This window comes from Triturus cristatus, chromosome 10 (genome assembly GCF_964204655.1).
Source record: "Triturus cristatus chromosome 10, aTriCri1.1, whole genome shotgun sequence".
In the NCBI taxonomy this organism is placed as follows: Eukaryota; Metazoa; Chordata; class Amphibia; order Caudata; family Salamandridae; genus Triturus; species Triturus cristatus.
The window spans coordinates 689,575,247-689,647,335 of record NC_140593.1 but is presented as its reverse complement, the minus strand read 5'-3'; positions in this window follow the sequence as shown (position 1 = coordinate 689,647,335).

Here is a 72,089-nt window from a genome sequence, read left to right as displayed (position 1 = left end):
TGCCTCCCACCAGGGTCTGTTACCCAGAATCCCTTGCAAACCTAAAAAATTGTCAAAAAAAACACATTTCCCCCACATTTCTGTGGTGGAAAGTTCCGGAATTAGCGTGGATCCACAAATTTCCACCCACCCCGCGTTCCCCAAAGTCTTTCGAGAAAAACGGTACCTCACTTGTGTGGGTTGGCCTAGTGCCCGCGACAGGAAACGGCGCAAAACCAAACGTGGTCACAACTCAATTTCGCAGTGAAAAATGACCCTTTTTTGGCAAAATGTCTAGCTGTAGTTTTTGAACCCTAGCTCTGCGGGCACCTTGGGAAACCTAGCAAACTTATACATTTGTGAAAACTAGACACCCAGGGGAATCCAGGATGGGGTGACTTGACTGCCTCCCACCAGGGTCTGTTACCCAGAATCCCTTGCAAATCTAAAAAATTGTTTAAAAAAAACACATTTTCCCCACATTTCTGTTGTGGAAAGTTTTGGAATCTGCGTGGATCCACATATTTCCACCCACCCCGCGTTCCCCAAAGTCTTACAAGAAAAACGGTACCTCACTTGTGTGGGTCGGCCTAGTGCCCGAGACAGGAAACGGCGCAAATTGCAACGTGGTCACACCTCAATTTCGCAGACAAAAATGACCATTTTTCGGCAAAGTGCCTAGCTCTAGTTTTTTAACCCTAGCTCTGCGGGCCCCTTGGGAAACCTAGCAAAGCCATACATTTCTGAAAACTAGACGCCCGTGTGCTTCCAGGGAGGTATGGCTTGCGTGGATCTCCCAGCGTTTCCTTACCTAGAATACCCTTCAAACCTCAATTTTAGCTGAAAAAATCAAATTTTTCACATATTTTTGTGTGGGAAAGTTGTGGCATCACCGGGCTCACTCAAATTTCCCACCACCCAGCGTTCCCCCAGGTCTCCCGGTACAAATGGTGCCTCACTAGTGTGGGAGGCCCAAGTACCCGCAACAGGCAAGGGCCCAAAACGCAGTGAGGCGACATCAAAATTGCCTATCTCAAAACCACTTGGTTTTGCAAGGGGGGTCACTTGGGTTTTTGGCCCGATGCTCGGCGGCCATCTAGGGAAACCTACCAAACCCATACATTTCTGAAAACTAGACACCCGGGGGCTTCCAGGAGGTATGGCTTGCGGGGATCCCCCACCGTTTCCCTACCCAGAATCCCCTGCAAACCTCAATTTTAGCTGAAAAAATCAAATTTTTCACATATTTTTGTGTGGGAAATTTGTGGCATCACCGGGCTCACTCAAATTTCCCACCACTCAGCGTTCCCCCGGGTCTCCCGGTAAAAATGGTGCCTCACTTGTGTGGGAGGCCCAAGTACCCGCGACAGGCAAGGGCCCAAAACGCAGTGAGGCGACATCAAAATCAAATTTTTCACATATTTTTGTGTGGGAAAGTTGTGGCATCACCGGGCTCACTCAAATTTCCCACCACCCAGCGTTCCCCCGGGTCTCCCGGTAAAAATGGTGCCTCACTTGTGTGGGAGGTCCAAGTACCCAAGTATACTGCTATTTCACTGTGTATTTGGAGTGTATGTTGAAGGAACTTTAGGAATTCAGTGTTACACGTGCAAAATAAAAATTACCAGTTCAACATGCTTTCAAAATGCATGCACCACTATCTACATGATATATTGACTGCAGTACCCCCATCTGGGTAATACATAACAAAACTTGATCTCCTGAAACCACAGAATCGGTATTCATTAATACCTTGGAAAGGATGTGGAGCAATCATGTCAGGTTACAGAATAATCCACAGAATACCTGACTCATTTCAATGCACAAATGCACTTCCTGGTTCTACCATTGAGTCTCACTAAATGTGGACTGGCAGGAAGATTCTGACAGGATAAATGAACACAAGGCTGTCAACAAGTGTTCCCAGACACCATCTTGGAGTTGTTACAGAATGACAATATCTACACCCCCATACACTTACCAATAGATATGTTTTAGCCATAGAAAGCAAAATGGGGCCAGCATACTGATTATAATTCATATGTCTCTTAAATTGTAGCTTATGTGTTTGCTACTCCTATTGTACACATGAGTGAATGCATACCTGGTCACTTCGAGTAATTAGCACTACGTAGCCAAGGCATAGCTGTGGAGCAATATGGATAGGGGCAGTGTAATGAATATTAACAGCAACGCAATCTTTCTAGTGCTGATCCATTGACATGATGTGTACAAGTGTGAAACATTGTAACTAAGATTCTAACTGTCAGTGTCCGGAATCGCTAAATCGCCATTATGTGATTACAGGTGCCATTTCCAGAAAATCCTTCTAACAAAATGTGTATGTGTCTAGTTTGAATCACTGTCACTAACACCTGAACCAGAATATACTTTGTCTGAGACACTAGATTGCTCTTATGTGATAATGGGCACATTTTTCACCTAATAGAACAATATATATATATTACACAAAAAAAGCATACAGCAGCAGACCAAGGTCAAGCACATTGGATCCAATCTGTTTCATATATATTTCTTCAGCTAGGTGCAAACACTTCCAACATCCGCTGCTGTAGGATGTCATGTACTAAGAGAATCCACAGGAAGAAAGGAATGTGCACTCTACGAACAGTCAATCAAGAAGCAGATGTTATCCAAAAAATCTTCTCTTTATTAATATAATTCGGTTAAAAACCAGCACATAGCCAACGCGTTTCGTTCATGAGAACTTCGTCAGGGCATTTTGCTAATAATCCATGTCCCAAAGTGAGGTAACTTTCGGGCACACAAAGAGAAGATTTTTTGGATAACATCTGCTTCTTAATTGACTGTTCGTAGAGTGCACCTTCCTTTCTTCCTGTCAATATATATATATATATATATATATATATTCACTGAAAAAACCATAGGTTTCACACATGTTATAGTTAGCTGGACATTTCACTCGTAAAAAAACAATGAAATTCCCCCGTTATAGTTAGTTCAGCTAACTATAACTCGCGCGCCCGCAATCCACTGCTGATGACGTCACATATTACATCACTCATGACATGGTCAGTGACATCACTCATGACATCACTGATGACATCTCAAATGACATCACTGATGACATCACAGATGACATCATCGATTGAGTATGTGTTTCTGAACAATTTTAATATGTTTAATATATATAGGGAAAGGCCTGTTGAAGAATAAGTGGGTGTACAAGTGTGTAAATGGATGATTTTCTGTGGTGCGTAACTGACTCTATAAGTGAGTCATTAAATGTATCTTACTGCAGACTAGTGACTAAACTGTGTAAATGTTTATATGTGTCTGTATGTTGGTGTATAAGTGGCTGTATGGTTTTGTGAATAGCTATATGAGTGTCTATATGAGTTATTGATTGCTTGTCTCAGTATCTGTATGGGTTCCTGAGTGTTTGTGTGGGTAGGGTGTGTGTTACTCTGTGACTAGATGTGTGAGTGGGTGATTCTATGGGTGCATGGTTTTAAGAGTGCATCTGTGATGGACTGTATGGTTGAGTGAGTGTATGTATGGGTGTGTCTGGGATTGAATGTATATCTCAGTGGTACATTTGTGACTAACTACATATTTGAAAGGCAGTATATATGCGTGTAAGAGTATATAAGTGGGTAGATGTGAGAGTGTGTGATTGTGAGAGTGACTGTATGGATGAGTGTGTGCTTGTATCTATGATTCCATAAGAGCGTAAGAATGTGGTACTATTTTTATGAGCAAGTGAACTTGAGTGTGTATAACCGCATTAGGTGAGTAAATGGGAGTGTGATTAGTTGCATGACTGACTAGGTGTGAGAGTACCTCTATGGATGATTGGTGGTGTGTGAGTGTCTATATAGGTGTATAAATGCATATGATAGTCTTGTATGGAGTGACTGTAAGTATGAGTGACTGTACGGTTGAATGAGTGGAGGTGTATGTAGACCTAAGAGTTAATAAGTGGGTATGTAGTTATTGGTATTGCAGTATGTATGGTTTTGAGAATGGAACTCTGAAATTTTGAGTTGGTGTATCAAAGGTTATATTAGGGTGTGAGAAGATGTGGTAATTTATCACATGGATGACGTCATCAGTGATGTCATCAGTGATGTCATTTGAGATGTCATCAGTGATGTCATGAGTGATGTCACTGACCATGTCATGAGTGATATAATATGTGATGTCATCAGCAGTGGATAGCTGAACTAACTATAACGGGGGAATTTCATTGGTTTTTTACGAGTGAAATGTCCAGCTAACTATAACATGTGTGAAACCTATGGTTTTTTCAGTGAATTTGCAAGGTTTTTTAAATGCTAATTCCTAACTATAACGTGTGTGAAACCTATGGTTTTTTCAGTGAATTTGCAAGGTTTTTTAAATGCTAATTCCTAACTATAACGTGTGTGAAACCTATGGTTTTTTCAGTGAATTTGCAAGGTTTTTTAAATGCTAATTCCTAACTATAACGTGTGTGAAACCTATGGTTTTTTAAGTGAATTTGCAAGGTTTTTTAAATGCTAATTTATGAATGTAATATTATATTTTTTAAATATTTATTTTACAATAAGCTACCTATGTATATAGTTACAGACTGACTTTATCCTTTAATATGGAATGGCTCAGCACTTTTTTATTTTTTTTATTTGGATAAAGTTGAACAGCATAGTCTTCTATAAACTTATAAACACTTTAAAACATATTTTTTATTTTTTAAGGGTTTTTGACCGTGTGTGCACGGTGCACGCTTGCGTAGTGCTCCGTGTGTGCATGCGTACGTGCTCCACGTGCGCCTGCGTATGTCGTGCATGCTCCGTACGCGCGTGCTCTGTACGCACGTGCGCGCGTGCTCCGTACGCACATGCGCTCGTGCTCCGTATGCGCATGCGCACATGCTCTGTACGCGCATATCATGTGATTTAGAAACAACACTTTTCATTGGTTTATAGTAGTTTCAGGTCATGTGATTAAGAAACAACACTTTTCATTGGTTTATAGTAGTTTCAGTTCCAGAAACTTCCAACACCACACCCACTCCCCTCATTATTTCTTCTGATTCCCTGGGAGAAGGAGCTGAGCAGCTTTTCCAGTACTCCAGTACTTGAGAATGGCAGAGCAGCAGTCATCTTCTGGGAGTGAGCAGGAGACCCTTGTGAGACAGAGGAAACAGAAAGACTCTTTTATCTGGCAATTTTTTAGATTTCCAGAGGGGCAGAAGAAGGTGAATGCTCCAAAAGTCACCTGCACTATTTGTGATGTTGTCTTATCAAGAGGAGATCCTAAAAAGAAATACTCTTTTAGTATCTTCACTATGATCAGGCATGTTAAAGGAGTACATCCTGTGGCTTTTGCTCGAGCTGCTAGAGACAACCCTCCAGCAGCTCAGCCAAGCACATCCGCAGCAGCTCAGCCGAGCACATCATCGGTAGCTCAGCCGAGCACTTCATCTGCGGCGGCAGCTTCACCTGCTTCTGTTCCTCTGGATATACACCCTCTTTTCAAGAGGGTGCATATACGGTGCAATGCGTGCAATGCTCTTTTCTCTTATGGGGACACCAGCATTCCCCTAATAGAGAGCAAGATACAGCAGCACACATGCGGCACCCTATAATTTTTTTAATTTTTTTGTTCCTCTGTTCCTCAATTAACACAATGGCTCTTTTTAGAGCCACCTAACATCTAAACACTTAAATTTGATATTTAATTCTATTTTTTTAATGATTTTTTTTCCACCGTGCGCACACCCCGCGATTTTTTAACTAAAAATAAAATGTTTTTTTCACCCTTCAGGGTCCTTCAGGGACCCCCTGACTAAAGCTAGGGGGTCAGGAACTCTGTACTCTGCCCCCTTTTCACGTTCTCCACCTTTCTTTTTTACTGTCACACACAAAATGGCGGGCAACACTTCCTGTTTTCGACCGATTCGAATGTTGACTGACATGTAACCACCAATCAGAATTACGCTTGCGCACGTTATGGTGCGCACATATAGATATTGATGTACTTTTAACTGCAATTTTCTCAGGAACTACTTAACAGATTGACACGATATATGCAAAAGGCACATACCTGACTTCAGGACTACCTCTTTGCCGAATTTCAAGTAATTCTGTTCAGCCGTTCGGGCTGTACCTTCGACTAAAGGTCCTATGGGAAAATGCATGGGGAAAACGTGTTTTGGGACCCCCCTTTTTCTCAGCCCCCGCTTGACGAATCACCCCGAGACTTCCAGGGTAGGAGCTGAGCGGAGCGCCCCATTAGTTTTGAAAATTTCGCAAGGATGCGTCAACCAGCGCCAAAGTTATTCAAAATAGATTTTTCAGATTTCCTATGGAAACACGGTCCTAACTATAACTATCTACTGGCGAGTTATAGTTAGCTGACCTATCTATAACAGGGGAATTTAAATGGTTTTGTACGAGTGAAAAGTCCAGCTAACTATAACGCCCCTCAAACTTATGTTTTTTTCAGTGAATTTCTAAGGTTTTGTAAATGCTAATTTCTAACTATAACATGCCTGAAACCTATGTTTTTTTCAGTGAATATATATATATATATATATATATATATATATATATATATGTATTACATTTTATTTAACCTTATATCTTTTAAAACATTTCATTTTTGTAAAATAATTGTATCTTTTCTTTCCATTTTTTGCAATTTTCTGTTTCACATTTTCCTTACATCCATTAACCTCTGTCAGCCATAGGCGCACAGCTGCATTACAGCATTCCTTTTCTAAGGATTATTTCATAGTCACCTGCACCTTCCTTGATACCACATCCAATTCCCAAATTAATGCACATAAATAAACAGTTACATCTGTATGTTGTTGCACTTTCTTATCCTTCCTGATTTGAAATTAAACTTTATGTTGGTGGGGTTTCACTTTTGAATGGATACATTGTATTGTTGGCAATTATTTATTACTTAAGTAACCACACTAAATGATATTGTTTGTACTACTAATTCAAACTGCTACAATGCCACGTTTCATTAATGTTTTTCTTGATTGTTTACTTTTACATGCACAAAGAGAAGAGACATCACATATAGTAGTACTGTCCAGAAGGCATGTTCTTGTAACGCATGGCCATGCAACATGTGAAGTCAGTACTCACATCTCTTCAGCTTGTGAAGCTAAGTGTCACTGACGACTGACATCTTCAAGATGGCCCCAAAGAAAGGTGCTACCAAGAAAGTGGCCAGTGATAGGAAGAAACTTACTGCCACTGGTATGTTTCTCCGGGCCTTTTTCGGGCAATGTTGTGTGTCTGCTGCACAGGCATCCGGGAGGAAGCTGGGTAAAGCACTCCCACACCAACAGCCTCATCCTAATCTAGGCCCAAGCCCATGTCTGGCACAAAGGCAGCCACTCTAATCACAGCAACACTGACGAGCAGTGACATTGAAATGAATGAGTTATCTCTTTTGCAAAGTCGGACTTGTGGACTACAACAGCTGCAGCCAGCAATAGAAGTTCCTCCCGAGATAGGAGCACTGCAAGAGATTACGTTTTATCCTGAGGAAGTGGAAAGTTTCCCTATTTCAGAAGATCCAATGTCTTCAAGATCTCCTGCAAGAAAAAGGAAAGGTACTCCATCATTTTCTTCTCCAAGTCCCACTTCTGATGATCAAGACGGCACTTGGATCCCGCCTCAGTCTGAGACATGCCAGAAGAGGCAAGGGAAAGAGAAAGTCCCTGAAAGCATTAGAGTTATAGATGAATATGAGGAAGATGATGACAACCCAGTAATTATGGATATTAGACCAACCCAGAGGAGACCAACATTGCCCCATCTCAACCTTCTCTGAGGAATGTGACACAGATACCACCACATCCAGCTTCCATATTATTGCAAAGCCCCTGCAACCTACCACAACCACCTCAGTAGAAGTAGTCACTGCAGAGAGGCAAGCATTGAAACACCCAACTACTACCATATCTTCGGACATTGGCAGTGGCACCAGTGTCAGAAGGTAGACCTCCCCAGTTTGGGACTCCTTTATGTTTAGCAAACAGGAGGTAAACATTGCCATATTGCTCCCTTTGTTTAGGCAAGTGTTAGTTGAGGTAAGCTTGGTATGAACTATGGTACAATAGGCCAAACAACCCATTTGAGAAAGCACCATGTGATCTGCTGGGAAACGTACGCTATCCGAAAAATTATAAGTGATGTTGGTGGAGGTGGTGAGAGCAGGGAAGCTGAATCTGCTCTGATAGTGGTGCAAGGTGAAGGTGAAGAAGAGGATTACATTTTTGTTACACAAATCAGTCCTGCCCACAGCAGTGTAGTAGTACCGCTCACTTTACAATCATCTCAATGGCGCAAGACTCAGAGTCAGGTCGAGACACCAAGGCAAAAGCATACAGTGACTGCCACACTGATAAACACATTGAGTCTGTCACCTTCATCTTTCAAGAAGTAACCTTCATCAGTGGCATCAGAAATGAAAAAAATCCAGGCTACTATGTCTGGCATGTTTAGGCAGGAAGGGCAGCACAAACGCAACCAGCCAATGCACACTTTTAAATGAGAAGCTGGCTAAAATGTTAGTGCTGGACTTCTTCCCTTTTATTTTGTGGAAGGAGTGGGTTTGATGGAATTTGTGGCAGCCATCTGCCTAAAATTGAAGGTTTCTAACTGGAACTATTTTGTCAGAGTTGCTGTTCCAGTGCTACATCATGATGTGCTAGAATTGGTTTGACAAGCCTCTAGCAGAGTGCTGTTCACTGTGTCCACCTGACAGTAGGCATGTCAACCAGTTGCCAAGCCACTGATTACATGTGCATCACTGCATACTGGATCTCTTTGTGGGGTTAGAGAAATGACATCTGCATGTGTTGACACTGCTGAGATTTTTAATGCACTCGTAAGCATCCAACAGTAGCCATGTGCACTTTGGAGAAATCCCATATAGCTGCAAACATCTTGTACGCTTTTAACAACAAGCTCTTTCAACGGCTGCAACAGAGTTGGCTTAACATTGGATTTGTTGCCATGAGCATTGGCATTGGCAGTAATATAGTTAAGGCCATGTCAGATAGTGGCTATTTCAGGGTCCTGTGTTGTGTGCACTGCATCAACATCATTGTACAGGACTGTCTCAAAAAAGAAGACAGAGTCAGCAAGTTACTGTCCACCTGCAGAGGAATCTGGCCTTATTTCAGCCATTCTTCTAAAGTCTGGAAGCAGTTGAGGATCATTCAGCGTGATAATAGAAAGCCAGTTAAAGCCCTCATGCAGGAGGTGCTAACATGTTGGAACTCAACATATTACATGTTACGGTGTCTGTTTGAGCAGTACAGACCAATCAGTGAATATGTCATGCAAAGATGGGATGCAACTGTGAAAGGCATGATCATTGAGATGGACCAATAGGGCCTAGTCAAATACCTGACAGAGATGCAGCTTTTTTTGGAGGTTTTCGCACTGCAAGCCAGCAAGGAGGACAGTACCATGAGCCAGGCTATCCCATTGTTGCATATGCTACAGGAACAGCTAAAGGAGGTGTCTTAAATGTATGCAGGTGTGGATGAAAAAGAAGATGTGCACAAGTTGCTGGAGAGTTTAATCCTTCGCTTGACTATTAACACACGACTGCAAAGAGATATTGTGTCATCCAAGAAGTACATCTGTGCTACAGTTTTTGATCTACAGTACAAACATTTACTGTCCACTTTCATTCTTTTTTAAGACAGGGATGATTTAAAACTGAAAGACCAGGATTGCTGATCAAGGCAGCGACCTAGAATTTGAACCGCTGGGTATTAGAGTCCACCCCTGGCAGAAGTTTTCTAGAGCAGTCATTACTGATTGTCTCACCCTTGAGCATTATAAGAAAATTCCCTCGTTGGCTCCGGTTGATAGGACTTTTAAATTAAAAATCCAGTTAATATCTTACAGTATGGAAAGAATGAAATGAAAGTTATTTATATGAATAAATGAGTAGCCATGAGAGAGACCAAGGAAAGACAGAATGTTTCAGTAACAGCATTCCTTGATGGACTTATGTGGCCTGTGCTGCAGGGATATCTCGTGATGGTTTTTGATGTCCCAAAAAGATTTTATCTCATAAGGCTCCGATTTGGCATCGCACACCCTCTTGAAACTATCCCGAAAAGAGACGCATGGTCTAATCGACTTCCCAGATACGCGTGTGACGGAATCTCTGCCCAAACAACAATGCATTTTATTTAATTTTAAAAATTGTATTGCACCCTCAGGAAATGGTTATTACGCCCATTACTACAATTCTTTTGTTTTAGCTCATCAGGAAGCCTATTCATTTTTATGCAGCCTTGAGTCTGACCTTATTTGCTCTGCTCTCTCATTATTTATTGGTGGTGCTATAAGAAAAAGGAAAACCCTATCTATGTATGATAAATTGGTATATGAATAATGTATTTGAAATTACTACTCTATCCTTTTAAAAAGTGTATGTTCTCTTTTATCATGTTTTTACTGCTGGATTTTGCATATTTTTGTGAAAAATTATGAATATATTTAAATTAGGTTTTCTTTTATGATTATCATATCTGAAATCAAATGAAGGTCTTTTTTTGACTTTGACTTTGAATCGGCACCGTATACCACCAAATTATAGCATACCTGAAGTACGACAGGAGGAGAATAAGTCTGATTGGAAAGACTCAGGTCATAGTAGTGTGTTAGCTGACCATCTTCTAGGTGATTTACCTGTACTTGAGGATGACCTCAACTTCCCTGACTACTCAGTAGGCCTGTGCCACCATTGAACTCTCTGTTGTCAAAGTGCTTTGATAAAACAAAAATGATATATCTAGGGGAACAATATATTATTTTGATTGTTTGTGTCACCATTTTAGACACATGTATGGCCAGATTGGAGTTCGACCAGTGTGCAGTGAAGAAGCCTCCTCCCATTCCCTTCAAGGACATTGGAGAGACAATCCCTGCCTCCATCCTGTGCCTATCCTTTTGTTTATCCCCTAGCAAGACTGCCCCAGAATATTTGATATACAAGACTGGTCAATAAGAGGATTGGCAATGTACCAGTGTGCTTGAAATGAAACAGGTACGCAATGAGTGTTGAGATGATTCGTGTGGTAGCAGACAGTGAGGGTGGGTGATGGTGTTCGACTATAATTTGTAAGCTTGATTTTGATTGTGATGATTTACAATGTTGGTGGCCTAATGGGTGATCATTTCTTTTCCTGAAGGTGATTTTTTTCATTCCTCATTGACACTTAGTGCAATTTGTTTGCTGTGTCCATACTGCTTTGTTTTCTGGTTCACACTCCTCAAAGAAAGACCGGACCAGTCCATTTAGCAAACAAACTCAAATCTACAAAACAAATTGCTCAATGTTTCTATTGATGTTCATTAATAGCATTGCACTGCAGGTCAATCTCTTTCATTTGGGTTTGGTGTCAGAACAGAGATGTACATATTTGTCACTTGAAGTCAGGAGGTTGATGGAAGGACTCAGTGTGGGAGTACTTCAACAACTGCCAAAAAAGGAAGTTTTTAATTACTAACTCAGGGAAACCAACATGGGGATGAAGACTCTAAGAGGCCTACTCAATTTTGTGAACCGGTGAGAGGTGTATTAATTTGGGAAATGCAATTTTGCCAAATGTGTGTGCTGGCTGGTTTCAATTTGAAACTATGTGGTTGGATGGGGGTTCTATTTTTGTTGTTAATTCTGAGTTTGATGAGCCCAATACATGAAGCCACTAGTCTTTGATTATTGGTTGTTGTAATTGCTCTCACTTAATTAATCATATATGAGTCATAAAATTAATGTTGCAGTGGACTATGCTCATGCTCTGTTTCTGAGGCTTCTTAGTACATTACTCATGAAGATTAACTTCTGTCCCTCTCCTTGACTCTGCAGTATCATTTCTGCTTTACAACCTGCAGGCTTTCTCTTCTCCTGCACAAATGGCAAAAGCCCCATAACACTCATGTTTACCTTACCGGACCACTTCAGCCAGTCACCCATAATTAAAGGACAATCCAAGAAGAATGTGGGCGAACCATCTAGTGTGGCAGTACGTTATCATTTTCCTTTTAAGAATATTTATTAGAACTCTGAGGGTCCCTTCACTCCTCCATAAATTGTATTTACTATTTCTCAAACCTAGGTGACAGAACATTTAGATATATAATAATAGCATGGATCTCTAGGACTGACAGACTGTTTGCAATGCATTTAACTGTATTGTGTCATACTCATTCCTTCCTTTCCTTCAAGACTGAGATGATGATGATGTGCTGCTTTCACCCAGATGAATATTGTCCTTGTATAGTGTTAGTCTTTTTCACACCTTTCTCCATATCCCCATCCATTCATCAAACTCCGAACCATCTTCCCCCGAGATGTGTAATTTTTTGGGGTCTGACGTAAAGTGCACCCTAAATTGATCACACACTTGGTGTGGCAGATGTGGTGAAAGCAACACTAACTCGGTGCAGGATCTTCTTTTACCTAAACAATAGCCCACACTGGCCCCATTTACCCAACCATGCATAAAAAGTGAACCATATTTTAGATACAGAAGAACATCATTTGTCAGCATCAGCATTCAGGCTTTGTGATGGGTAAACACGTAAATGCTTAACCTTGCCCACTCCAGATTTTGTGGTCACTTAATGACTCAAGACTTTGTAACTTTAGTTTAATTAAAATACTAGCTCACCTTTGCTCAGAAGTTACTATTGCTATTTTTTGTTATGTTATCACTATCAGGTATTCTTTGTTGTGTAGTAGTCTGGTCTCAATTCTTTGTAAAACGTTGATCTAATAATCTACTAACTCAGTGTTTTTATTTCGATTTAGTTGCCTGCAATGAATAATCCTTCCAATTAATCTTACAGTTAGACTTGACTTAATTGGGAGTGGGACCTTGCTTCTGATACCTCCACTACCCTGCTACTACTACCACCACCATCAAATGACACCTCTGGACACCCTGCAGAAAGAAGACTAACAGAGGTAAAAGCCATCACTTCATATATTCAGATAATAGAACTAATGAGCATTGTTGTTGGCAATATAGGCAATGGAAATCCCCACCAGTGGTCAAAATAGTTGCAGACTGCAAAGACCAAAGACTAGTAGGACAAGGATACCGTATTACTAATTGTTATACACTTTTTCAAGCAGATTTTAAACACTAGCTGCGCAAAAAGGCAGCAGTACAAAGTAAAACACCCAAAAGCGATTTGACACAAAAATAAAGTAAAATACATTTGTGTTTCCCTTTTTAACAACATAATAAAACCTGCCCCTTAACCCCACAACCTGCCCATCCCTCTCCTCACACAAATCTCCCATCCTCAATCAATTTCCAAAATGTCCAACAAAAAAGTACAAATAACATTCCCAATCCCAACTCTCATCATTTCCACTCTCTCCAAACACAGTAAGTCCCACCCACCCGAACACATATTAACAAAGGGGGTAAAGAAGAGGGCACTAGATATGGGCCCCCTACATCCATGCCTGCCTTTGATGAGTATCAGTCTGAGGAGAATGCAGTGCTGGAAAGTGTGGTCTGTATTCAAGGGGGGGCAGTGGTGGTGTGATGGGCAGCTGCCAGACTGCATAGCCAGTTTTATTGTTGGGAGGCTGAAGGGGCTTGTGGCTGTCAGGGACCCTGGGGTGCTGCCTCCTCCTCCTCCTGGACTACCAGTCACTGATATTTGGCCCATATGGCCTCCAGCCTCTGCTACAGGAGCTGGGCTGCTATATCCAGCCTTGAAGGATGACCAGCAGGTATAACTATATCAAGAAAGACAAAAGACACATTGTATACAACAAACTGTGCAAAACACTTGCTTAAAATTGTATAGTGGCACAGTAGCAGTACATTGCTGGTCCCCTAGGGCCATTCAATTTTGATGTGATTAGAGTTACAGCCATTACCAACACATGCCTCAGATAAAACTAAAGGCAAATGGCAAATGCACTAAAAGTCTGAAAGAAATTAAGGCAGATTAAATAGTGCACCACTCTTAAAAACCAGTTCTTTTTTGTGAAGGATTTCCTAGTATAAAATATATAGACACTTTGTATAGACAAATAAAAATAAATGACCTCTCATTAATGAGTAAGGCATCATTCACTAAGGAGTACAAATATTCTTGTTGTGCCAAATAAATGGAGGCATGTTAGCTAGTGCCTTAGTCGTTACTAGTTGCACTTTGCTACACTCTTCAGTCTGTAGCTGGGGCAGCTGTAATAGACAATGATCTTATTCCAAAGGCCCTGCTCTTCTCCAAAATTCCTTTCACTTTTACCCAGACGTCAAGGTAGATGAATAATAATGAATGATACATGTCATGTATGAAATCATGCAGATAACCCGTGTGCCATAAGTAAGACGGTCTGAAAATCGATGCACTGCAGTACAGGGAAAGTATGAAGGAACGGGATATTGTTTCTATATGGCGCATTCATCTCAGACTATCCCACCTGCAAAAGTCAAGGCACTTAGTCACACTTTCCTCCCTTGACTCACCACACTTTATAATTCTTTCAAGCACATATATTTGCTTGGCAGTAAGGAAAGGAAACTTAACTTACTCTACTGCTGGGTAAGTTAGATGGATTAGGCTGGGTAAGTAGTAGATGTTTTATTACAGAATAGTGGGGTGTCACCAATCGTCATCATGTGCCTAAGCTTTGGCTAGTTGGTAGCCACTGTGGTTAACAAATGTTAAACTTGAAAGGGAAATATTTGAAGAGGCGTAAATCCATTATGGAAGCCATCTTGGCCAGAAAAATGTGGTGCAGGCCAAGAATAAGTTTCTCAAATGTTTGGGAAGCCTCGGAAAGGACTTAGGAAAGAATGAAGGAGTGATGTACTAGGTAGTAACCGAGTCGGCACTGGGAGGGAAGGGAATCACACTGGGCCTGATTTACAAAAGTAAACTGAAACAAAAGTCTAACTTTATGACTTTCAGTATTCACAAAGGGCATTTAGAGTAGTAAAGTTAGACTTTTGTCTCAGTTTAAGATACGTTTTGGACTTAAGTCTAACTGGGTGCAAACTTCAGTTAAGCAAAGACAAAAGTGTAACTTTTCTACTCGTAAATACACCATGTGAATGCTGAAAATCATAACGTTAGACTTGTTAGTCTAATTTTACCTATGTGAATCAGGCTCACCATGATTTTACATTGCCATGCATTCAAAATTTTACAAATGCCACATTAACTGAAGCAGATGAACATTTCACACTCAACACTGCAGTGTTGAATTGAACCATGCAGCAACTAGATCATCATGGGTGGCATTGACGAAATACCATCGGGTGCTGCCCTGAGACTGTTGATGACTTGTGGGACCCAGCCAAATCTACCTGTTGTTCCCTGTGGCTGCTCTGGGTGTTCCTGGCCATATTTCTCCCGCCGCCGCTCTGCCAAAAACGCGCCCGCCGTGGGGAGAAAAACTACATTACCCAGTCTCCCCAGCTCCGGAGGGCCAATCAGGTGACGCAATTCTCGCGCCCGGAGGCGCTTTTAATTCCTGCACACCTCCGGGGGAGCGGGTGCTGCCCTGAGACTGTTGAGGACTTGTGGAACCCAGCCAAATCTACCTGTTGTTCCCTGTGGCTGCTCTGGGTGTTCCTGGCCGTATTTCTCCCGCCGCCGCTCTGCCAAAAACGCAGCCGCCGTGGGGAGAAAAACTACATTACCCAGTCTCCCCAGCTCCGGCGGGCCAATCAGGTGACGCAATTCTCGCACCCGGAGGCGCTTTAAATTCCTGCACACCTCCCGCGTCGCGGGACAGCGCGCGGGCTAAGCCCGGGCAAAGGGCGGGCCGTCTGTGGCCGTCAGGGGCCGGAAGAGGCCGGGCTGGGCCTGCTCTCTGTGATCTGCGTCAAGACAAGGTACTGTGCTTAGTGGTGTTTGTTAGGTGTAACCATGGTGAAAAAGAAGACCACTGGAGCTAAACCAAATGGGGTGGTAGGGGCAACCCTGGACTCATATCTAGTCAGAGCTGCTAATGTCCTGACTGAAGAAATAGAAAGAACTGAAAGGCGCTTGTCGATGGGGGTAGGGAATAAGACAACAGCCCTCATCCACGAGACCCTTGATACCCCAGACTTACAAACACAACAACAATCACCAGGCATTCCCAGGGATCTAGTCGATCTGCCAGAACTTATGACTTCCCCCCAAACACTATTGAGCATCGTGTGTCCACCTCCCCAATTCATATCCAAGAGCCCCTGGTTGTAGAGGTCTCTCCCTCCCCCCCGGTTTCAATCCAGACAAGACGCACAAGAGCTGGGGGCCCGGCTCCCGCTGTACGATCTAAGAAACAGACTTTGGTACGAATTACTAAATCTGGCTCGGGCCCCCAGCCTCAGCCTCAGGTGGAGGTTTTATCTAACAAACTCTGGGCAGCAATAAAGAAAAAACTGGATGTTATACTGGCCCCCATTACTGACAGATTGATACCAATCGAAGATAGACTTTCTATATTGGAAGCGAAGCTTAGCGCCATGACAACAATTGTGCAACCTTCTACCCTGACCTTCTACCCTGGTGTTGTCGGAAACAAAATCCCTGACCAACCTCAGCGCTCTGTGCCTGTGTTAATGAAGGAAGCTCCCTCTAATGGGGATTATTTGCCCCTCTCAGCGGTGGCAGGCTCTTCCACTCACACTACGACTCCATCATCAACTATGCCTACCCAAAACTGCCAAATTCCTAATGTACATAATAACGAACTTCCCCTTATCGAGCCTACTCCTACTATGAATGTAAAAAAAACCTTCCCAGGGAAAGGGCTCCCGTTTGTCAGAGAGGCCATTCCTTTGGTTCTTGTTCTTGCCAATGTCCCCCATCAAAGCCCAGGTCAAGCAGAGTCAACAACTGCGCTGATGGATAAAGCATTACATTGGCTTAGTAGGAACATGAACATTGGAGGAGTGGGTGGCCAACAACAACTGGCAAGAGAAATTATAATGGCCAGACGTGTTCCATGGTTAGGAAACAACGAGAAACAATTTGGGGGAGATTGTGTTGTCATTAATTTTGCTACTATGTATGTATTACCTAATGTTCTTGCCAACCTATTGCCACCTCAGAAAAGGGATTCTGGTATAACTCCACTTACATTGGAATTTTTTATTGGTAATTCCAGATCCCTAAGACGAAATGTGACGCTAAAATCATCTAATGGCCTAAATATAGTTACTGGTAGGAGGGCACTTTCAAGTTTTTCTAGTGATCTTGGGCTAGAAAATAGATTTATCGCCTTAACCGATCTGGAGGAATGTGATTGACATAGGGGGAGTGATAACTACCCTGTTCGAACACACCCCCAAGAAAACATGCTGATCGGAGACAGAACTCTAGATGAAACAATTGCGCGTACTAGTGCCCGAGTTTTTACGTATACCTCAACGAGTAACCAGCAAATATTGGCATCTGTTTGTAATAGGTCAAATGAACAAATGATCTCCTTTGGCAATATAATAAATAATCCTATGGCAGTAGAAAGGCGAAAGCCCTTACAAAATACTCCTAATAGTGGTAGTAAAATATCCTTGATATCATGGAACATTGCAGGCATTGTCCAGAAAATGTTGTCTCCTGACTGGGGCAACTTTATTGACAAATATGACATTTGTCTAATTCAGGAGTCTTGGGCTGTTGATCCTGTTTTTAGGGCTGGATACCTTAACTTTTACATCCCTGCAAAAAAAAAACCTAAAGGGCGTCCTGTAGGTGGCCTTGTGACCTGGGTTCGGTAAAACCTAGGCTGTTGTGTAGAACTGTTAAAATCCTCTGATCAAGATATTTTAGTGTTGAAATTTAGTAGGGCTAATGAGAGTACCCTTGCTATTTTTAATGTGTATGCTAGGGGCCAGAGGGGAGGACAAAGCTCAGAGACTATAACATCTCTGGACCTACAATTAGAAAATCTTCCCGTTCATATTATTCCCATTGTAGCAGGGGATTTTAACACTACATTTGAACCATTGGGTAACGAGGTGCAGGAGTTATCAATAGAACAGCACCTTAGATGGGGAATCCCAAGGCTTGATTTACCCCCTGTTAAAAGATGGTCAAATGTTGCAATCCAACTTAAGGCGTTGTGCCTTGAAAGAGGCCTCAGGGCTGCAAATGGTCGTACTAGATCAGATTCGAAAGGAGTAACTATCTTTGATAATGGGCGCTCTACTAGCCCTATCGACTATGTATTGATTGATCTTAGGATATGGCATAGACTTGATGACATGAAGGTAACATGGCGGCTTGAAAGTGATCACAATCCCCTATGTATTGACTTCTGGGCCACGCCTAGGGAGGGAGACGTGACCCAAGTTGAGGGAACTATATCCTCGGATTTAGTGATCGCAAATGATAAACGCCATGTAAAATGGAACAAAATAGTTGAACATCCTGAAAAGTTGGAAGCCCTTAAAGCTGAAGTAGTTAAGAGCACCGACTTCCTTATGTCAAGAGTCTCTAGTGTAGAATTCCCACGAATTTTGATAGAAGCCCATACAAGTCTATTTGATAATTTGAAAACCTACTTCTTAAAAGATGTGAAGCCAGGGAGACAGGTTCCAAAAACCAACAACGCTAGATGGTTTAATACTACATGTAGAGCAGCTCGCCAGAAGCTGAGTGAAGCATTAAGATCAAGAAACCACTTGGGGGTAAGAGGTGCAAGGGATCATTACAGGGATGTGCAAAAAAAAGCAAAAAAAGACTGGGACCAAGCATGGTGGCAGGATCTGAGAAGTGCCTGCGCAGCAAAGGATTCGAGAATTTTTTGGAGCATTGTCAACTGGGACAGGGGTGGGCGTCCGGACCCCCCCCAGAATAATGTTCCTCAGGCACAATGGGTTGAATTTCTTAGACCCCAGTACGCTGGTAGCGCAACTGGGGAGGATCTACCATTACATTTTTTAAAGTTTTATTCTGGCACAGTGTTTTTTATCAAGGATGTTGAGGTAGCACTTGGTTGTGTGGCAAGGGGCAGAGCTCCAGGTATGGATGGAATTCCGGCCGATGTATTTCTTAGTGATAAGCCAACCTGGTGTCAGTACATAGCCCTTCTTGCTAATGCAGTGGGTAATGGTGCTCCAGTGCCCCCATCTTGGAAAGGTGCTGAGATAATTCCTGTTTTTAAGAAAGGAGACAAATCCCTCCCCAGTAACTACAGGCCCATAAGTCTTATTGATTCAATACAAAAGGTTATGGGTCGTTAAGTGTTAGGAAAAGTACAGACCTGGGTTGAGGATGCTAACATTCTGTCCCCATTTCAAGCGGGATTTCGTTCCTGTACCAGCACCACAGACCAAATTTTTCGATTTTTAACTATCTACTGGAGGAACGTGGTCCTGAATGGGGGGTCACTCTATGCTGTCTTCGTAGATCTTAAATCAGCGTTTGATCTGGTCCCTCGGAGGAAATTGTGGGGTGTGCTCGGTGACCTGGGGATGGCTCCGGAATTGATAACACTTCTCGCTCGCTTACATGAGGGCAATTTTGCAAAAGTTAGATGGGGGCGCAGGGGGAGGTTACCGACTCCTTCCCTGTTGGGCGTGGTGTCCAACAGGGGTGTGTGTTGGCTCCTACCCTGTTCTCATTGTACATCAACGGGGTAGTTGAGTACCTTTCGGTGACCCCCACTGATGCTCCCCTGCTGGGTGGCAACCATGTCCCTGTCCTCATGTTTGCGGACGATACTCTGCTCATCTCCAGGACACCGAGCGGCCTCCAGAAGGCCATTAATGCATTTGGAGAATTTTGTTATTTAAGAGGGCTAGAAATAAACACTTAAAAAACCAAGTTTATGGCTTTTAATCAGCACAAATCTTTTAGAGGCAGTATTTTATTAAATAATGTGCCCCTAGAACAGGTGAGTGCGTTTACGTACCTTGGTATCTCCCTCCAGAAGGACTTGGGTTGGAAACACCACTTGGATCTTACAGCTCTAAAACTACACCAGCATACAGGGTGTTTGACCAAGAAATATAAGTCCTCTTTTACAAAACCAGTCACCCCTGTGTGGAAATGTGGATTTTCCTGATCAGTTATGTCCCCTATCTTGGACCCCAACGGTTCTATATGCATGTTACAAGTACATGTATGTTCCCTCCAGTTCCAGTTTCTAAGACGCAAACATATGTGTGTCTACCGTCAACATGTTCTCTGTCAGATCCGCCATCAATGGGCTGGATATTCGATTCCTAAGTATGAAAGGCCACCGACTTTATATGGCTAAGTTACTCCATTTTTACAGTTCAGGCGAGTAGGCCCGATTCTGTCCTCAAAGCCTTTCCCTGCTCTCTGTCTCTGACAGCTTCAGCTTGAGCTCGCATCTGTATCCATGAACTTTGTCCTACTCCCTGTGCAGCTAACGGTGCCTGCCTCGGCCAGTTTTCGCCTGTCTGCCAAGAAGTTGTATTTCACCTTCGAATTATCTATTTTGCTCTCCAGCCGATGCATTCCTGTCCAGTGATTTAGGTAAACATTTCCTTTAGCTCACAAGCAAAGGACTCAGCCTTTCCGTCCTCCTGCAAGTGATTCATAGCCCTGTTGCCATGGAAAGTTTTCTGCCCCTCGCATCTCATATAGACACTTAGACGCTTGTACACGCACACAGTCAGTATAGAATAGATTCTGTCCGAGAGTCTCTTCCCTTGTGGATAACACAGTTCTTTAAACATAGGATGTTAGATATGATTTGGGATTAGGTTGACTTGACCCCAGACTTCTCGTCTCCACATGTAGAGTTAAATGTCAAGTCCCCTTCACCCCCTAGTTGCACGTCAATTACACGTCATGCTGCCGCGCGCGCATCTATGCCAAGTATTATCTTATAGATCCACCTATGTCTGATAATTCTAACCAATCATGTTTCTTTTATTCCTTATTACGCCTAGTTTCGATTATGTCACTGTCACGTCACTTTTCTTATCAAATGTTACGCCTTCTACATTCGTTTCATTGTAATGTACTTATTATAAAAATACATGTCTGTTAATAAATTATTGTACTTCACTTCCTGAACCTTCGTGGTGACGGAACCTGAGGGCCGCGACTCGAGTCGGCCATTTTGAATGGAATAAAGCCCATTAGAAAACCTCTTATACCACGGATTCTGCCTCTTGTTATTTTGAGCTATTTACTTTAATTTAAGATTCCGCATGAAATTCAGTCCGGTAATATTTATTTTATTTACCACATAATGGCGCCCGAATAGGGACACTTTCTCATCTCACGCGCCGGCGGTGCGTTGCAGGCCCGGTCTCCTGCCACAGCTGGACGGACCATAAACGCGTACCAGCAGGATTTCCTGTAAGCTCCCTCCGGTCAAGCGGGGGCGACTGAGGCTGCGATCAACCCAGACGAGGCGGTGAGAAGTGCGAAGTATCCCGACCAGAGCCTAGCTGAGAGAGCAAGATCCGAGGTATACAGAGGCCCACCAGGTTTTCCGAAATCCCGACGTGCAGAGGGTCCGATGTCCGCAGTTATCGAGTCCTGTCCATTCTCTGAGGCCTTCCGTTTCAAGGAGCTACTCGGTGAGTACCATCGCCGGGGAGGCGTGTTGACGCGCACATAGGTTGTGCCGGTCAAGACGGATTTGGGTACACAAATCCGGTCTGCACTGTTTAGCAGTGTATATGTACTGTTTAGCAGTATATCAAGTATTCCGAAGTATTCAGTTATTGTCAAGAATCCAGCGTGGTGATTAGTTAAGCAGACTGTCATCATTGTCGATCATTGTTATAATGTTTAATGTTTAATGTTTAAAGTATTCAGAAAATGTCTTGCATATTGTGGTATGAATGACTGTTCATTGTTCACTGTTCATTATTGTGTTTCTCGTATTAAGTAAGTTCAAGAGTAAGTATCAGATCAGTTGTCAATATGCCGCTCTTCTCGAAGTTAAGACAGATTACTACCAGAAAAGGGGTGCTTGAAGAAGCAGTTCCTATTCCTCCTAGAGACACTCCAGGACATTTCATGTACCATAAACATGGCTTAGATGCCATATTGTTTCTTGATCTATGGGTAGATTATACCAAAGGATTACCGGAAAGTCAAAGGTGGCCCATAGCGGGAACCTGGGATGCAGAGTGCATCATGAAAGTGGAGGAAGAGTTATGGAAAAGAAAGGTCAGACAGTCACAGAAAGACGCTGTTGAGTTATGGCGTAAAGAATCTCATAGACGAACAGAAAAAGCACGTAGACAAGAAGAGAGGAGTAAAGAGAGTTCAAATAAAGTTCAAGAAAATCTATTAATTGAGGAAGGTATCCGAGTGAAATCAGAACAAGTAAATAGACAAAGAAATGCTCTTATGAATGGTATGTATCCCCTTCTAGCCGAAGGACTACCTAAGGCTGTTACGGAGGTGCCAAAAGACTTGCCACCCCCATTATTTCCAATTAAGGTACATCCAAAGGGGCATCCCAGAACCGCAGAAGATGTTTTTCTTTCCTCATATCTAGACGATGCAGCCCCCGAGTATGCTAACGCCACACCACATAGACCGTCTGGCGGAGGGGTTCAACGTCAGGATCAGGTATCTGTCCCCGTGCAACAGCAAGTCCCGATACAAGCTTCGGCAAGCACATCTGTTTCCGCATCTGTCTCCGCAGTCGACTCTACAGGGGTATCGACGCCCATAGTTGCTGTATCACGTTCGACGAACCCTTTCACACCCGACGCCCCAGATGGGGCCACGGGAGGTGCTAGCAGTACTTTCACGCCACCTAGAATAAATAAACTTGTTTTTCAAGAGTCAGCACATTCACGTACACCTAAGTTCGTAAATGAACGTACGCTTAAGGAACTCCTTGTAAATTGTAGATATGACCCAGTGGTCGGTAAAGAGGACGAAATGGTCCTGACATCATTACGTATCAGACGAGCCGCAGAGTATTTAGCAAGGTTACCAGGAATGACTACGCATCTAGATAACATATACCATTTTGTTCAAACAGGACGAGATCCAGGATGTATTAACAGAGCTATGGAATTCCAGAAAGTAGAGATACAGGGGGAACTGTTACGTTTCCTCATAAACTGTGTAATCAGAAATCAAGATCGTCCGGGGGTAGACCGGAATACAATGCTTATTCTTACAAGATGGAGTCAGAATATATCAGAAGGGAGACACGATAAGCAAAATTGTATAATAGCCATGTGCCGAAAAATACGTAAAGAAATAGAGCGTATTCATGAAGAGAGATTGGGAACAGACGAGTTTGAGCAAGATGAAGTGTCCGAATCAGGGAATTCTGCAAGACAGTCAGAGACCATAGCCTATGTAGGCAGAGGAAGATCTTGTGAAAATACTAGATGTTTTTCTGATCCAATACACTCTGTATGTCCAAATAATAGCAGAACGTATCCGACGCCTGTAATAAATCTGAAATCTCCTGAACATTCGTTTCAAGCCGCAGATAAAATACTACGAGACCGAAGAGGTTACCACCTCCTCGATTCCATGGATGAGCAAGAATTAGCCAGATCAGCCGTTCACTGGATTGACAGTCCTGAAAAATACGGTGATGAGACCGTAGCACACACGTTTTTTAACCTCAGTACAGATGAACAACGTTTGGCTGGAATATATATGATTCAGCAACTCCTCATATTATATAAGAGCCAACATGCTGACCCTGGTCCTTTACCTGATATATTAACGGAACTACTCACGAACAGATGGAGAGGTTCTAGTAACAAGCTAATTAAAGAGATATTAGTGTCACGTAAGCAGTACGTCCTTTTTGTAAGTCCGGATTCTCTCTCGCTGCCCCCCAGAGAAAGAGCACCGTACTACATGGATAGACAAAATCCTTTACGGGAAGTGCACCCAATAAAAGGCGAAGACAATGAGTTTCACCGTGTATTTGTTTACACACCCATATCAAAAATGGAATTATTAGAAATGAAGAAAGTAGTACCTAGTCATGACAAAGACCCAGCGGGTTTCCACCGAGAAATTAAAGACATGTTACTGATGGGAGAGTACACCTTTCCTGATATTATGACGATATTAAAGGTGCTTTTGCCTGCTGGCATATATGAAAAACTGAAAGAAAAAGAGTGGGAAGTGGGAGACCAAAAGATAGACTGGACAGCATTAGCAGAGGAAGAAAGAGGCCGAGCTGCAGGTTCAGGGCTCGGGGATAAAGTTAAACTATTACCAGGTTTACTAGTACAGGTACTGCCACGTTTATTAACTACAAAAAAGGAAGATTGGGGTGCAATCACAGCCTGTAAACAAAAGCAAGATGAAGACACAAGCGATTATTATGCTCGATTTGAAAAATGTTTTGGTATAAATAGTGGTATAAAAGCAAGTAGTGACTCATATCCACATTTATTTGTGACAAAATTAGTGGAAAATGCATTGCCTCCAGTGAAGAATAGAATATTGAAATTCGAGAGTACCTGGCAAAGTAACACTCCGTCGCAAATGCTACAAATGTTACAGTATCATCATAATAGAATTAGGGATGAACAAGAACACGAGCATAAACGCATGAAGGATACAAAAATGAAAATGCTAGTTTCTCAGACAGTACCAGCAGATGGTCACAAAAAGGGTGTGACACATTCTGGTGATTCTGCAGTTCCTGTAAAAGGAACCTGCAATTACTGTAAACAACTAGGCCATTATGTACATGATTGTCAAGTCCTGAAACGTAATATAGCTACAGGTATTGCAAAAGAGAGACCACGATTAGTTAGACAAGATCAGAATGAAAAAGGAGCTATGCAGCATGGACAGTCCGTGCCAGTTCAGCAACAGTCTATGCCAGCCTCACAGCAACCCATACAGTTTGTGCCAGCTGCACCACCGTTGCCTGCTACTGCCACACAAACCACAACACAACAAATGTATCAGACTGCACAGTATGAATACCCTGAGTATCAGCGTTACGCATGAACCAGCCTAGAGAGGGAAGTTGACTTACCGCTTATCGAGATTCCGGTAGATCAAGAAGGACCTTATGTACATAGTGAATTATTAGGTCAAGATAGAAAATTCTTACTCGATACAGGGGCAAGTCGAACAACCATAAAACGTAGTGAAGTTCCAGGGGCACCCCTCTCAGGCTCTCAAAATGTTTCCCTTGGTTTTTCAGGAAAACCTATTGTTAATGAAGTATCACAGCCTCTACCACTTACGATAGGACCTTTGACACGAACTACAGATTTATTGCTTACTAAATCATGCCCAGAAAATTTGTTAGGAATTAAAACTCTGAAAGCACTAGGAGCCATAATATGTTGTTCTCCGGAAGGAGTAAGGTTGTTTTTGCGTGATTTTAAAGGTCACTATGTGTCTAGAGACATGGATCCCCGACTACAGATTTTACCAGTACATCTATGGGCACAAGGCCCTACGGATGTTGGCTGCATGAACATTACACCCTATCGAGTTACATTGAAAGCAGGAGTGGTACTACCACGAATGCGACAATACAAGTTACCGCATGATGCTGTAGTGGCTTTGTTGAAAATCATTGATGAGCTAATTGCCCAGGGAGTAGTTGTAGAAACAGACTCCAATGTATGTAATTCACCGATAATTCCGATTCTTAAACGAACTGATCCTACTGCTCCACCAGTGTACCGATTGGTTATTGATTTGCGTGAACTAAACAAGTGTATTGTACCACAATTCCCCGTGGTCCCTGATATATCATCATTGTTGACAGCAATTGATTCCGAAGCAACGTTTTTTACTGTAATTGATCTCAAGAATGCCTTTTTCAGCGTCCCAATAGATCCGGAAAGCCAATACTTGTTCGGATTCAGTTTAAATGGGCGCAGCTTTAAATTCTCACGCGCTCCCCAAGGATTTACAGAAAGCCCCAGCATCTACAGCCAAGCACTGAAACGAGAACTTGACAGTATCCACATGCCAATCAAAACTGCACTGCTTCAATATGTCGATGATCTGCTGATCACCGCGAGAAGCGAGCCAGAATGTGAAAAAGCTTCTCTGACAGTTTTACATTTCCTAGCCGACAAGGGGCACAAGGTGTCCCCTTCTAAGCTGCAATTCTGTGTTCAGCGAGTTATTTATCTTGGTCACTCGCTGTCCAAGGAGGGAAGGCAGCTTACACCAGATCGCATCCAGTTAATTGCTAACATGTCAATACCCCAGACACAAAAGGAAGTGCGGGCTTTCATAGGCCTCACTTCATATTGTAGGCAGTGGATCCCTCAGTACGCATTTCTAGCAAAACCACTCATTCAGTTAACCACACAGGAGGCAGCCACATCGACTGTTCTCCCTTGGACTCAGGAACATACACAAGCTTTTGAAAGCCTAAAGGAAGCTTTATGTCAAGCACCTGTTTTAGCAACACCATGTTATAGCAAACCTTTTACACTCTTTGTTACAGAACGCGAAGGTACTGCCTTGTCAGTACTCACTCAGGATCAAGCAGGATCACGCAAGCCATGTGCTTATTTTTCCAGTACATTAGATCCCGTAGCTCAGGCTTTGCCTGCATGCCTGAAATCAGTGGCAGCGACAGCTTTAGCAATCAGACAAAGCGATGCCATAGTATTAGGACACCCATTGACAGTTCAAGTACCACATGCAGTAGAGGTTCTTGTGAACCGAACACAAACACAACACTTGACCATAGCAAGACTTACCGGTTATGAACTGACATTGTTTCAACCACACATAGAGATCCGACGGTGTAATACATTGAATCCTGCTACACTATTACCTGTAATTGGAACAGACCCACTAGCTCACGATTGTATTGAAATCATCGAAATAAAGACGAAACCTAGACAAGACTTGACAGACGTTCCATTGTTAGATCCAGACCTGACGTTGTATGTAGACGGATCATGCATGAGAGCAAGTACAGGAGATTTAGTGGCCGCGTATGCAGTCACAACAGACACTGAAGTTATTGAGACACATTGTATAGATACTCTGTCAGCCCAAGCAGCAGAACTTATTGCTCTAACGCAAGCCTGTATTCAAGCCACAAATAAGAAAGTTAATATATACACTGACTCACGTTATGCATTCGGAGTTGTACACGACTTCGGTGTGCTGTGGCGAGAGAGAGGTTATCTAACGTCCCATGGTGCCCACATTCAGCACGGACCCCTCATTCATGCCTTGTTAGACGCAATACATCTACCCACTGCTATATCGATTATGAAATGTAAAGCACACACGAAGGTTACTGATACCATTTCTCAAGGCAATGATTTAGCTGACAGAACAGCTAAACAGACTGCTCAGAATCGCACATTAGACATGACAAAGCCAATAGTTCAGACACCAACACAGTGTATGACGATTAAGGATCCCACACTTGACGTAATTGACATACAGACACATGCCACAGCAGAAGAAATAAAGAAGTGGACTGAACTAGGAGGGATCCAGACAGATCAAGGATGGATGACGAAGGAGAAATCTGTATGGTTTCTCCCCGATTCCATGGTTCAAGCCATTATAGCTACAGTTCACAGTCCAGCACATTTAGGAGAGAAGGCTATGCTAGACAGCATTCAGCACATTTGGTTCAACAAACATTTACGAGCAGCAGCTACACAAAAAGTTCGTACCTGTATGATATGTTGTCAGTTTAATCCAGGAAAGAGTGTTCCCGTAGAGCAGGGTGGATTTCAGCCTCCTGACCATCCTTTTGAAGTCCTCCAGATGGATTATATTCAGATGGAACGTTGTCGAGGATTCAAATATGTTCTCGTAGTTGTCTGCGCTCTCTCCCGTTGGACAGAGGCGTATCCCGTATCAGATTACACTGCCCCGACTACTGCCAAGCAGCTAGTTCGAGAATTCTTCCCACGGTACGGTTTACCACGTGTTGTATATTCAGATAACGGTCAGCCTTTCTCATCCGAATTAATGAAACATGTCTCACTCTTGTTGGGATATCAGTGGAAATTCCACTGTGTCCGACACCCCGAGGCAGCAGGTCTCGTAGAAAGACATAACCAGACACTGAAAATCAGATTGTCCAAAATATGTAGAGAGAAAGGTGTCGACTGGATAGTAGCATTACCAGTTGCACTCTTTTACATGAGAATGGTAGCACACTCTAGAACAGGGCTATCCCCGTATGAGGTGATCTTTGGTAGACCACCGAATATGTGGGGGACGCCTATACCACGTAAAATAACTGATGTTGACTGTAATATGCTGACAGATTACCTGGCTTCCTTGATGTCTGCACTACAATCTTCTCGTTCACAGGTAGCTGCAGCCTTTCCCGACAACACTGAGGCGAAACCCCATGACGTTGTTCCGGGTAATCTTGTCTTTGTGAGAAACTTCGACAGGAAAAGTCAATTGGAGCCCAGGTGGAAAGCACCCAAGTTGGTCCTGTTGACCACAAGAACAGCCGTGAAGATCGAGGGACGAAAAGGGTGGATTCACTCGAGTCACGTCAAAAAATTTCATGGACTTCCTCCTGACACAGACAGTACTGCCCGTGTGTCTTCCCCCATTGACTCAAAGCTACCTTTGGCTGAGGCCAGTAGCACCGAACTCTATAAACAGAAACTCAGGTCCAGATCTAAACTGTCGGACGATTTGATTGTTTAAGTCCTCTCCAAGGTGAAGCGGTTGAATCTGTCCCGACATGTACCCCTTAGGTCTGAATCATGTAGAGTCCAGAATCATAATGAAACGACATGCTTATTGTAAATTACTGCGTAACCACTGTATTGTGACATTATTAATTTTGTTTTTATTGAGTATTTTAGTAATTATTACGAGTATGATTTTGCACATATATTATCCTGTTTCTAAACGTGTTTTCAATATAACTGATGAACATTCTTTTAGTGACCTACCGCCACATGAATTATCTTATAGACTTGCGCTGCGCAATAACACATTCATTAGTATGTTACATCATTCCCATCAGACTAGTAATGCGACCAATTGTTGGGTGTGTGGCCGACTCCCTCCCTATCAGAATAACAAAGGAGTTCTGCCTTTCTTTCCACATCCATTCACACACAATGGCTCCTGTGGAGCATGGTTTAGTTTATTAAATTCCATAGACCCAGACACAGCAGTTTATCAACAACATTGGATATGGGGAAATCTGAATCTAGTTTTATTCAAAGTCTGTCACCCTAATAAGGAGGGTCACCTCAGTAGAACAGGAACTGATTTAGAAAATGAAGTGTATAAATTAGGTAATTTTACGCCTAATCTTATGATTCTGAATGTCAAATCCGAAGTTGAACTAATTCTGCCCACTATGTCAGTATTTCCAGTTAAGGGTGAATTATGTATAAGAAAAGTTGGTTCCATACATATGGGCCATAGCCAATGCGTTACTACAGTAGAATATAGTGATCAAGGTAAATCTTCATTTAGAGCTTCTCGCCATTCTTACTTCATATGTGGTCAGACGGCATATATGCGTCTGCCTCTAGATTGGGATGGTACCTGTTACATAGCATTCCTTTTGCCACCTGTTTTCCTAGCTCCTCCTGATTATTATCGAAATGTTCATTTAGTACACAATAGAGAGCAAAGAGATCTCCCAGTTGTCGATTATACTGAGACAGCATGGGACAAGTATGTAGATTTCAATAAAGGTATCTTTCCCTATATAGGTACTATATCAAATAGTAAGCTGATACGCAGACTCACCAAGACTCTTGAAGCTGTAGTAAACGAGACTATAGCCGCCCTAGGCAATCTGACAGAGGAACAATCAGTGATGAGAATTGTTGTTCTCCAGAATCGTCTTGTCCTTGACGTCATCCTGGCCGATAGGGGCGGAGCTTGTAGGGTCATCGGATCCAGCTGCTGCATATTCATACCAGAAAATTCGCCATCTGTATATAAAGCTATAACACGCCTTCATAAGATTGTAAGCCAGATACACGAGAATCCAGGCACTTGGACGTGGTCCGGGTGGTTTTGGAGTGTGATATCAGCCTGGGGATGGAGAGTTCTATCCTTCCTAGGTATTGGCCTTCTTATGCTCTTCAGTTGTTGTTTATGCCTACAATGTGGACCAGCGATTTGTGGTCTGTGTGCCACATCATGCATTCCACATCAAGGTTTTCGTTCAAGATCCCGGAAGAAGAAGGAAGAAGAAATGATGCTCCATGAGCAAATCAATGGAATGATGAAGATTGATGTCTCGTGAAGGGCAAGAAGGGGACAAGGAGGGAATGTGGAAATGTGGATTTTCCTGATCAGTTATGTCCCCTATCTTGGACCCCAACGGTTCTATATGCATGTTACAAGTACATGTATGTTCCCTCCAGTTCCAGTTTCTAAGACGCAAACATATGTGTGTCTACCGTCAACATGTTCTCTGTCAGATCCGCCATCAATGGGCTGGATATTCGATTCCTAAGTATGAAAGGCCACCGACTTTATATGGCTAAGTTACTCCATTTTTACAGTTCAGGCGAGTAGGCCCGATTCTGTCCTCAAAGCCTTTCCCTGCTCTCTGTCTCTGACAGCTTCAGCTTGAGCTCGCATCTGTATCCATGAACTTTGTCCTACTCCCTGTGCAGCTAACGGTGCCTGCCTCGGCCAGTTTTCGCCTGTCTGCCAAGAAGTTGTATTTCACCTTCGAATTATCTATTTTGCTCTCCAGCCGATGCATTCCTGTCCAGTGATTTAGGTAAACATTTCCTTTAGCTCACAAGCAAAGGACTCAGCCTTTCCGTCCTCCTGCAAGTGATTCATAGCCCTGTTGCCATGGAAAGTTTTCTGCCCCTCGCATCTCATATAGACACTTAGACGCTTGTACACGCACACAGTCAGTATAGAATAGATTCTGTCCGAGAGTCTCTTCCCTTGTGGATAACACAGTTCTTTAAACATAGGATGTTAGATATGATTTGGGATTAGGTTGACTTGACCCCAGACTTCTCGTCTCCACATGTAGAGTTAAATGTCAAGTCCCCTTCACCCCCTAGTTGCACGTCAATTACACGTCATGCTGCCGCGCGCGCATCTATGCCAAGTATTATCTTATAGATCCACCTATGTCTGATAATTCTAACCAATCATGTTTCTTTTATTCCTTATTACGCCTAGTTTCGATTATGTCACTGTCACGTCACTTTTCTTATCAAATGTTACGCCTTCTACATTCGTTTCATTGTAATGTACTTATTATAAAAATACATGTCTGTTAATAAATTATTGTACTTCACTTCCTGAACCTTCGTGGTGACGGAACCTGAGGGCCGCGACTCGAGTCGGCCATTTTGAATGGAATAAAGCCCATTAGAAAACCTCTTATACCACGGATTCTGCCTCTTGTTATTTTGAGCTATTTACTTTAATTTAAGATTCCGCATGAAATTCAGTCCGGTAATATTTATTTTATTTACCACACCTGCCCTAGAAATTTATAACGCTAAAGCGGTGAGCTCAGCCCTTTATGGAGCTGAGCTCTGGGGATTTAACGATATAAAACAGCTAGTAAGATTAGAAAACACATTTTTGCTTAACCTTGCTAGCGTTCCACAAAGCACTCCTATGATCCCGCTTCACCTAGACCTAGGGAGGAAAAATATAGCGGACCTAGCAAAGTTACGGCCACTCCTCTATTGGAGACGTCTCTGGGTCACTCCGGAACTTGCGCAATATGCCCTGGGTTTTAAGGATGTGATCTTACGGGACTGCTTCCATAGAGTAGGTTGGCTAAAAGAGATCAGGTCCCTTCTCATTAAACTGGATCTAGAGACACTTTGGGACAACCCTGAGACGGCAGTCTTCCCATCAAAGGTGCAACTGAAACAGAAATACTGGGAAATAGTCTATGCATCTGTAGTTCACTCCAGTATCTCAACTAGCCTAACAGGTCGCTTTCTGGATTCTAAATCGTGGCCAGTGTGTGAGGCCTACTGGGATTTGATCGAGAGGCCCTTTGACCGAAAACTTTATATTCAGTTCAGGATAGGTAGTCTACCCATCAAGACCTTTACCTGTAAATGGGCTTCAAGAACTGATGAAAAATGCCACTGCTGTATGGCAATGGCTGAGACCACTCCCCATGTATTTTTTGTTTGTCCGTTATATGCGGCCCCACGGCGGAGATGGCTGAAGCCGATTTGTATTTTGCTAGGTGCCCGGAGATGTGCTGTTGCGCTGAGAATCTTAGGGTCTGATTGTAGTCCTAGTATAGCTATAGCAGTTGCCAAATTCCTGGGCTGGTCCTGGATCATACACACTCGCACTTTAAACAAAACTATTGCTGCTACCTAATCCTAAGATGTACTTTTTAAATATGATCTGCTTCACTGTGCTGTCTCTCCTCTTTTGACTGTTCCTAAGGTTTTTTAGATACATGACAGTATATGGAATTTAATTATTTTTTATCTTGTAATTGTAATGTATTATGTGTTATCTATTTATTATGTTGAGTGATATGTGTTGTATTTATGTGCTTTTATGACAACCTGTCGAAATAAAGCTTTTTGAATTTGAAAAAAATTTGAAATACCATCGGTAGGGAGAGAGTTGAAGATCGATCAAGGGTGGGATACTTAACATCTGCCTCACGCGACAGAAATACAACCCCACTTCTTTGAATCAAAGCTTTGATAAAACCATTCCAAGCAAGTGAAGTAGATGAGCACGCCCTACAAGAGCTCTCTTGTTTCTTCATCCAAGCAATTATCTATTCATCATTTCATTGTTCTAGTATTATTCACCCTTGGCTTTGATACACACCATTTAAGATTTACATTTTCTCATTCAGTCTTTCACCATTGAAAACCATCAATCCATATATATCCATCCATCCAAACATTGCTCTCAACAAGCCTTTCACCAATATCCATTTACCCACCCATGCATCCTTTCACCCATTCACACATTCAGAGCATTTCTTTCACCCAACCATGCAGGCATCCTTTCACCCACATGTCCTTTCACCCACCCAGGTAGGCATCCTTTCAACCATATATCCTTTCATTCATTCTTCACACACCTGTGCATCCTTTCATTCACCTATTCATTTGTTCACCCACACATCCTTTCACTCACATTACATTTCAGTCAAACTTTCTCCTTCCATGCTTTTTCCCCTTTTCTATTAACCCATCATTGTTAGCATTTAATATGAACTTTTGTCTGCTGAGTTGCAGATTGAAGAGGCCATTTGCTACTCGACCCCCACCGCACCTGCTAAAGAGGGGTATTTATTCATGAGTCAATTCACTTGCAATGAGCATATTACTAATTATCTATCAGCCAGAAATATGACTTACCACCACCCGTCCCTGCTGCCGCTGGGACTCCTCTTCGACTGCTGCATCCATTCCACTGGCACTCTCACTGCCAGCTCCGACACTAGTAGTCTGTGTGCAGCTAGAAGAACCATTACGTATTTTAGGTGCCAGATATGCATCAGTCTAAAAAAAGTTTTTAACAAAATTCAACCACAATACATCACTACAGATTGGTTTGAGTATCTTCTATCAAAATATCAGGATGAGCATTTTTCTGGTGGCATTGTTTGAAAAACTAGGTAGTCAAGCCAACCGAAAACGTTTTGCTTTCAGGAAGCATTTTTCAATCTTGAAAAAGGTTTCCCGAAAGCCGAAACACGTATCTCTTACCTCAGGGGTTGAGGGTGGACCTGAGAAATAAATATTTGCCACATCTTGATTACCTCTTGTCCGTACCTTCGTCCATGGAGTTTTCTGTGGGAGCTGGATTGTTTGTTCATTTATTATACTATGTATACATGTGAAAATGTCTTGGTTCGTCTGTTTGCCTCGGTGGCAAAGAAAAATGGGTGGAACTGATGTCAGCACGCCGACGAGGTCCTCTTATGGCTCTGAGGACATCATAGGGTGTCGCGAGCGGAGCCGTGCTATTATGACATCCATGTCCACGTGGGAGAGCTAAGAAAGAATTCTCATGGAATGCTGGTGCAGGGGATGTTCACCTAAGTGTTCAGGCTGGGAGCAACTGTTTATGTTGCCACTCCAGAAACCGAAACCAGTGATCCAAAGGCAGAGGTCCTGCAGATAGCACACGAGGTGGGGTGCCCAGTCGTGTGCACCGACAGGGCAGCAAAGTGACAAGCATCACAAAAAAGGTAACGAGGGCACTGAATAACACAGGATCTTCTCTTTGTATCTGGCAAGAACAACAAAGTTAAAATGCCCTAGTACCAAATGAAGAATTAGTGCTACAACGGTCTTCAAGAGGACCTGTGATGCCGCTTCTGCCTCCCGTACCCTGGAGGCAGCACATGGGTCATGTGATACGGTCATACTGCGGTGGGACGCACACTCGTTGACCTCTCATCGCACACTTCAGGGAGGACGCTTTCCATTAGCTATGTTTTCTGATGACGCGTCGCGCTGGCCCCGTCCAACAATAGAACTCCTTTAGATCCAAACAGACTCTTCCACTTTCTCACCGGAAGTGAAACCAGGGCACGTGGACACTTTCACAATACAACAGCTGGGAATGCACTTTTTCCTCCTAATTAATCAAATAAACATCTCACTGAAGAACAAGGGGCAGCTTTGATCGGTAAACAGCCGTTACAATGACTTTTTTACTTCGCGATACCATTACAACGCATGCATTACCACGCATGCATTGTACATCGCGAAGTCATTAATACACATTTTTTTAGAGCGCATGGTCATTTACCACACATGCCTTTACAACAAATTTTGTTGTAAAGGTATGTATGGTAAATGATCATGCGTTCTAAAAACATGTAGACGATCCACATTGTTGTAAGGAAACAGAGGCTGTTCCGTTTCCTCACAATGATGTGCACCGCCCCTCAGAGATGACGTGAAGCAGGAACCACGAGGAGAGAGGAACCACGAGGAGTGAGAGGTAAGGGGGATTGGGCATGGGGTGTTTTTTTTTCTAGGGTTTAGGGTAGTGCAGTGGTGTCTGGGTAGTGTAGGGGGTCGTGCTGGGGTAGTGTTTTAGGGTTTAGGGTAGTGCAGTAGTGTAGGGCGTTCTGCTGGGGGTAGTGTTTTAGGGTTTAGGGTAGTTCAGTGGTGTATGGGTAGTGTAGAGAGTCATGATGGGGTAGTGTTTTAGGGTTTAGGGTAGTGCAGTGGTGTTTGAGTAGTGTTGGGGGTCATGCTGGTGGTAGTGTTTTAGGGTTTAGGGTAGTGCAGTGGTGTTTGTGTAGTGTAGGGGGTCGTGCTGGGGTAGTGCTTTATGGTTTAGGGTAGTGCAGTAGTGCAGTGGTGTTTGGGTAGTGTAGGGGGTGGTGCTGGTGGTAGTGTTTTAGGGTTTAAGGTAGTGCAGTGGTATTTGTGTATTGCAGGGGGTCGTGCTGGGGGTAGTGTTTTATGGTTTAGGGCAGTGCAGTGGTGTTTGGGTAGTATAGGGGGTCATGCTGGGGGTAGATTTAGGGTTTAGGGTAGTGCAGTGGTGTTTGGGTAGTGTAGGGAGTCGTGCTGGGGGTAGTGTTTTAGGGTTTATGGTAGTGCAGTGGTGTTTGGGTAGTGAAGGGGTAGTGTTGGGGTAGTGTTTTAGGGTTTAGGGAAGTGCAGTGGTGTTTGTGTAGTGTAGGGGTAGTGCTGGGGGTAGTGTTTTAGGGTTTAGGGTAGTGCAGTGATGTTTGTGTAGTGTAGGAGGTAGTGTTTTAGGGTTTAGGGTAGTGCAGTGGTGTTTGTGCAGTGTAGGGGGTCGTGCTGGGTTCTAGTGTTTTAAGGTTTAGGGTAGTGCAGTGGTGTTTGTGTAGTGTAGGGGGTCGTGTTTTAGGGTTTAGGGTTGTGCAGTGGTGTTTGGTTAGTGAAGGGGGTCATGCTGGGGCTAGTGTTTTAGAGTTTAGGGTGGTGCAGTTGTGTTTAGGTAGTGAGGGGGGTCATGCTGGGGGTAGTGTTTTAGGGTTTAGGGCAGTACAGTGGCGTTTGTGTAGTGTAGGGGGTCAAGCTGGGAGTAGATTTAGTGTTTAGGGTAGTGCAGTGGTGTTTCTGTAGTGTAGGGGGTCGTGCTGGGGTAGTGTTTTAGGGTTTAAGGCAGTGCACTGGTGTTTGTGTAGTGAAGGTGTCATGCTGGGGGCAGTGTTTTAGGGTTTAGGGTAGTGCAGTGGTGTTTGTGTAGTGCGGGGGTTGTGCTGGGGTAGATTTAGGATTTAGGGTAGTGCAGGGGTGTTTGGATAGTGTATGGAGTCGTGCTGGTGGTAGTGTTTTAGGGTTTAGGGTAGTGCAGTTATTTTTGTGTAGTGTAGGGTGTCGTGCTGGGGGTAGTGTTTTAGGGTTTAGGGTAGTGCACCCAGCCAGCCACGATATCCGTGGACAAAGGGGATCCTGACTCTTTTGAATGCTCCGCCAATTGAATATTTGCTTCAAGGGCCCTACCACGTCCAAGACGTATCAATTCCTTTCTTGGGATCCCTCATATACTTGGAGAAAAGGGTACATAGTTTCTCTTCAATTTCAGGCATGTGTGCCACCTTCCCCTTCAGTGAGGGCCTGAGGCATTCTCCCCTCATCCTATTCCTGACCTCCCTTTCAAGGGGTTGATGGATTTTCCCCACCACATACTCTGCCACTTTGGTGTCAGGGGTCCACTCCGCCAACCTAGGATGGTAAATTTGGGTAGGCTCGAACATGTCCGAGTGGACCCCGTCCCCTTCTCGGTACTGAGAGGAGTGGGACTCTGGATGCCAGGGACGCCCTGAGTCCTTATCCTCATCGGAGGAGAAGTCCTCCTCCGATACACCCTCTCCCTCTAAGGGAATCCCGCCGTCGGGGTCTACAATAGTGGTGACAGCGTCGCAATTTTCTCTGGACTCCTCCTCCTCCCAGCAGTGTGCATGTTTTAGCGTTCGCGCACTCTTGAGGAAGTCTCCGTCAGTTTATCAAATCCTTCCAAGTGCCCCGCATTATGCTTAACGGCCCTTTTATTCCCCATCTGGGAGCTACTGGGACCTGCCACTACCAGATCTGGGTCACTGAACACCCCAGGGATGCTTTTCGACAGCTTATCAACATGATCCCTAAGAGAAGTCAGCGCCCTAGAAATAGCCAGAGAGAGGGCATGGTCCACTGCTGTAGGGAGAAGTTGGGGGGTCATACCTCCTCCACTTCCTGGTAGGAGGAGTAAAAATGGTCTTCTGGAGAAGACATGATAGCAGTGGGTGTGAGCAATGAACAAATGCCCTTAAAATCCGTAAGGTAGCCCCCTCGCCGGTGCTCCAACAGCTGGGCTTTCGTGGTTGTGTGGGGAAATTACCGTGTAGCGGTGTCAAAATTAGGCGAGGGTTGGTAGGGAATCAAGCGGACACTAAAGGAGTGACCGGATTCCCAAACGCGTGTAAAGACTAGTGGGAGCGCTCGATGGAGCTGCCTCGCTCGGACCAGATACGCCTAACAGGATCTCACCGCGCGCAGAGCGCACAGCGGGAGAAACTGTGAGGTGGAGAACGCTCTCGGGCAAGAGACTGATGCGCAGGGAATATGAAACAATACGAAGGCAATAATGCTAATAACGTGCACAAGAAACCGCTATACAAAAAGCAACAACGCCAGATTAAGCCAAGAATGTAAGGAATGCACTTAACGGATGAACAGTGAAGAAAGAGGAAGCGGAAGGTACATCACGATATTATATATGATGAACTGTGATATGATTGGTCTATAGTTGCCTTGGAGACTACCCCCCTAATGGTTCATGCGTTGTGTAGTATTTTGTTTAATGATTGTTGTGATACGTTTTCTTTGATCTGCTATGCAAATAAAGTGAGGAAAGATATGCATAATCCTCGCCTCCGTCCTGCCATAGAATTCATTAAACTTCATTCGATCTGATTTAGAAACATAGATCATAAAAGTGTACATAAAAACAGTAAATCCTCTTTCCTAATACAATACAGTAAGAAATAATTAAACCAGTAGGTAAAAACTGGTGTTACAAAGCCCGGTTCAGAGCAACTTCAGATTAACAGAATCGTAAAGTTCAATGTTTCGCAAGATCAATCTCATGTACTTCGTGCAAAATACGCAATAAGGGGTCCAAGTAAGATGTCACGCTCCAATACCTGACCAGTCTGCACTATATAAAACTGCAGAAAAACTAAAAATAAAAAGTGTTTTGCACACTTCTGTCATTGCGCTATATCTGGTTGATATTTGTGCTACATTTGGGCTCTTTTGTCTCTGGTGGCCATCTTGGGAGATTTATTTGTTATGAAGTTTCCTAATTTCCTCATTTACTGCAGTCTCCTCAGTAGGAAATGCTTTCAGTTTTTTACTTTGATTCCATCAAGAAGGCATTCAGATGTGTCACACATTTGCCATAAATTCAGAATGTTAGCACTCTAGTTGTTCATTAGATCATTGTAGTAAAGCCACTGCTCACCTGGGAGTTAACTGGAAGTCTACTGCTGGTATTGAAAGTGATTGTTTCAGTCTGCATGTCAGAATTTTCTAATGAAATAGAATAAGATTTGAGATCTCACTTAAAACATGCCCTACATTTTCTTTCTGCAGCACTAACCATAATTTCGATGGCAAAATGAACCCCCTCATTTTGTTCCTTTTTAAATTAAATATTTTAAGGGTTACCAGTTTATTCCAATCAAGATGGCTTCAGGTGTGTCATACTTTTGTCATAAGTAAGGCTGTTAGCGCTCTAGTTGTTCTTTAGATCCCTCTGGAAAGCTGCAGTAGAACACAAAGGCATCAACTGACAGGCTGCTCCTGTTGAAAAATAACAGGAAGATATTTGAGATCTCACTTAAAACATGTCCTAATTTTTCTTTCTACAGCACTAACCATAATTTCCATGACATAATGAACCCCCTCATTTTGTTCCTTTTTAAATTAAATGTTTTAAGAGTTACCAGTTTATTCCAATCAAGATGCCTTCAGGTGTGCCATAATTATGTCATAAGTAAGACTGTTAGCGCTCTAGTTGTTCATTAGAACACTCTGAGAAGCTGCAGTAGAACACAAAGGCATCAACTGACAGGCTGCTCCTGTTGAAATATAACAGGAAGACATTTGAGATCACACTTGAAACATGTCCTAATTTTTCTTTCTACAGCACTAACCATAATCTCTATGACAAAATGAAACCCATCATTTTGTTCCTTTTTAAATTAAATGTTTTAAGTGTTACCAGTTTATTCCAATCAAGATGGCTTCAGGTGTGTCATACTTGTGTCATAAGTAAGGCTGTTAGCGCTCTAGTTGTTCTTTAGAACACTCTGGGAAGCTGCAGTAGAACACAAAGGCATCAACTGACAGGCTGCTCCTGTTGGGTGTACATGATTTACTGAGAATGACAGACTTCATTATCACATGACTGAGAAAGATAATGTGAATTTACAGAGAATATGCTCTCAGTTTAGCTTCAGTTTTCTCTCAAACATGATTCATGATATCCCAGCAGAAGGTTTTTCACAGGGTAAAATCACTTTAGAACACACCACAATTCCTGAAATTAGTATGGTACCATCAACAAATGAATTCTAATGTAACTAAAGTCTGTTATCACCCTTTATAGTTCTCCTTTTTGTAACCCTCAAAATCTTTGATTCACAACAATGCATTTCAATGGGGTACTATCATGTATATTGGTCCCAAGATGGAAGCAGGAATTCTAGGATGAAGTGCTGACAGCCAATCAGATCTCACGATGAGATGTGTCGATAGGCTCCGCCCAGATATTGAAACCTTTCTGTTGTAATAAATTATGAAGCCACAAATGTAAGTGAACTGTAGCCTTTATTCTCTGACCATCCGCTCTCACAACAGTGAATACTCATCATCAACATTCTAACATGAACTTCACATGGTCGTACCAACACAGCGAGGAGGGAGGGGGTTAGTGGAACATACCAACTCCATTACATGTACCAAGATTGTAACACATCTCCCTTTGAAGGGAAACAACAACATTAATTCACAAGGTGTTTACAACTCTGTCTTTGCTCCATGTGTGCTTTCCACCCTTTGAGGTACACCAAATTTGCTCGTTCCAGGTTGCACTTTGCCGGGTTTCCTAACACACACAGTCGTGTTAGGTTTTATCTCCACATCTTTTGCTCCGTGTTTATCATCATACCAAGACTTATATTTCTGTTGATGAGACACCACTCTTTCCTCGATGCAACCTAAGTCTGGTACCACACTTTTCCCCCCACCCAGCCACCTCGGATTCATTTTCGTGCTGGGTTCCCTTCCTCTAAGAAACACAAATGGGGATAACCCTGTGACCCCATTGGGCGTGGTGTGATAAGCCCACATGGCTTCTCTCAACGATTCCTCCACATTCAACCCATTGGTGATGGCTAGTTGTATGTGTTCTTTGATCATTCGATTCACCCTTTCTACCAGCCCATTGGCTTTTGGACAATAGAGAGCAGTCTTTTCATGTTTTATATTGTGTTCTTCCAAAAACTCTTTCATTGCCTCAGATACAAATTGCACTCCATTGTCTGTTACCAAGGTGGCTGAAATGCCTTCAAATACAAAGATGTTCTTTAGAAATGCAATAAGATTGTTCGTTGTGGTGGACGCTGTGAACTTAAAGTTTACCCAATGTGAAGTGTAGTCCACCAACACGAACATAAACCTCTTTTGTGACCCCAGGATGTCCATGGGACCTACTATATCCATAGCCAGTTTTGTCCAAGGAATCATTGGCACATTGACAGGGGCCAATGGGGCCTTGTGAGTGATTTTGCTCTTGTCGCTTCTCGCACAACTGATACACTCCTTTACCTTGTGCTCCACCTCAGAATCCATTCTGGGAAACCAAAAGCAGCTCCGCACTTTGTTTTTTGTGAGGCTCCTACCCAAATGCCCTTCATGGGCCAGGTCTATAATCTTGTTCCTCAAACCTGCAGGTGGAATAATTTTTCTACCCCTGTGCAAACGGCCATCAATTAACGAAAGTTCAAATCTCACCTCCCAGAACTCTTTAACCTGGTCAGGGACCTCTGAAATCTTCTCTGGCCACCCTTTAACCATGAGTTCTTTCACCATCTCCATGGCCCTGTCTTCCTCCATGCCCTTGTTCCATTCTGCATCTGTTAGCGAGGGTATATGCACAGCACAAATGGGTACATCGAGCACCCCCTCACTCTGCACCCCCTTTAGTGGTAACCTTGACAGGCAATCTGCAATTACATTTTCTGGACCTGGTAAGTACTCAACTCTGGAACAAAAGTTTTCTAAACCCAAAACCCACGTATTTATCCTCGGGGACATGTCTAGTGTCTGTTTCGGAGAAAACATAAAGGTTAGGGGTTTATGGTCCGTGTGAATGGTAAACTTCGTTCCCCACAAAAAAAATTTAAAATGGTGGACCGCCCAGAAACACGCCAAAGCCTCCCTTTCGATGACTGAATAGTTGCGTTCAGGCTCACTCAAGGTGCGGGAAGCAAACGCTATTACTCTTTCTTCCCCTTCTTCCTTCCGGGACAACATGGCCCCTAAACCCTTGCTAGAGGCATCTGTGGTTAAGATGGTTCTCCTTTTGGGATCAAAGGTTCCCAATGCTGGTGAATGCAATATGTGTTTTTTTTATTAGTTCAAACATCTCACTGTGTTCCTTCTCCCACACAAAAGCCGTATTTTTCTTAAGAAGCTCTCGCAAACCTACACATAAATCTGCAAAATTCCTGACAAACTTAGACATGTACTCCACAAGACCCAAAAAGGATTTGAGCTCCTCCTTACTAGTTGGGTGCGGGGCATCGCTGACAGCCTGGATCAAACTGTGTTTGGGTCTAAACCCGTCTTTGGTGATGGTGTGCCCCAAATAGTCTACTGACGTGACCTTAATTCTGCACTTGTCTATCTGTACTGTCAACCCTGCCTCAGATAGTCTGCGACACACTGCATGGAGGGTAGCATCGTGTTCCTCCTCCGTCTCCCCATACATCAATATGTCATCTTGGAAGCAGAGAGTGTTCTTAACACCTATCAGCACCTGCTGCATTATTTTCTGGAATACAGAGGCTGCTGAGGCAAGCCCAAATGGCATGCTCACAAACATAAACGCCCCAAAAGGCGACGTGAACGCTGTCAGTGGTCTCGACTCCGGATGCAGCTCAACTTGATGATCTGCCCTGGACAAATCGATCACTGAAAAAAAACATGCCTTGCCCATGGTGCTTAACATCTCATTTATGTTGGGGAGAGGAAATCTCTCCACCCAAATGTTTTCGTTTAAGGAGCGAAGATCCACACATATGCGAATACCTTTGCCATTTCCCTTAGATGCCAAAACTAAAGGCGAAAGCCATTCCGTGGCCTCGATGGGTTGTATGACACCTATGTCACACAGCTTATCAAGCTCTACCTTGAGAGTTTCCCTTAGATGGAAAGGTACTGACCGTGTTCTGTGAACCACTGGTCTCGCCCCTCGTCTGATTTTGATTTTGTGCTGGAATTCACGTAACTTGCCTAACCTCTCACTAAAAAGTCTGGGGAACATATTCTGTAGACCTGTCTCTTCGCTGGCTCTGTCAACCATGATAACCTGGTTCTCCTTGTTTGGATCTAATATAATCCCCAACTCCCTTTGGTGTTGCCACCCAAGCAGATTGGCACCATGCTCCACAATGTACACTTTACCTTTTGTGATCCTCCCATTAAAATCAATGTAACTGTTCAACATCCCCACCAGGGGAATGGGATCTCTCGTGTAACCTTCAGGTGTGATATCAGGAGTCTCTAAAGCTTCTCTTGACCCGCCCAGTAACCCCTCAAAATCATGCACATTCACTAACGTGAAGGGGGAACAGGAGTCTGCAAACACCTCAAGCGGTTTGTGTTTGAACAACACAATACATTTAGGGTAATTTTGTTTAACACCCGCAGCCGTGCTTTTCACTTGGAAAACAAACCTGGCGTGATCATCCTCACCACTATTTACCACACTCACAGTGTTGCTTACCCCTTCCCTGCATACCCTTGCTAAGTGACCTCTCCTGTTACATTTTTTGCATAAAACATTTCTAGCTGTACACATAGAGTTATTAGCAAGATGGTTACTGCTTCCGCATCTATAACATTTTAAATTATGCATATCTCTGTTAGTTTTAGGGATCTGGGCCTCCTTCGTGCCCCATTTGTTTGTCAACTTGAGCACCTCATTACCCTGCTCCTTCACCTGTACCGCTGCTACAACTTCGTCTCTAGCTTTCATCTCTTTAACACATTTCGCTGTATGTTCAATAGATTGAGCAATAGCTACCGCCTCTTTCAAAGTGGGGTTTTTCGCCAACAGCTTTTCTTGAACCCTGCTGTTGTTTGTGCACCTAACTAGTTGGTCACGTATAAGTGAGTCATTTAAGTCCCCGAACTCGCACAGTTGGGTAAGACCCCTTAACGATGCAATGTAGTTACTGATTGATTCACACTTCCCTTGTACACTGCTGAAAAATTTGTGTCTCTCCAATACCACATTTATCTTATCCCCAAAATGTGCCTCTAGTTTCATCAAGGTCACCTCAAATACGTCAATCTCTTCTTCATCTTCCAATTCAGGTTCAGGAAGAGTCTCATATATTTTGCGCCCATGAACGCCTAAATTATGCAAAAGAATGTGCTGTTTCCTTACAGCCGAAAACCTTTCACCACCCATGGCGATTAAGTAAGATTCAAAAAGTTTTGCCCAATCTTTCCAGTGAATCTCAGGGTCACCACAGTCATTTAAAAAGGACGGGGGTTGGCTCATCCCAGGTGTGCCCATGGAGAACTTGTTGCACAAAACCACTAACCAGAGATGTACCTCTGAAACAACACAAAAGCAGGAATAATAGTGTAGCCTGAAATACTGGAGGGTTTGAGGTGGCTGCACACAACGCCTGGATAGCTACTCCAATACAGCTAAAATGCCCCCGTACCGCCTCCCAACCAGAACTAGTTCCTTTACCCTCTTTGTCACTGGAATCGCCTAGTTGACTCACCAAAAACGAAGGAGAAAAGTACCTGATTTTTCACTGGACCCACTGCACACGACGAAAATTCCGTTGAAACTGACAAGGATGGCTCTCATGAAGTGGGGCGCCGGGCAACACACACTGGAACACCCCTTTTTTTACCAGAACGATACTTAAAGGCTGACGCTCCGTCCCCCTGCACACGAAGTAAATGAAACTGACACAAAAAGCCCTGAAGCGGCTGGGGCGCCGGACCGCTGACTGGAACTCCCTTTGACAAACCGGTGCTTAGTGGCTGGCGCGCTGTCTCCTCAGGAGGAAATAGCCTCACAGGACGTCCGCTAGTGCCTCCAACGATGCGTTGCTCGGAGCGCCCTTGGCAACGGGAACTACTGATGCAGCTGGGGCGCCGGACCGCTGACTGGAACTTCCTTGGACACACCGGTGCTAAGAGGCTGGCGCGCCGTCTCCTCAGACAGAAATTCCCTCACAGGACGTCCGCTAGTGCCTCCAACGACGCGTTGCTCGGAGCGCTCTTGACAGCAGGGAACTCCTCTTCCTTTCGGCTGGGACCCACAAACCAGTGGATCAGATACACGATGACACTTGAAAGCGGCTGGCGGGTCGTCACCCTACCGACTCCGCATGCCCCCTATAATTCTCCAAACACACTTCCCACGATGTGCTTATACTGAAGATGATCAACCGCTGCGAACCCAAAGAATGCCTCCGCTACATTTACAGACGGAATGCAGCTGCCTCCGAGGTTCTCCAGCGTCAAGCTCTGCGCCCAAAGGTTCACATGCGAACAGGAGAATCCAACTGCCTCAAGGATGTCACTGGAAAGTGTCCACTTCACCGATCAGGCGGTTCAAGACTCGCACAGCACTTGACTGCTGCTCGTCCCTTCCTACACTGATCTGCTTTACACACCCCGCAGGACTGGTGCTTGTCACAGTAATCCTCCTTCCTTCCACCTTTTGAAGAAAGAAACGGCGTGACACCTCAAACTCTTCCTTTCCTTTGAGAGAATAGACAGAGGGGTGATGGCCAGCTGCCCCCTACGCAGTCGTCGCCAGTGTTGTAATAAATTATGAAGCCACAAAGGTAAGTGAACTGTAGCCTTTATTCTCTGACCATCCGCTCTCACCACAGTGAATACTCATCATCAACATTCTAACATGAACTTCACAGGGTCGTACCAACACAGCGAGGAGGGAGGGGGTTAGTGGAACATACCAACTCCATTACATGTACCAAGATTGTAACACTTTCCATTTTCTAATTTCTCATGAACTACTAAATGGATTTACACCATTTAACAAAAAGGGATCTTTCTGAACCAAGGGCTACCTTTTCGCTAAATTTGGTGTAATTCCGTTCAGCAGTTCGGGCTGTAGCCGTGCCTAAAGTTTCCTATGGGAATTGACATGGAGAAAACTGGTTTTGTGACCCCCTTTTTTCTCGGCCCCCGCTTACCGAATCACCCCAACGATTTTAAGATAGGAGCTGACTGGAACGCCCCAGGAGTTTTGAAAATTTCGCGAAGATTCGTCAACCGATGCCAGAGTTATTGGGAAAAGAATGTTACGATTTTCCTATGGATAATAGGTCCTAACTATAACTACCTACTGGCGACCGCCAATAGGTAATGTATATATATATATTATCTATTGGCAGTCGCCAGTAGATAGTGATAGTTAGGACTTATTTTCCATAGGAAATCCGCAACATTCTATTGGGAATTTCTTTGGCGCCGATTGACGAATCTTCACGAAATTCTAAAAACTTTTGGCCAGCTCCGCTCTGCTCCTACCCTGAAAGTTTCGTGGTGATTCGTCAAGCGGGGGCCGAGAAAAAAGGGGGGTCCCAAAACTCATTTTCCAGATGCAGTTTCCCATAGGATCTGTTGTCGCAGCTACAGCCCGAACCGCTGAATGGAATGACACCAAATTTGGCAAAGAGGTAGTCCTCAGTTCGGACTCATGCCTTTTGCATATTTGGTGTGAATCTGTTCAGTAGTTCCTGAGAAAATGAGGGTAAAAAAGTTAGTGATATCTATGGCCGCGGAGGATCCGCGGACCCTACCCGCACCGTACGCGAACCCTCCCCAAACGGAACGCGCACCCTCCCGATCGCGCGCTGAATGCTAATTGGCTGTCGAGCGTCTCTCTACATTCGAAACCAGGAACTGTTGGCGGCCATTTTCTGCCTCGGTAGAAGCGAGGCTGAAGAAGCAAGGGGAATAAGTGCGTAAAACATATAAAGGGGGCAGAGTGGAAATACTCTGACCCTCTAGAGGTGCTTAGGGGGTCCCAGAAGGACCCCCCGGGGCCCCCCTTTTAAAAAAAAACAACTGTGAAATGCGTGCACGGTGTGAGCATCCTATCGCGTTGGATGCACGGATTCTCTCGCGGTGGGTGCGCCGATCCACTGCAACGTTTTTTGAAAAACAACAAGAAATCATTGGTTGTATAACAACTTTCTACACTGAAAGGTAGGGTGTATATTTTTGTTTTTTAAAGGTATGATTGTTATTGGTTTACAAAAACAGATGGTAAGGAACATTATATATGATAAGCTGATATGTTGAAAAGTCAAGCACACTTCCTGTCTTGTGTAGGAACATTGTGTGCTGAACTTGTGACCTGTGAGCTCAGTGCAGTGTTCCATGACCTGTTTCTATGGTAACAGGCAAAAGGCAGATTGGGGGAAGGGTTTAAATGTATTTCAGTTGGAAAGGGTTGAAATGTTTTACCAATAGAAATGTGTGTTTGCTTTTGAGTTTATGTGCGAAGGATTGTGATTTGATGTTTACATGTATATGTGTGGAAAATGAAAGGAAAACTTTTTCATTCTTTGCTTTTGCTGAGAGGTGCACAGTGCAGAGATTCTGTACAAGAAAATATGGTGAGTGATTGATATACTCCTTAATCTACAAAAGAACTTGAAAGATGAGTTATTTAATTGTGAGGGGATGTATGTAGACTATTTTAATCAGACTAATGTATTTTTCCTGCTAAAGTGTAGGGAGTACTTTTTTTCTCTACAATGTGTGTGCATGCGAAACCATTCTGTGATTGGCATTTGTGTTTTTCATGTGTTTGTAGACAGATAACTGTGCAGTTTTTATATTTTGGTAGAATTAGAAACCAGTCATTGTTTATGAATTTGTGAAATGAGTTATGTTATGTTTCTATACTAAAATGTAGTACTACTTCTAGATGAAGAAATGTGTTTTGATATAGTGCAAGGGATAGTGTTGTTTGTCTAGAATCACACAGTGAGTCTGTGTGCATTTGGGAACCACTGTGAGAGAAGCATTTGGTAACAACGTGTATTTGCTGACAGATAACTGTTTTAAAACATGTTATGTTGTCAAGTTTTAGTAGCATTAGAAGACAGTTATGGCTTATGCTTTCATTATATGAGTCAGGCATTGACAGTAAATTGCAGTCCTGAAATCTGTAGATTGTGTGCAGTTCCCTTACCACTTGCACTGTAGTGGATGAGTTTTGGTAAACTGATAGGGATAGTGGTGCTTGTCTAGAATCACACTGTGAGTTAGTGTGTATTTGAGATCAGTGTGAGAGAATCATTTGGTTAAATCATGTATTTGCTGACAGATAACTGTTTTAAAATCTGTCATGTTGTGAAGTTTTAGTAGCATTAGAATCCAGTCTTTGCTTATATGTTGATTAAATGAGTCATGCCTTGACACTGATGTGCTGTACTTAAATATGTAGATTGTGTGCAGTCCCCTTACCCCTTCCACAGTAGTGAATGATTTTTGGTAAAGTCCTAGGATAGTGTTGATTGTCTAAAATCACACTGTGAGTCTGTGTGCATTTGGGTAAGGATTGTGAGAGAAGCATTTGGTAACATTGTGTATTTACTGACATAGTAATGAGTTTTGGTAAACTCCTAGGGATAGTGTTGTTTGTCATGTGTTTGTAGACAGATAACTGTGCAGTTTTTATATTTTGGTAGAATTAGAAACCAGTCATTGTTTATGAATTTGTGAAATGAGTTATGTTATATTTCTATACTAAAATGTAGTACTACTTCTAGATGAAGAAATGTGTTTTGATATAGTGCAAGGGATAGTGTTGTTTGTCTAGAATCACACAGTGAGTCTGTGTGCATTTGGGAACCACTGTGAGAGAAGTGTTTGGTAAGATTGTGTATTTGCTGACAGATAAGTGTTATAAAACATGTCAAGTTTTAGTAGCATTAGAAGACAGTTATGGCTTATGCTTTCATTATATGAGTCAGGCATTGACAGTAAATTGCAGTTGTGAAATATGTAGATTGTGTGCAGTTCGCTTACCACCTTCTTGGGATGCCTGAGGGAGTAGAGGGGGAAGATCCTCGGCGCTACATCATAAAACTTCTCAGGGGGGCCTTACCCGAACTGACCGAGTGGTGCTGGGAACATGAAGTCCAACAAGCTCACCACTTCCCCTTTACACTAAAGAAGCAGTCTGGCAGCACTAATGAAGCCACAAAACCTCAAGCCTTCTTGGTTTTCTACAGGAACTTTTACTAAGGAGTATCCTTCTTCGCCAAACCTGACTTTTGTCATATAACCGTGGAGCGAAGATGGCACCTTCACCAGTTAATCGCCCCGTTTCAACAACTGGGAGCACAGGTCTTCTTAATGAACCCTGCTAAGCTAAAGGTCATCCTGAACGGCGCTTCACAAATTTTTACTTCAGAAATCAAGGCTCAAGAGTTTCTTACTGGACTCAAGGCCAGAAAAGTGCCAAGTTAATGCTAATCCTGGCTTAGTATGGTTATAGTTAATTTAGCTGGTTAGATAGTTGACATCTCCGAAATTTACTTTAACACATTTTTTTCCACATCCCACAAATGCTTTGCACGCCTGGACTTTTTCTTGGTCTCCTCCTCTCTAATCCATAACATTGAAATTGATCTGCTTCCCCGCATCTTTTCTGATCACAACCCCTTAAGCTTTAATATTCAGGGTCTGATCACCCGCAAGGAAATCTCATCCTGGAGCTTTGAGAAAGCACTCCTGTTAGATGAAGGTTACCAGACTCATATGAAACATTGGATACAGAGCTTCCTTGATAATAACCTAGGCTCAGCCCCCATTATGATAGTTTGGGACACACTAAAAGCTTGTGTTGGGGCAAAACCTTACAATTTTCACTGAGGAAAAACAGGCAGGAGAGGGCACAGCTGACGGAGTTACATACAAAATTAGCAAAAACAGAGGAAAACCTTATTGCAGTAGTTCAATCCAAGGGGGAGGTAGAAGCGGCTCAACTGGCAGTGGCTGCTGTCAGGGCCGAGATCTGCTCAATTTTGGCCGAGAAAGCCACCTCCAAGTGGGCTGCTATACGAGAAAAAGCATACGAGTGTAGTGAAAGGATTGGCCATCAGTTGACAATGAGAACCAGACAACAGACCACAGTTAATGAAATTAAAAAAATTAGAACCTCCTCAGGAGTCATAACTAGCAATCCGGAAAAAAACTTGTACAGCCTTCTGCTAATTTTTCCAGGGCATATATTATGAGGAAACCGCGGCATCCCAATTGGATGGGCAATCTAACTTTAATAATTACTTGGACCCAATTGTGTTGTCATCCCTTAGTAGAGAGGAGCGGGAGCAACTTGAGACTCCTCCCTCCTGGGATGAAATTGCCAAGGCTCTGACCAATCTACCCGATGGGAAAGCTGCCGGGCCCGACTGTATTCCAGTTGAATTTAATAAGGTTTTCCATTCCCAAATTAAAGATATTTTTAGTGCGGTAGTGACGCAAATCTTCCATTGGGCTACTCCTCCTCAATCTTGGTCCATAGCTAAGATTATTGTCTTCCTTAAAAAAGACAAATTTCCAACAGAAATGGGTTCATATCGCCCAATCACCCTTATTAACGGTGATTCAAAGGTGTAGTCTAAAATATTTGCCACACGACTCACAGACAGAATTGAAGGTCTCGTGTCCAGGTGGCAGCATGGGTTTATACCCACCAAAGGCACCACTGAGCATTTTCGGAGGGTCATTACCCTCCTTGACGCTGCACGGGTTTCAGGGGACCCAATGGCTATAGTACTCCTTGATGCCGAAAAAGCATTCGATCGGGTCTCCTGGAATTTTCTCTGGGGCGTCATGCAGAGAATGAATTTTGGGCCTAAAGCCATCCAGGCCTTTAAGGCATTATACCTTACCCCAATGGCTAGATTGTCTATTAACGGGACACTGATGGAACAAATAAAAATCTCGCGGGGGACCCAACAAGGTTGTCCCTGCTCCCCACTACTCTTTGCCATGTACATCGATCCATCCATTAAAAAACTTGAAGGAAACCAGGCTATACCGACAGTGAGTAGATTTGGCCTAGTAGCTAAAATCATGGCCTACGCCGACGATTTGGCCTTGGTCACGCCGGATCCGAAGAAAGCCATTCCAGAAATCGAGGCTGAGGCTCACTTATTCGGTTCCGTATCAGGATATAAACTAAAAAAGGGAAAATCCAAATAATAATCAACAAAAATGTCACCTGGAACGATGGAAGATTAGTGGCCTCTATCCAATTTAAGAATATATTATTGTGCTACTGTTTTACAATCATGTTCTATATTGCTACAAGACTCTCCCCCAACCCCCGCTGTAGGTCTACCTTCACCCTTTGAACTTTTGCTCGGTCCTGACGCTTGGGATTGCTTGTGGCGACAGCTGGAATTTGGATATTATAGTAGGGTCAAGTTCCAGACCCACTTAGGTGTCTATAAGGTTTTTTCTGCCGTTCGTAAGAATCTAGGTATCGGTAGATTGAATTTTTATACTCCTATTAAGAATAACCCCAATCTAACGGATATCTTTGGACCACCATACTTACAAACCTGGATAGATAAGGGGGTAAAGAAATTTGGTGACTTTTGCTCAACCGAGGAGGTCTTGTCCTTTGAAGAACTTCAATCCATCTACAATCTAGACAATAGGGACCCCTATAAGTATCTTGCTATTAAGTCCTTCTTCCTGCGGAAGACAGGGGGGCCTTCAGGCTTTGCTAACTGTGAATTGATCTGGAAGCTTTGCGGGACTACATCCCCATGCATTGGCTTTATTTACAATGTCCTCAATAGCTTAATGCCTGACGATCTGTCTATAGTTTCATCTAAGTGGCAACAAAAACTGAATATTTCTAATAATGTTTTCTGCTTGGCGCTTAAATCCGCCCAAAATGATTTGCTGTCTTCTAGTCTTCAGGCGCAGTTTTACAAAACTTGTTTTTTTAAATATTTTACTCCCTCCAGGATAGCAAAATGGGGGACCGGGAAGGGTATACACTGTGCAGAGTTCAGCGCTAACTCAATCCACATGTTTGCTACATTTGTAAAACTGGGACCGTTATACATAAAATTCAATCCTTCCTAGGTCAAGTGCTTTTCCAAAATGTACTTTTAACACCCTCCACCATTTTACTTGGCATACAGGACTTAATAGACAGAAAGAACGGGGGGCTTTAATATTCGTTGCCATGGCTACCTACATGCTCTGCATTGCGTCTGCCTGGTTGGACCCTGAACCCCCCATTGTTTGCGCACTGGCTTGCTCGGTTTTATTCAATTTTTTCTCTTGAAAAGGCAATCTTTTCCAAAAAGGGTCACCGGGCAAAAAAAAAAGGGTTAGTCATTTGGGAACGTCTTACTCGTTGGCTTAACCTGTCAACCCCTGAAGCAAGTGAGGATAGCGCTTAAGGATCGCATTTTACCCTAATTAGGAGACTTTTTTACCCAAATATGTGTTTTCATTCTGCTGCAATGCTTTTTTTCTCAATGATGTACTGTCGCACTGGTCACTTTATTTCATGCTTTTTAGCCAGATTGTTTAAAATATACTCTGCTGTGGTCTTTTCCTTCTTAAGGATGTACTGTTGCACTGGTCACTTTATCTCATGTTTTCTTGCCACAATGATCAATATTTATCCTGCCATGGTGTTCTTATTAGAATGACGTACTGTTGCACTGGATACTTTATCACATATTTTTAGCCATATCGATTAATTTTTTCTGCCCAACCGCTCGCTGTAGCACTGTATATCGTATTTGGATATATTGGACTTTGATACTTCTGCTCTAACATGATATAAAATTATAGGCTTTTAAAGATCTGGCACTTGTTGTATATTCTCAGCCTTGGGGGGAGGGGAAGGGGGCTGCTACACATTGCATTTTCGTCTCCTATGCTATGTATTCTATGTTCACTGCAAAAAAAAAAAAATGTACAAAAAAAATAAATACTGGCACATCACTAAGCTTTGACTTCGATGTCTGTTTGCCCCGCAGTCTTGCAATAAAGAGCGGAGAATAACACGCTGTGTGTGGCGCCTTCATTCTTGGGAGAGTTTGCATATGGATATATATATATACATATATTTGAATAGAAAATATAGTATGTTTTCTAAATTAACATGATGTTAATTTTGTAGAATTTGCATGAAATGATTAAATCTATGTATATACACATAGCAATACAAAACCAAATAAAATATAGGGCATCAAACACACAACATGCTCTAATGTGGTATTCTGTAGATAAAATGTGTTTAAAAATACACACCATCAAAGTTCTAGGTAGTTTATAAAGAACTGAAATCTCACGTCAATCATTGCACTTCACTCAGGAACTAAAATGGGTATTTTAGGCTGTGTTTAAATTTTTTTAAAGTTAGTCCAAATTACATGTACCTATCCCTCTGGTGAGCTTTTCAGCTGGCTGTACAGGAACAAGACTTGGCGAGGAGATAGTGGCACTGTCACCTGCTTTTCTGGGCATTGTGGCTTCCCGAGTTTGAAAACAGCAGCAAGAGTTGTGGAGGTGTTGTTGGATGCAGTTTTAGGAGGCAAATGGGCTTTTGTAAATGCCTCTTACATATACACGACGTGTGCGATCGCCAACTAAGATGGATACAGTCATTGGCTATCATGCATTGCTGTCACACACATTAGCCTATGGCTGTGTCTGTTGTGAAGTATCCTGTGAAAGGCACGCACAGATGTTTGATGTACATATCTTGTACAAAGACAATTTGTACTGTGATTGGGATGATTCTACGTCCTTCAAACATAGTAAAATTGGACTACACCTAATTGTTTCATTTAATTTACTTGCGAGTCCCTGGGAAATGGTATTAACTGTCCCAAGGGCCTTTAAATTAACATATACTATTGGGCCTGCAGCTCTCATTGTGGCTGTCATGACCGTTCCAAAGACACTAAGACTTAGGGCTAAAAAAGTTGATGCAACCCTTTTTCAAAGAACTGTTTACCCTACAAAAGGCGTTAAATCAACTAACTGGAAAATAAAGTGGAGTAAGAGGAATTCCAACATAGCTGCCAAAATGCACGTTGAAGAACCCCGGTCTAGTGTTTCTAGGGTTTCCCTCTAAAGCTCAGAGTGGAATGTTTGTGATGCAAGAATTCCCCTCTGTGCACTTCACTGAGGCAATTTACCTGGTAGGAAGGATTTTTTTAAGCTCCGTCGTGTTGGTTAGTTTAGTGAGGGTAGAAACGTTATGTGTGGGCATCAATTTAGCTTTCTTCATGTCCTGAGATTATTTATGTTATGCTGCAGGAGACTAGTGTGCTGTTAGGGAGTCTCCTTGTTTGGTTATCGGTGGTTCCTAGTTTCCCATTTATTCTCTGTGGTGTTCATGGAAGTAACTGGGCAGTGTCTGAGTTGAGATTAGTGTCTCAACTCAGCAGCTGCCAAACTCTAATAACTCTTCCTCCTCAGAGAAATGTTGAGTTAAAAATAAATAAAGCTGGTTGGTAATCTTGAGTTAAGTTTCTCTTTCCAAAAGGCTGCTGCCTATGTTTAAAAATTATTTTTACAGTGGTTTAGTTACCAGTTCACAGAAGTGTTTAGTTTAATGAATTCCTGAAGTAGCTGGATTAGTGTCTCCACTTCACAGCTGTCAAAAATAATGGAGCAGGTATTCCTGAACGGAGATTAGTGTGTCTGCTTTGCAGCTGTCAATGAGAGAAGGTGTTCTAGTGCATCCTGAGCTCTTAGTGAAAACAAAAAGAGCAGTGTTTCCAGTTGTTTTCAAAACTCCTTACTGCTGCATCGTTTCTACAGCTTCTTACTAGAAGCTTAGTGTATCCTTAGCATTTTAAGCAGAAAAATACAGTACAAATTGTTTGAGTATTTTAAAGAACAAAATAGCAATAAGAAGTGTCTAGATAGAAATCTTTCCTTGAGTTTGTTATTATTCTTAATTCCTCAATTAGAAGATTTATCTACTAAGCTTACACAGATCTAAGAAATACATATACTATCGCAGAAGAGGGGCACTTTCCTGATTCACTCTTGGTATGTAACCATACACATATGCTAAAGGCCAGAGTTAGGTTATTAATAGCTAGAAAAAAAGGCTGAATATATATATGTGTTATTTTCCCTTTTAGTCTACTCACCATGACAACCAAATAGAGCATACAGACAGCATAGTCGGTCAGAAGAGTGAGAGCAACCACCAGAAGGAAGGAGACCAGGGTGGACCAGGCAGTCTCTTCTTATCCTTATCCCCTTCTCCCCTTGGTGCTATCCTTCCAACTCACATTATCGATTGGCAGACCAGATTGAGAGGGGCATTGGGATCTATCATCATTCTGCTCCTGTGAGGTTTTCCGGGCTCCTGACAGTGGCACCCACTAAAATAGCCCTGTAAAACATGTCTCAGGACTGCCACTACAGCCTGCAGTATAGTTTTAAAATGTAATTTCCACCTGGCAAAATAACCCTTTTGCCAGACCTAAACCTTCCTTTTTAATACTTAAAAGTCATTCCTAAGGTGGGCCCTAAAGGCTCATAGGGCAGAGTGCATTGTTATTTAAAAAGTAGGACATGTGTACTTACATTTTGAATGTCCTGGTAGTGGAAAGCCCCTAAACTCGTTTTTCACTGCTGTAAGGTCTATCTCTCCCCTTGACTAACATTGAGTTACCTTATTACATTTATTAAGTGCGAACGTTTGATTGGAACAGATAGAAATGTACTGTTTACACCTAAGTGACTTGTAATTTAAAATCCTCATTAATGATGAAGTTGGATTTTAAGTCACAATTCTGAACATGCTACTTTTGGAAAGTTGTCATTGTCTTGTCCTGAACATTCTTGACTTCTGCCAGTGTCCTGGGTCACATGAATGTCATTGGCTAATTTGTTGAGCCTCCCATATCAAACAGATTGGTACAATAAAACAAATGGCGGTATGTTGGCACTAACAACCAACAAACCACCAGTTGTTTTATTGTACCATGACATCATGAATGTATAACCAATAAGTAATGGTTGTCAAATCTGTTTGAAATGTTCTCATGGATAAAAATGAATCATCAATACAAAGTCAAGATCAATGCATGTAATTGGTACTCACTGAAAATTTGAAACAGCAGGCACAACATTTGATGTATATTTGTAGATATTTTTGATAAGCCATGTTTTTTGTAAAACTATTTATTAACAAATAATGTTCTTTTTATAAAAAAATAGGAAACAAATGTATTTATCAAATAAATTTGATAATTTCAAGCTTATCGCATGTTAATTTACTTGGCATTCATCATTTTGCTACTGTACTAGGTTTTTCTGCCCACATGTACATTCTTTATCGCCTTGTCTAGGCACTCTTTCTTCATTTCACGCTACAGCAACCACCAGTAAGACTACAAATAGAGATCTGCACTTTGCATCACGGCAACGTCAGCCCACGACACCCGATCAGCTCTTTGTCCTACAGTGACGACAGCCCATCCCACCTAGCCTGCTCTTCGCACTGCATTCATGACCATCTGTGACATACCCTCTGCTCCTCACAGCCTCCTCCACCGCCTACAGAACTATTTGTGCCGGACTTTGAGAAAGTAACTTTTATAGCGGGCTAACCTGGTCCCTGTAACTGACCCGCGCTCCACTGTGGTTGGACTGAATGTGTGAATTTTATCCAGTCAAGCACAATCAGATGACCATGAGTGGAGCTTTGTGCTTTAAGTTAGTTAAATCTTCAAAATTGAATATATCTGGTTCTACAGATTGGATTTCTGTTGTTTTGGTATCATTTTATTTATAAAAATGTACTCTTCTATTCTAAATTGGTTTGAGATCATTCTTCTGTTGTGTTGTCACTTTATTACCATTTGTGTGCTGCATGATATGTTTGATATATGCCTTTTTCAGGAGACATGGTGCTTACGTCCCTGTTATAGGAATGGCTATACCACCTTTTACATGAATGCAGTAAAATCTGCAAAGGGTAGGCCCTCAGGAGTGTTGGGCATATACGTTAAAACAGCATTGCAGTGTAGAATCTCTTCAGTGCCCATTGATTCTCCTGAAAGATCGACTCACATCTCCCAAGGCATGCTTCGCTATACCTGCTAATACTTGATCTTTGATGATTAACCTTCTATCTTTTCTTATGGGTTACAGATATATATGGTCTTGCGCTTGGCTACTGCCCACTGTTGTCAGTAACCCAATTGGCAGATACATTACATAATCCAATACACAAATTAGTGGGGAGCCCCAGCGTATTTATTACATGTTAATAATTCCTACAGCTTTGCTAGTTTCACAAATTTATTTTTGTATTATTACAGTTTTTCCCAAATGTAGTCATCCTTCAAGAAACTCCTTTGTAATCGTGAAACAGACTAATTTAATTTACAGAAATACTTAATGGTGATAACTGTTATACAAAAAGAAAATACTTTCCCTGAAGAAAAGAATTTCAAGTCCCATAAATTAATTCTTGATAAAAATATGTAGCAACTCACAAGAGTCAGACATTTGATATACAGATTCAGCCAATCAAAACTGTTATGCAAAAAGGCTCCTCTTCTTGGGACAAAGAAATTCAGGTCCTGTAGGCTTATTCTTGATAAACAGATACAGCTACAGCCATGAGTAAATGCTTGATACACAGATACAGTCACAACCAACAAAAGTTTTGCAGCACAACTGTTTCTTCAGGGCTTAGGTGAAAAGTAGGGCAGGGCGGAGCTCGCAGAGTTGCACTCCATGTAATTCTGCAGAGTTCCTGAAAAACTGCACGCAATTCCGCTGAGTTCCACAGCAGAAGGAGTGCATAGTGCCCTTCTATTCAGGGTCCATCTGTTGGTTGAAAGCTCTGAGAAAGTCATAGCAGAGCTCGGTTCCATTGCCTTCTCCTTGACACCTCTATATTTAGAATAACTGGGTAGTGTATGCACCATATGCACACATCTCCTAGAATTACATATATGGGTTGCATAGGAAGCAAGGCCAAGGCATGCCTATACCATCTCGTTTTGCAGTAAAGACGATGCGAGTGGCCCACAGGTGCTTTGCCCTCATGCTGTGTAGGCCACTCTAGCAGACCTTCTAAGAGCATCTCAGCGACTGCAAATTAATGGAGATTCCAGATATACAGGGGACAACAAAGACCACAGCTGAAGCCTGCCTTCCATGAATCTTTCCTTTCTGATAAAAGAGCACATTCTGGGCAAAAAGCACTGGGCCTGTCGATCACCCCAAAACACCCACACTGCATTGCATTTCGGAAAGCTGAATTCCCGAATTTCTCCAGGCCTGCTCTAAAGCGCCTTTAAGGGTTTCACAAGGAATTATTATTCAAAGCGGCTCCAATTTTCTTAAGGTCAACAGGACCACTTCAGATAAACCTTTGCACTAGTGAACAGCCACCCCTTCCCCTTGCTATACCTTCAACACTGTTACCTGGAACTCTTCCCATTCTGTTTGCCAATGGCATTTGATTTCTCAGCCTAAAAGTACGCCCACTCGTGCTGGGTGTTGTCGTGCAGGATGGCAGGCACACTAAAGTCCTGCCGCCATCCAGGCTCTTGGGCCGCTGTCCCCAGGTTAGGCACAGTCTGGAAAGCTACTCTCCCCTCCATCATGAAAGCTGTGGCCTTCTGCTTGTGCATTTCACAAAAGGAAGGTGCAAACGTAAATCGAACCAACACCACTAGAAAGAGAGCCAGAGATGAGCGGAACGGAGAGGGAGAGGAAATTCTATGGACAGAGAAGACAGACAACAAGGAGAGAAAGACATGCCATATTAATGGAAACTATTGAAATAGTCTTCCAAAATATAATGACTGCCAAATTATTTAGATTTTACTACCTCCATATTATACTCTTTGTCTTCAATTTATGTAGTGGCATACGATTGTACTTCACATCTTCTCTTTCAAGATTTTCAGTTTTCTTGCTATGTCAGCTTTTCTCTTCTTGGAGTTGGCCCAATAGGATACTGAGTGTTCAATTTTCTTCTTTCTTTTCCTCTATTTAAATTTCCGATTTTTGTAGCTATTGTCTGATTGCTTCAGCATCAGATCATACATTTGGGTTTTGCTCTCCGGTACTTGAATAGGTTTTTGCTTGTATTCCGTTTCAATATGTTTTCACTGAGGGCCCAATTATGAGTTTAACGGTTTGGCCCACCATGCCGCAGCAACACCAAACCCGTGGTGAGGCTGCCCACCCAATAACAAGTGTTTGTCATCACAATGGAAATGCCCAAAACAGTTCCTGCAAAGCATGGACTGAAAAGTACATGCCGTGCAGGTACTGGTGTGCATGCGCACAAGTGGGACATATTTGTCCTCCCCCCCCCCCGGGTGCATCCACAGCGCTCAAAGGCACCAGGGCCCCTGTAGGGCCCCCTTTGTCTCCTTTCCACCAGGGTTTACATGGACGAGGAACTGCCATGTGAACCCTGGCAGAGAGGAAACTCAAAATATGCTTGGCAGGAATGCAGCAATCCAAATAAGCATATGGGTGCCTCCTGACTGCCACACCATTGCCAGGGAGTGGCAGTTCCCTGGTGGCTGCGGCAAGACTGTGGCAGTACCACTGCCAATCTCATAATAGGGCAGTGGGGAGACCACCAGTGCCGCGCCCCGCGAGCCTGGCAGTCCGTGGACCCCCGGGCTCATAATCAGCCCCTTAACTTAATGTCTTGCTCTGCTGTATCTAACACCAGTTCCCTTTCTCCTCCTAGTTGTTCTGCTAGTTTGTCAATTTCACTTAGTTCTGTACACAGCTCTTTGCTCTTGTGAGCTAAATCTTTTCTTGACCATTCACTGCCTCCTTACTCTCTTACACTTGTAAGATCTGAATCACTAAGTCATACTTTTTGTGTGTTGCAGCTCACCAATTGATTTCTTGTATCTTGTTCATGGATGCCTTTCGGGGCTTCATGAAATGATGGAGTGCAGTGCAAGCTACCCTTATGTACTTGTGTCTCAGCTGGAGGAAGTCTTGAGTGTCTACCTATCTCATTGCCTTGGCTTGCTCTGATTTATTTAGCCATGAGAACATCCTTCCTCAGTACTCTATTTGTATTTCTTGACTATATACCTCTACAACACATGTGTTTACAATGCATGCGATTACAACACAGTTGTTACAACAACCGTGTTGTTACATCGCAGTACCATTACAACGCAAGTTGTTACAACGACTTGCTGTAGGGGGCGCTGGATGTTGGAATAGTATAATTTACTATTCCAACTCCAGTGTATGCAACAGTAGGTAAGGTGTTTGAGTAGTAAATTATACTATTCTTTAGCTTAAAGCGCCCCCTACAGCAAGTCATTGTAACGACTTGTGTTGTAATGGTACTGCAATGTAACAACTAGGTCGTTGTAACAACCTCTTTGTAATCTCATGCGTTGTTAGGCATGCAATGTAATTGCTGTTTCCCATATTTCTAATGTTTTATGTTGGTTAAACGTAGGTCATCTAATTCAATTTGGGCTGACCATTTTTTGAAAGAGATCGTCTTTGATAATGTAAATTTGACCATTTCTGAATCAATAGATAGAATGTAAAATGTGAAATCTACATTCATTCTGAATAATTTGTAGGACAAGTGAGTCATAAATAGTTATACGGTAACTAGGGATATATAGGATTTTCGCCACAGAAAACTACTTGGGGTCAAAATTCCTGATTTTGTTTTCTTCGAAAAACGCACAATTTTTGGAGAAAAAAAATAGGATACATATTACTCAAAATGTATTCGACTGGTTGAAGATTAGTTCGAGCAATAAGGGCCACATTTTCAAAATGATTGCACTGCCCTTGTGTCATGCAATGTGATGCAAAGCACGCCTTGAGTGAGATTTGGCTTGCCAGGCAGAGCCACCTTGCGAGTTACTGCTTTGTGTTACTGCCATGAGATGGCATAGCGTGGGTAGGTTGTGGTTGTTTCCATGCATCTACCTATAGATTGTGGGAACATTTCCAGATTTAGGGCCTCATTACAATGTTGGGCTGAAAATTTCTGCCAAACACCGTCTCGGAATCAGGACTGACTGACTCGCGGTTGGCGGTTTTGCCCGACCGATTATGATGTGACCGAATACTGTTCGGTCTTTTTCCCATTGACTCCTATGGGAGCCAGTGTTCCGCCAGACAACACAGGCACCTATGGAGAAATGCGGTGTGTACGGAAAACTCTGCACCGTGTGGCAGGCACCACATGGTGCCTGCCAAATAGTGCAGGGTTTAACAGGGGTCCCTTAGGTATCCCCTCAGCCCCCAACCCTAGGCCATAAGATGAAGAGGGCCCTTTCCCACAACCATTTTGTGTCTGACAGGCAGACTCGGAAAGGCTGTTGGAAACTGACATCATAATTGCTCGGTCGGAAACGCAGTCCGCAGAGCAGTAAGATGTGGGTACGACCAACACATATTCTCCGAGAGCTGGTCAAAACCAATTCGGAAACACCCCGAACATCGTAATCGGTCAGTCGGATTGTAAACCAACTGAGTTGGTCGGAAGCGTTCTGACACGGTCCAGTGGAATCCAACTGTTGGGAGGACGCTTTCCGCCCAACATTGTAATGAGGCCCATAGTATCAGTAGCAAACTTGGGAATGCGTGAAATAGGTATGCCTTCCCAGGGGAGGTGCAACGAGGAAAAATAACTTTATTTCTCCTCATTGTTTCCTCTTAATTAGTGCAGCACACATAAAAAGGAAAAGCATATACGGACTATTTTTGCGCCTAAAGGTATCCCTTCCTGCACAAAAACAATCCTCCCTGCAAGGCAGGCACCCTTACACCATGGTGCAAGGGTGTCTGCCTTGGCGCTATGCTGCACGGAGTCTCACAAGATATGGTGCATGTCTGCCCTCTCCATATGACGCAGTGGAGTACCGCAAGTTGTCTTGCTGCGTTGAGTCACATCTTCATAAACCTGTCCCCATGTGTCTCTCTACTGTTTTACAGTTGCCATAATATAATTTCTGGTCGAACCAGTCTTCCAGAGGCATACATTTTGTGAAAGAGCATGACAGTGAGGTGCAAAAAATGTTTGTAAAATTCAAATAAACGGAAGTTTGCACATTTTCCAACATTTTGTCTATGTAATAATACTTTTGTTTGAATGTTTACAAAATCTCTTTAAGGCTTCGCTAGAAATGTTGCCTGCTTTTATCAGTTGAGGTCTCCCGGAACACATGAAGCTCCTGCTGTAACTCGGCAGACCTAGTTCCCCACGGAGCTGGTAAAAGAATTAACGACCCTTTCAGGTGTTACAGGCCTCTGGCAATGAGGGCCTTTACACCAGTTTCAGTACTTTTTTTGTTATGAAGTTTTATATTGCAAATATCAACTTTAAATACATACTCATCCTTGTTTAACTTCAGATAACCTACTCTGATATTTTACGAAGAATAGATTATAAAATTAAACGTGATAAGAAAATTATAAAATGCCAGTCTATTCCATTTTTCGTCAAGTTAACGCCTAAAGCTATAGCACTGTTCGCGTTCTCACAACAGTGCACCAGAGCAGCTCTTCCCTGGCGGAAGCTGGCAGGAGTAAGCATAAAGCCTTCTGCATTGACGAGATGCTGAAGAACTCCCACTACGAGGTATTCCCGAAGACTTTCTTGCATTTAATGATTTTTTTTCATCTGCTGTTATTTTTGCAGATCTGATCCACTCCGCATTAATCCTGCTTTGCATGGTTCCTACAGAGTAAAGGCAGCAAGCAGTTTCGAATGGGAAACATTACAGTGATAGCTCGTGCATCAAGGTCTATCGACAGGCACTGGCCTGTATCATAATAGCCTTAAAAGTGAAGGGATGGCTCTACTGTTTGTAGTGTTAAACGACTTGCTGTGGCGCCGCCATCCCATCACAATGAGCTGCTGGCGCTAATGCGATTAAAGATTTTAGGTCCAGCTTTCTAGTTAGAGAGCAAAGCTTTTAAACCCTTGAAAATGGATGAAAGAAACAAAGATCTCTTTAACATTCTTGATGGCTGTACCGATTGATTAAACCTGAGAATATGTTGAAGTGAGACATCCAGGCTTTCTTCTCTCTTACCTCAACAAGCAAGCAGCCCTGCATTTTCACTCATTTTCATCCTAAAATTTAAAATGCATTGGAAGGGGCTAGCTGTTTTTTTGCCTGTTAATAAATGTTATAAAGAAATAATTGGAAATCATGTACATGTAACTGCTCCAAAGTATACTGGCCATTCACAAGTGAGTTGACTCCTTAACATGCCAGGGCCTCTATGAGTAAGGTAAAGCTAGGCTGCACCTAACAGGGATTACTGGACTTTCTGAAACATCAGTCTTTAAGAAAAGCTTTCAATATCCATATGGGCCAAGACTCAATTGACTTGGTCTTTTCCACAGTGTGTCCATTGTTCTTTTATCAAGAGGTTATAGATGCTTAAACTGTGCCTTAAGTTACCGATGCTAGGCACTAGCACTCGTTTTTTGAGGAGCAGGACTTTTTTCTCATCATCAGATTTTGATCCAGAAAAAGAGAGGAAAAAGGTAGTAAAGGAAGAAAGAGAGAGGAAAATAAACATAGCATGACATTGACAAAGGGGGAATTGGCATTGAAAAAATACATAAAAAAAGAGAAGAAGAGACATGAAGTTTAGGGTGGTTGAAGAAAGAGGCATGAGGGGAAATCAAAACTAGACAGTGTTGGTATTTGGCATTCATCACCACAATCACTTCTGCCAATTACAATTTAGTGAGCTAACCATAACTTTAGTCCCAGCCATGCACTGCATATGACTTCATATACATCACTCATGACATGTTAAATACCATAATTGATGGCAACACTGATGACCATGACTACCTGGCCCTTGTGTAGGCTGGGGACCTAGAGATATGCTTGTTCGGTCAGGTCTTGTAAGAAATTGGGTTGTTGGCAGACTGGGGTGTGAGCCCTGGTCAAGCAACAGCCACTGCCCCATGCAGGGTGAACAACAAAAAGTCACTAAATTAACCTGTGCTTAATGAACCCTGGGTAGCTTGGAATAAAACACAACCAGGCTTATCTTAGACGCAATGTGTAAATTATTTATGCAGCACACAAACAGTAATGAAGTGAAAACACAACACAAGAAAACATTCTAAACCAATTCAGATAAATAGAGTACATGTTAATAAATTATTTGACACCACAAACATAAAAATCCAATCAGTACAGCCAGAGTGATGAATTTTAAAAAATAAACTGTAAAATAGAATCTAAAGATAAAAGCGCCAAACGCGGACATCTGTTCCCTCTAGACCGGGGCAAAGTCAAAAGCTAATGCCGACCGAGATGGAGAGCGGGTTATATATAGGAAGTGGATTGTGCCTGGTCATCACTTTCCTTTGAACATAGAAAATGTTTGAAGAAAAAGTGTCTGAGAAGGTAGAAGTTCAGGGGGCAAGGCTGCAGAAGTGCCCAGGGAGGAAACGTTGCCATCGGATAGCCGTTGAGCGAAGCCGTGGCAAAGCTTTTTACTTTCTCAATTGGCCATCGAGATAGAAGTCGAAAATCTCCAGCGGGATGAACCAGGAGGCTGTTGCCGAAGATAGTTCCACAAGGTCGGACACCCCTTTGGTGATGGACAACTGAAATGGATTTGCTGCAGTGGAGAAGAATGTAGCGGGAGAAGCCGCAAAGTCAATCCAAACAGAGATGCACCTCGGATAGGCGTGCAGGTTGGTCTCAGTCTCGTACTCATTCTCAGAGTACCTTTTAGCCAAGCTTTGTCTAAAACCCCATTTTTGGAAAATGGCCACATGGTCATCTTTAACACCACAAGAAAGGGTCCAGGAGTGAGTGGAATGAGACAATTTGGGGTTTCAGTGCTCACTCAGGCTGAATAGTTCAAGATGGCGGAAGCTTGTTATAACCCTGTACCTCTGAACAGGAGGCCAGAAAACTAGACCTTGGAATGATTTTTGGTAGTACTGGGTGCAGGTGTAGATGCGGGGTGTAATTACAGGGCTGGCCTCTGAGGGCTCAGTGCAGGCGCCAGGCAGAAAAGAAGTTCATCCAGGTACAGCAGCATTCTGACAGAGTGCACAGCAGGTTACAACAGCAGACAGTCCTCCTAGAGTCAGTCCACAGGTCCAGTAGTGAACTGAAGAGTGGATCTAAGAATCCTATTTCATTACCCTGGTGCCCTGCTCCCAGAAGGTGGGAGAAGTTTCTTGAAAAGCTCTTTGAAGTTTTAGAAGTGTCCTGCCTCCCCAGTCCTGGCTCTAAGCTGGCTGCACTGACAATACCGGGCCGTTAGGCCTATTGTGAGGAGACAGGACACAGTCTATTCCGGTGCAAGTGGGGCTGTGTTCAGCTCTGTCCCCCATCCTGCCACTTGATGACCAACTGAGGCTCAGCTAATCCCACTATTGTGTGACTGTCTGGACTGAATTCTCAAACTCTAACTGTCAGCTACACCTAGCCATGTGACCTAAGGCAAGCTGCAGGCACAAAGGGCTGAACCAAAAAAATGCCAACTTTCTAAAAAGTCAGCAGACAAAAGGAGCAACCGCCATACCATGAATTATTCAAAAAGTTGGTAAGGCTGCATTTGCCATTTTGCACCTGCTCTCATGAAAAAAAGACTTTTAATATTACTTAAAGAGTTATTTAGGATTGACAATTCACGGATCCCGCCCCCTATTTCTTTAACAGGATCTCTTCCCTCTTGTATTAGAGCTTTCTAAGAGTGGCATTTTCAAACTTGCAGTGATAAATTTGACTTTACCATTAAAGAGCGTTTATCGTTACAAATGTATAGGCACCAAACATGACATATCCACCTCCTCTCATTTCGGAAATACAGCTTATTACATGGTATAAGTAGTCCCCAATGTTATCCTAATGCAGGGCAAGGCCTCACAGTAGTGAAAAATGAATATTGAAGTTTTTAACTACCAAGACATGTAAAACCTAAAAGCACATGTCCTAGCTTTTAATTACACAGCACCCTGCCATATGGGCTAGCTAGGGATTACCTTAGGGGTGAAATATTTTTAATAAAAGGGGAGATTAAGACTTGACAACGGGATTTAGATGCCAAGTCAACATGGCAGTGTGAAACTGCATTCAGGTTAAAATGGAATGCCTGGGACAAGTTTTAGAGCGCTCCTTAGGTTGGTGGCATAATAAGTGCTGCAGGCCCGCTGGTAGCATATAATTTGACCTGGGTCTATGGTGTACCAATCTAAAAGGGACTTACAAGTATAATAAATATGCCAAACAGGTGTATGCCAATCATACCTTGTTTTCTGGAGCGAGCACAAGCACTTTAGCACTGGTTAGCAGTGGTAAAGTGCACGGAGACCTAAGTCCTACAAAAATGGATTCAACAAAAATTGGGAGAAGGAAGGCAAAAAGTTTGGGGATAATCCTGCAGAGAATGCCTTTTTCCACCAGGACTAAAAAAATAGTTTTTATGTAGGCATGATTGCATGGGCACTCCCGCGGGAGCCAGTATTTCTCTGTGTTGTTCCACAGAAGTTCCGTAGCAGCACGGCTACACCAAAAAAATACATAAATAAAAATATATCCAGAGCCCACCGCCTCCAGACACCCAAGCCCCATTACTTGGTCAGCCCCCTAGTATGCACAGACCTTGCTCAGTACAGAGCTCTTCCTGGAGAGGCCAGTCCTTCACTACACCTAACCACCAATATGTGGGCACAGACTTAGGCCTGTAGAGAGGCTTACATGGAGAGAGGCCAGTCTCTCACCAAACTCAAGACATATATGCCTAAGCCTCATCTACGCACAGTCTTTGCTCTGTTTAAAGTTCTTCATGCACAACCCAGTTTCTCACTAGATTCAAGCACCATTATGTAAGGACGCACCTACTATGCACAGCCTTTGTCCTGTATTCAAGCACCTGGAAACCCTATTGTGTGATTTGCTGCGCTTTCTAAATCCTGATTGAGTGATTGACTCATGAAGAGGCCAGTCACTCACCAAAATCAAGCCCTGTTACGTAGCAAAACTCATACCATGCACAGCCTTCAACCTGTTCAAATTTCTTCATGGAGTCTCTCAGCCCAATCAAGTGCCATTATGTGCTCAAACCCTTACTAGACATAGCTTTCACATACTAGAGAACTCTTCACAGTGAGACGAGTCCCTCACAGTATGTAAGCCCCATTATGTGGGGAGAGGCCAGATGGTCCAACACCATAGCACCCTTCACATGGGCAAAACACTACTATGCTTAGCCGTCAACCAGTAGAGATCTCTTCATGGAGAGGCCAGTCCCTTACCATAACCAAGCCCCATTAGGCAGGAAGCCCCATCGATGCACACCGTTTGCCCTGTTTAGAGCCCTTCAGAGAGAGGCCTCTCTCTCACCACACTGAAGCCTTAATGCATGTCCAAACCCCTTCTAGGCGCAGCCTTCACCTCAAATAAAGCTCTTCAGGGAAATTCCAGTCCCTGAGCACACTTAAGTACCATTATATGCACAATCCCATTCAACTCACAGCCTTCAAACTGCAGAGAGGAAAGCCTCTACTACGCATAGCCCTAGCCATGTTCATAGCTCTTTATGGAGAGACCAGGTACTCGTCAAAGTCAAGCTCCATTATGTGGGCAAGTTGCTCACCACACTCAAGCCCTATTACGTGGCCAAGCTCCTTTCATGCAAATCCTTAACTCTGTGTAGAGCTATTTTACCGACTAGTCCCTTAGGGTACACTGACAAAATACCAACACTCAAAATATCCCCATAAAAAAAGATTGTGACCAAAATCTCAGTCAGAAATATCAAAATCCTATACTTATAATGGTGAGTACAAAAATATCAGCAAAAATATCGATGACATTAATATTGTAGACAAAAATATACATTTTGAAATATATATCAAATAAAATAATAAATATTAAATATATTAAATAGTAAAATTAATAAAAAATATATTTAATATATATATCTTAACAAATATAACAAATAAACCTAATTTAAAAAAGTTAAACACACATACATAGTAATTAAAATATATGTACAAATATCTACTTACAAAGGTATTAAACTAATAATTTTAATTTATATTATAATGTAAAAATAATATAAAAATAAATATATTTAAAATATATATATATATATGTGTATATACGTATTGCATTAACATAAAGGTGCTGATTCCGATCCTGTAAAACCCGCGTTTTCTCCGTCCGACTCGTTCCCGGGAAAAACACCTTACAAACTCGCAAATACGATTCGCACAGAAATACCATTTCCGTACGAGTCGTACAAAAGACCGACCGGCAAAAAAATACATACAAATCTTAATCTGGACAGCGCGTACGCCACATCCGGACGGAGTCAGGCAGCGTTTTACGGACCAGCAAGTACGATCCATGCCTACGTCAGTCCGCACCGCAATTTTTTTACGGCAGCCAAAAACTCCCGGGAAATTGAGGACGTCGCGAAGAAGGAGCACCGGTACGCGACAGACAGCGATGGACCCCAACCTACGCGTCATCCCGGCCCTCATAGCCTACGACCTCGTGTTCAGAAACTGACGCAGACACCGAAGAAGGTCAGAACAACACCCAGGGGCAAAGGGGGGTGGAGGGGCTGGGGCAGGAAACATTACCCCCACCCAATTACAAATATACATATGTCCTGCACAGAAATGACCTCCAGGCTCTGGTCACTGGGGGGCGTGTCCACCAATCCCTACCTACCTCCACAACGGAAATGGACGTCGACTTGTACACGTCACCACCACAATGGTGGTACGGCCCGTGCCCACGCCCCCCAGAGCGTGGGTATGGGCCGTACCATGCGTACCCCTACGTCACCGCCACGATGGTGGTACGGCCCGTACCCACGCCCCCCAGAGCGTGGGTATGGGCCGTACCACGCGTACCCCTACTGCACCACCACAATGGTGGTACCCCTACGTCACCGCCACAATGGTGGTATGGCCCGTACCCAAGCTCTGGGGGGCATGGGTACGTGCTGTACCACGTGTACCCCTACGTCACCGCCACAATGGTGGTACGGCCCTTACACACACCCCCCAGAGCGTAGGTACGGGCCATACCACGCGTACCCCTACGTCACTGCCACTATGGTGGTACGGCCCATACACACGCCCCCCAGAGCGTGGGTACGGGCCGTACCACGCGTACCCCTACGTCATCGCCACTATGGTGGTACGGCCCATACCCACGCCCCCAGTGCATGGGTATGGGCCGTACCACGCGTATGTATGTATGTATGTTTCGCGTATTTGTATAGCGCAAAACTGTCACCTAAAGGGTATCCTGGCGCTTTAACATTCTACCAATGGTACGCAAAAATACGTATCCCTACGGCACCGCCACAATGGTGGTACGGCCCGTACCCATGCCCCCAGAGCATGGGTATGGGCCGTACCACGCGTACCCCTACGTCACCGCCACAATGGTGGTACGGCCCGTACCCACACCCCCAGAGCATGGGTACGGGCCGTACCACCCGTACCCCTACAGCCCCATTACATGATGGATACAAGGCGTACACACGCCACAGATGTAGGTGTACGGCTTGGTGCAGCACATCAGCTATAAATTGGGGCGGTGTATGCCAAGGGCGCAAGTAGGTGGGTGGGTGCAGAGGAATACCAGCAGTGGACAGGGACTTGTGAGGGGTGGGTGCCCATCACTCCCAGCAGTGGACAGAGACATGGGGGTGGGTGCAGAGGAATACCAGCAGTGGACAGGGACATGGGGGTGGGTGCAGAGGACTCCCAGCAGTGGACAGAGACATGGGGGTGGGTGCAGAGGACTCACAGCAGTGGACACAGACATGGGGGTGGGTGCAGAGGACTCCCAGCAGTGGACAGAGACATGGGGGTGGATGCAGAGGACTCCCAGCAGTGGACAGAGACATGGGGTGGGTGCAGAGGACTCCCAGCAGTGGACAGAGACATGGGGGTGTGTACATCATTATCAGATGACCACAACTCCATGGGTGTATGTACGCATCCCTAACTTTGGACAATGATGATAGTGCCATAACAACACATCACTGACAGCAGTGTCCCACTCCCAGGAGGATGGATGTCTTTTCCCCACTGCATGACACACCACATGTGGGTGTGAGGACAAATAACACATGCATACCCACCCCTGGCAGCTGCAGCACAATACACACACTGAGATCATGCCACAAGACTGTATAGTCATGTCACTGCCTACTAAACTAAGAGAGCCAAAGAGAACACACACTGTCACGCACATCCCAGGACTGATAGGAATGTCCAGGTGCTGGGCCAGCCACCAAGATTTTGTCTGTCATGGAAGGAATAGGGTGGAGTTCCCACAGATACAATGCCCACAATTGTGAGTCAGGTGTTTAAATACCCAGCAGAACAAGTACCATATGTGTGCTAGGCTGGGATTACACACATGCATTGTGCGGAAAAGGGACAATTTCTCCATGAAGGCATGGCAAAATACTCTATACACAAGTACAGTGAGTACCAAGGATGGCACAGACGATGCAGCCGGAGACATTGTTGAGCAGGCATGGCCAGAGTTGAAGGGATCCATCACCAACAAAATAAATGTAGACACAGGGCAACACAACAATTGTGCAACTCTCTGCAGGGAAGATGTCAGGTGCCACAGAGGAAGGAACACTCCTTGGGACAATGTCTCCAAACACAAAGCATACACGACAAAGAATCTTTGCAGAGACCTTGTGATGGCACGCAGATACCAGGTTCCACCCCATGAGCAGCAGACTACATTTCCCTGAAACATAACACATGCCCACAAGCCCAACTCCTGTAGCATCAGCATCAACATCAATACCTGAAATGCAAGACTTTTCCAACGAAAATAGAAAATGCTTTATTAAGCATGAAAATAATAATGTGTAAACGAGACTATTCACAAAGGCCAATGGCCAGTCCATATCATCAGTCCTTGGGGGGGGGACACATGGCCATGCGTCTCCCCTAGCTTGTCTGCACATCAGAAGACTCTGTGTCGTCGACTGGGGGGGCATCATGTGGGGAAGGACCAGGCACCGCAGGGACAGGAGGGGTAAGGGTAGGTGTGGTGGGTGCAGGGACGGACGACTCCACCACAAGGGGTGGGGCAGCGCCAAAGGTGGAGGTGAGCTCGGCGCTGCACACTTCTGCCAGTTCTTCAAGCGTCTCCCCTGCACCCGGAGAAACAACAGGCCCCAAGGAGGGGGGGGGTCAGAGAGATGGGTTGCAGCGCTACTGGGGGAGGTGGTGGACAGGCTGGGGGACTTAACTCCCCTACCCGTGGAGTGCCTTGACCGTTTCCGGCCAGGTGAACTAGTGGGGCTGAGGCCCAGCCCAGCAAAGTGGGCCTCCTTCTCTGAATCTGGGGCAGGGGAGCCAAGGGGAGTGACATCGGAGGGACTGGGGAGTGAGTCATGTGGACAAGGACTGTGGCTGCGTGCCTGCCTGTGTGCCCCAGAACCAGTGGGTGTGCCTGCTTCCCCCTGAGTGTGCGTGTCAGGGGGTGTGCGCTTGCCCTTACGTGGTGGTGTGCTGCTTGTGTCTGGTGGGGTGCGTGTGTGTGGCTGTCTTGGTGTGCTTGGGACAGGCATGGGTGTGGGACTTGTGGATGGGGCAGGGGTAGGGGGGACGCAGCACTGCAGGTGAATCACTACTGCCGTCAGTGACGAGTCTAGGGACCTCAGCAGTATCCGTTGGTCAGACATCGCTGATGACATGCCCTCCATGTACGACACCATCTGGGTCAGCAGTCTGGTGTGGCCATGGAGGACAGTCAGGATCGATGTCTGCCCAACTTGCAACTGCCGCTGAATGTCCACAGACTCGGCAGTGAGGGCAGCAGAGGGGACAGGGGCAGGGGGTGCGGTGCCTGGTACAAAGGAGACATGTGGTCGCCTAGCATGGACAGAAGGGACCCGAGCAAGTGGGAGGGCGGTGATGGGAATGGAGGGGGCGGTGACGGATGGAGTGCTGCTGCCAGCTGTTGGAGCAGCCTCCGCCCCCTCAGGGAGTTCAGCCTCGGACCCGTCAGCCTCGTAGTCAGTGTTGGTACTGGACAGGTCCTCCGCCTCACTCCCCTCGCCCTCCGTGCCACTAGATTCCGCCGACTCCTCAGCAGTGGTGGCACCAGTGCACAAACAACAGTTACAGGCAAAGACTGAGAGCCGTTGCAACTTGCAGGCATAAATGAAGTTGTAGCAAGTTTGACAAAATAGAGACCACAACGAGTAAGCACAATGGATATTTGTGGCACTATTTTTAAAAAGTCAAAAAGTCAAAACTTTTGCCTGTAACTGTTGTTTGTCCTAAACTGTCTGCATTGTTATTCCCTTTTTCCCCCCCGCACGTTCCCCATACTGTAGGGTGCAGGATTGTGCCCCACGATAAATGTTGTGTTTTCATTATCCTTGACCATATCCTTTAGTATCTGAAAAATAAAAATCCCCTGTCCGGCTGGACATCGGATGTGTATAGTAACCCATTGTGGTCTATATTTAATTTTATGTAAAATTTAGTGTCTGCTCAGGACCATTGTTTTCTACATATATAATGCACTATGCAGTAAGCACAATGCAAGTGAGGAGTGCACACATGAACTACATCAAGCCCTGCATGAGAGACATAAGCCATCCACCCCCCCCCCCCCCGGGACCCACTCCAACCAACATTGCATGTCTGTCACACCTGGACACAATGCCAGAAGTGACAGACACAAAAAAGGTGCACAGGCAAAGGTAGTGGAGTCAGCACTCACCTGCTCCCCTGGTTGACCATACAGCATGGGGTACCGTGGGAGGATCACATCCAGCAGGGCCTCATTCTCCTCCTGGGTGAAAGGCTGGGCCCTCTCCACAGTCCTTGACATGGTGCCAGAGGGAGACAATACAGCAGCAGTGGTATCGACTGACATGT